Source organism: Ammospiza caudacuta, chromosome 6 (genome assembly GCF_027887145.1).
Source record: "Ammospiza caudacuta isolate bAmmCau1 chromosome 6, bAmmCau1.pri, whole genome shotgun sequence".
In the NCBI taxonomy this organism is placed as follows: domain Eukaryota; kingdom Metazoa; phylum Chordata; class Aves; order Passeriformes; family Passerellidae; genus Ammospiza; species Ammospiza caudacuta.
The window spans coordinates 43,622,625-43,694,713 of NC_080598.1; positions in this window are offsets into that span (position 1 = coordinate 43,622,625).

Below are 72,089 nucleotides of genomic sequence, written 5' to 3' on the forward strand. Positions count from 1 at the left end.
TTTTAATAGAAAATTAAATACAGATAATTGTGTTCCTTAGAAAAATTCCCTGTCAGTTTAACTTGAATTTATTGTTAGGCCTGCTTTTCTAAGGGAATACTGAGTATGTGATTACACTGGTTAAATCTGTATAGCTTTTTAATCTGTTATCTAATTTCAAATGCATTTTACACCCAGTCAGAATCTGAAAGGTATTAAGTTCAGACAAGTTTCATGAAATAGGTGACAGGTAGAGACCTTATTATTATACCTTAGGGAAAGATGAGCTCATGCTTATTAGAGTCCAGGAAATCCACATGGGACAGGCACTGTCCAAATGCCCCAATTACAGAAGAGTTCAGTTGAGGCTCGCATCTTACTGTGAGTGCATCAGAGGATCCATTGTTTGGTCAGTGTCTTGCAGATTCTCTAGTGAATAGTAAGGCATGAGCTTCCCTCTTTTTGGACATTCATAATCCTGCTAATTCACGTGGATTCCCTGGAATTTAGTAAGAGGTGAGTAACAGTGCAGCCTCAGTGTAATAGAATTAAAAAAACCAGTCAAACACAACAGAGCAGGCTATTGCAAACAAGGCATCTTTGTTTCAGATAGAAGATTCTTAAAGAAGTTAAGTTGAAGTGAATATAAAATTGCTGATGTCTTTACTGACTGTATTGTCTGCCCTCAACTTATGCGTGCCCCAGTTTTCATCAGACTCTGAGTACTGGTTTCACTGTGATTTTGGATCCCAGTACAGTCAACCTGGTCCAGTTCTGGCATTAATATTGCTTTGGTCCGGCATACTTAGGTCAGCACGGGTTCTTTGGAGATGTAAGCTAGACTAACACAAATGTGGTTATAGTTACATAACTTTTGTCAGTCAAATATTCTTGTAAAATCATTCCTGTAAAGTGAGATAGTTACATTTGCACAAAAATGATGCAGACCAGGCCTCAAATTATGAAGTGTTTGCAGTAAAGACCATATTTGCATATTTACATATGTGTGGTGCTAAGTGTCAAAGGACCACAGGTTCTGAATGCTGCTTATAATAATAACAACAATAATAATAAGACAAATAACCTAAAAGTCTGTCTGAGGAGTCACCACAGCGTGTCTGTAATTAGTTGAAGTAAAAATTATCATTTATGAGGCATCTGGAAACATTAAGTCTCAGAGATGAACAGAACCTGTGTAGTCATCTCTGTCAGGGCACAACCTTAATGACATTTTTGTCTGAGAACTTCCTTACTTTTGCCTGCTCTGAACACTAAATTAAGGTAATGACTGAAGAGCTTTTGTTTGCAATTTTGCCATTACATAGACCACTGAGGCTGTTCATGACTCACTTAACTATGTTTGCAAAGGTAACAGGCAGCATTTTGCAAACAGAATGTAGCAATGCAGATGCAGTTTCTCTGCACAGCCTCACACATTGTGAAGAAGGAGCTGAATAAGTGTTTGCATTAATGGACAACCTGGCTGAAGAAATCACCTTTGAAGGAGGGAATCAATGAGCAGTTCAGGGCAAGGAACTGCTTCCTTGTGGCTTTGGGAGTCAAGTCTTGTTTGCTCTTTAATTAAGCTTTTCTAGAGTGATTAACAATTTCTCCAAGTTACTGCCACAACTCAGAGCAATAGTAGTTAACACAGAAGACTTGAAAATTATTCTTTAAAAAATTGAGTATTTTGTTAAATTTTGTGGGAGAACCACAGAGATCTAGGAAAATATTTTCTTGAGGAATTTGTTAATATTGTCAAGAAATATGAAATGCCTCATGATTACAAAGAGCAGTCCACATGTCTCTAGAGTCTCATTTTCTGCCTAATGGGAGAAAGTGAAAAATAAATTAACTTTTTTTCCTAAACATGAATTGTTTTCTTTGAAAACTTAAAAAGGAGACATGAAAACATTTCCACAGGCTATATGTTTTCTAACATCACATTTTTACAAATTTAAAAATGTGAATTGTGTCATCTGATAAAGTGGCAAAAAGAAATTTCTTGGGGAGAATGACATATATGTGGCTCAACAGCTTTGGAGAACAGGCTTCCAAAGAGAAGGTAGTCTGTCCTTCAAGTTTCCATGGGGTTTCACCAGGTAAATGAATCCCAGGATCTCATGGCAAGGCACAAATTACGTTCAAGAAAGAGAGGTTCTGTTCTTGTCTATATTAAAGTATATTAACTCAGTGATAACTCAGCCTAGATACAATCTCATGGTGCTTTGCATTCGAATTATTATAGCCCAGATCTCATCTGGATATAAAGTCCAAATTAATGAGGCTGTCTTTCTGCTGAAATCCAAACCAGCTTGTTAGGAGCATGATCAAATAGGCCTATATAGCTTTATTTTGTTAATGTACCTTTATTTGCTGTGTGGCATGAAAATGGGAATTCTCCTGAAGCTCCTGTTACCTGGCTGCAAAGTGACACTGCTGCCCAGCCTCGACAGCACGCATGGGGCGGAATCCAACACTTCTGGCACAAAGCTTATTGTGCACAGAGGTGATAAAGGAGGGTGGTGATTCTATAGAGGGCTTTTTCCCCAAGCACAGGACAGCTGTAAGCACAGGACAGTTGTGTGGTACGTGATGTGTCAGGGAAGAAGCTGCTATGAGTGCTTTAGATCTTCCTCCCTGTGCTCAGTGGGCAGTCACACAAGGCAGTGGATGAGTGTGTGAGGCCCTGCCTGTGACACATTCCTTAAAGCAGGGAACAGGAGAGGAGCTGGGCCTCACCTCCCAACAGCAGCAGGGCCCTAGGCAGAAGGATGGAAGGGACTGGTTATTCCAGGTGAGGACAGGTCCAGGTGTGGCAAGAGCACAGACTAAAGCAGCAGCAAGGGACTGAGCAACCAAATGTCTGCATCTGGAACACGGGCTCCACAGAAACCTTCCTCAAGCAGCTGTTTCCAAGGGGCTTTGGGTAAATCCACTTGAAGTTAAGAATTTGACAGATGTTTCTTCCCCCCTTCTCTTTGTTAAATCTTGGTGAATGTGACATCTTTTTACAGGGGGTAGGTGGGGATGGGGAGGAGGGGCAGAGTATGGAGGGCAGTATAGTTGGCTATGGACTATGCTGTACCTGATCTCCAGCTCAGGCTGTAGCAGCTCTGGATACCTGTGATGTGCTGCAGAACAGCTCTGTGCCCAGAAGTGGCCCATGGCACTTCCAGGGGCACAGAAGGGGAGGAGGAGGGGGGAAGGCCACAGAGACATTACAAGGGGGATGCTCTCTGTGGCACATGCCCAGATTGTCTGCAGAGAAAGTGCGGTGGTTTGGCTCTTTCTCAGTCTCACATTCTGTTGCTGGCAGCACGTGGCTCTTTAGGGCTGTGGGGACAGCTGTGGTGCACTTGTCTGAGCACCTGGCACTGCCACCTCTCTGCTAGGCCCATGTGTGTGCCCCTTCCTTCATTCTCTCAGTGCAAAGCATCTTCAGGCCAAATCCTAAGTGAATTATTTCCAAGCAGTGAAGCTGTGCAGCTGCACTGACTTCCCCTGCAGCTTGTCCCCTCTGTGTGCTGTAGCCTTGCTCCTTCGTGTGGGATGAACTCCATGCTGAGGAGCTGAGTTTCTGGCTGCCTGGAGGGTAGAGAAAAGGAATGCTAAATCCTTCTGTGAAACTCTTCTTTCTGGCATAGATTGGTAACTACACCTAAAGAAAAGGCTCTTGCCATTTTCCCCTTCTCTCTCCACTCTCTTAAAGAGGAAGTGCTCTGAGTTTTGAGGTGCTCCAGGCTGCAGAGCAGGAAGGGTCCGGGTTGGAAGAGTTTCAGAAGTGACTGGCATCTCTGAGATGTAAAATGACTTGAGGTGATGGAATGAGGGGCAAAGGAGAGTGCAACAGAATTGTAGTGAAGAGGAAGAAACCATCTCACTTACTGCTAAGAGGAAGCTGAGCCAAAGTTCAGCAGAACTTGCTATAGTTAGCCTAAAGACAGAAAGAGATAGAAAGGAGAGAAGGATACTACCTGGGTCTGTACCTGTTCAACATTTTAAAAGGGCTTAGAGCTCTCTGCCAAAGGCCTGGCAGCCATATAGTGGGCTCAGAAGTGGTTTTAGATGGCACAGAGAAACTGAAAAGCTTTCGCTGGAAATGCAGATTCCTGTTCCCGTAGGGGTGCAAAGGAACCTTGTTGTACCTTTATGTGCTAGGGAGATTTCTGTGGGGGTAATGCTTAGCCAGACATCTTGTGTTTGATTTACCTACAGTGAGGGAGTTTATTATGGTGGCAGAACTTCACTGCCAGCAAGGGAATTGAAGCAGGCATCTGCATAAACTTTGCTGTGTCTGTGGAAGTCATCTATGCCCTCAAGTGCCTCCCAAACAATTGTTTCATTTCCTCATCAGTCAGGAATTGTAGGTAGGGATTTGGTGTGATCTGTGTGGGAGAATAGGCTCTCCCATAATATCAAGACAGTTTCCAGTGCTGTTCAGGGTTTATTTTGGTTGCCTGTCTTCTCCTCCCTGTCCCTGAGGTGTATCCAGCCTGACACAAAACCCCTACCAACACCACCCAGAGATCACCCGGTCGGGAGCACTTGTTTGACCAGGGCTGGGATACAGAGGGAGAGCTACTGAAGGAAGCAGATTTTTTCTATCTATTGTGACACACTGTGGTGGGCTGACCTTGGCCAGCTGTGAGCTGCAGTTCCTTCAGGAAATATCCACCTGCTGCACCATGCCCTCAGCAGGGCATGGGGGCACTGTTTGCTTCAGCACCTCCAGTGCCTCCTCCCCTCCTGCTCTGACCTGAGTCCTGTGGGGTCATCTCTCACTCCTCACTGCCTGGGCAGTGTTTTCTGCCTTTTCTTAAATGTGTTTTCCCCTGGGCCCCACCATCTTGTGCAAGGGGCTCAGCTGTGCCCTGTGGTGGGTGGGTTGGAGCCATTTGGACCTGGCATGGACCAGCCCCAGCCTTTCCTCACTAAGGCTGCCCTGCAGCCACCCCACAGCCAGCACCTGGCCACAGACACCTGGTGTGGGTATGCTGAGTGACACCTGGCTGATAGCATTTTGACAGGGGGAAATCCTGCACCTTCTCCTTAGACTGGTGAGAGTTCCACCCCCAGAGCAGAGATAAGGGCTCTTTTTGACACAGTTAATGTGGCTGGGAGGTCACTGAGATCAATGGTGTTGCTTTGGAGTGGACTCATGAAGGATCCACTGCAGAATAGGTCTTTCCTCACTTTAGAAGCTGCAGGATTTGCACAGCACCTCACTTTCTTTTGAGAGCTCTGCTGAGTTGTGCTAGCCTGCTGGCATGTCCTCAGGGGGAATGGGAGCAGGTGAAACCCCTCAGCTTGCAGGCAGAGGGCTTCTCCTGGAAAAGCTTATTCCTCATCTGGGTGTCTGCAGGCAGAATATCCTCTTCCTCTGAGGAACTTCATCAGTTATGAAGTTCCATCATTCTTATTTTTAGGAATTTACCTTTTAATCAAGCAAGACACACAAAGAGTATTTTCCGGAGAGGAGAAGAGAGCACTAACAACTCCCTGACACACAAATTTGGAGGATGGTGGTGCTTTTTCAAGGGAACTGAGCTAACAGTCTGGCTGTAAGAAGTTTAGATCTGGAGCCAGACATCGTGGTTAGGCCTGTCTGTGGTTATAATGTAGTTGTTTGGGTTTTGTAGAAGTTGTCTGATGGAATCTGAACTAAGAGCAAAATAAAAACCCAAGGGGAGTTGTTTCTGGCAATCCTGGTCTCTATTTGATCTGGTAGCAGAGCTGGCTTAAATCTCACTTTGTCGTCCTTATCCTGATATCAGAATTGGTACCAGCTCTGTTATGACAGTCCCCATGCTTCCTCTCCCTGCCCACCAAGCCAAGGTCACTGAGAACATGAAACAGTATCTGCTGCCTGAAGCCGACCCGAGCAGGCTGCCGGGCTGCTTTGAGCTGTGTCTGAGTGCGCAGCCAATGCCCTGCCAGCACAGGTATGGACTTGCTGGTGCTAAACAAGGTTCTGAGCTAGCGGTACAACAACAGTGGTGAGCTTCTGCAAAGCATCTGCAGCAAAAAAAAAAAGGTGCAGAAGGTGCTTGCCCCAGATGATGCATTGGACAGCCCAGCGCTGGAGGAATGCATTGCAGTGTGCTGCTGGAAGAGGGTGGGGGTGCTTTCCAGTGAGTGAATATTGTGGCTGCATAATTTAGGCAGGAGTACATCCAAGAATTCTTATTCTGTCTTTTATAAAATTATTATTATTTTTTCACGGGTGTGGACACAGAAGCCCTTTTAGGCAAAAGCTGTGTAGTAGGAGTGAAAGTTTAGAATGGATCTAAGCGAGGTAAGGGTGGAAGAGACTGTATTATCATACTGTGTGTGATGGACTGACAAAGGCTGTGTACTTAAATGTCATGAAGCATATGATTGTCCTAGTGCTTCAGGCTTTAGTTAAATTCTTACAGACTTTATTTCTGTGTGTAGATGTAGAACTGAAGGCTTGCTCTGGATAGTTTCTGAACACACTCTGGTATGTGTTTTGTTGCTCAGGCCAAGTTAGTTTTCATTAGTGCATTGTTATTACTGGTAGACTGAGAAAAATGAGGGAGAGGGCATTCTTCTGTGCTTGCACTTGTTCTTCTTCAAGCCAATGGCATAACCTCTGCTTGAGCAGCCACAGATGGTGCCTCTCCATAGTCTAATTCTACAAATAGCTGTGCCAAGTGAAGACCTTTCTCTGCCACAGGTCTGAAAAAGAAAGAACAGATTTGTGTGCTGCCTAATCCAGGAAAGTTCCCTGGTCCTAGCCTGACGTGCTTTACTTGTATCTATTCAGAAAGTTTGGACGCTCCCTTCTGCCAAAGAACTGCTAGAGTCCTAATCTCCAGCTGGCCAACAGCTGGACAATGCTAACATCTTTAGCTGGAATGGTTAAATCTGGTAAGAGGCTTGCATTAAAATCTTAGTAATTTTTACATTCCTGAAAAATTAAAAATTATATCAGAACTAAAGAAGGAACAAAGTTTGCAAGAGTATTAGAACAGTGTGACTTTCCCTGCTGATGACAGAGACTTGACATGGCAACATGGCATGAAGCATTCTGGAGGGTACATGGAAAAAAACTGGATGCAAACATATGAACTTTGTGTTCAATGTTGGCTGTTGGTTGCACGGAAAAAGAATATTGAAGCATTATGAAGTTTGTGGCATTAAAATTAATTAAGGAATTAAAAAACCACTAGTCTTGCAATAATATCAGGACTTTCTTCTTGAGCAATTGCTGTTTTTGCAATTTTGTATCAAAATGCATAGTATATTTAACTTCCTATTAGATCTAAGAGTCATACTGTAAGTGCCAAGCATACAGAAAACTTTTTAATTCTTTTATCTTTTACTTCTTGTCATGTAATTTTCAGTCTTGGAACAGGTTTGTTAGTTTGGGTTTTTTTACATTGAATTCCTTTATGTAAAAAAAAGAAAAAAAAAAATTAAAACCATATTTTCAGTGTAAGTAGTCCCTGTCTGAAATCTGTGTAATTCACACCTCACTAAATACAGCAGGGTACTAACACAGCTGTTTAGAAATTTTGGGTTTGTGAGGCTCTTTCAAAGTAACATGACTCTGATGAAGATACTTTTTATTGTGTGTTATAATTATTCTTCATAGTTTGTGGCTGGCCTTGGAAACTGCAAAGCTGACTTGCAGTTTGTGTTTTGATATTTCTATTCATACCTGCATTTCCTGATACAAAAGCAGCAGTGACTCTGAGCTCTAAACTTACAACAATGTAAATCAGGAGACGGGACAAAGATTATCTGTATAGTTTAATGTACAGGTGGAGGCAACTGGAAGATTACATGGATTGGACCAGTACTTTTGAGCTTCAACTGTTTTGCCTTGGTGCTATCTAAAAAAAGATATCTGAATTTTTGTTTGTTTTTATCTTTAAAAGAAAAGTATATTTTGCATTCCTCTATAATAACTTGCATGCAGCTGAGCAAATTCTGCCCAAATTTATATGTGCAAGACTCAAACTCTGTGTCTGAAGGAAAATAAGCACTGAAATTTTACCTCCACTGTAGAACTGAGGATCTGAGACTGAAATACAAATGGTGCATGATCAAAATGGCCCTAACAAGATGCATTAAAAAAAATACCTTCCCAAGCAAGAAGTAGAAAATACTTCACTTGCACTTTACAACGGGTAAAAGGTACCTCAAGAATACCTTGTACTTGGGTACCTCAAGGACCGGGTGAGCCTTTCTGGAGTCTACAAGTCACTAATGTTTATCTTTGTACATTTTTTTTTGTTTTTAATATATCTGCTTTTGAAATCTTCTGGCTTTCTTTGTGAAGTATTTTGAGTGGGCATTCAGTCTTATGGCCTCTACTCTTGGATTCTTTCCCTGCCTTGCCCTGAGTCTGGAATTAAGTGCTGTTTATGCACAACGGCACTGGCAGAGGGGGTGGGGAAGTTGTGTTTGAAGTTTTATCTGAAGCAGATCTGCTCTGGATTGCTGGGTACCCCACTGGGGTGCAATTAAAGTCATACATCCTGCTGTCTAAAGGCAGAGAGGAAGGATGGAGCCATTCTGACTCCATTCAGAGTTCATTTATGCTAGTTTAACTGTGGTGTGCTGTCAAGTTCTCCTCCCTTCACCCTTCAAGCAGAAAGTGGAAGAATGGGGTCCTAGTGTATGCCAGGACCTCTTCTACTGTGCAGGTATGGGATGCTAGAGATAACCCTGGACATGGACCTAAGAACTGAATAGAGCTCCCTAGCACAGCTTCCTAGCTGTGCTTGCGATGTACCCAAAAAGTCCTTGTGGTTTAGACTACATCAAGGGTATTCCCCACAGAGCATCAGTTTGGCCCATGATAATGTAAAGGGGTAGGGATGATGCTTTTCCATTCAACACAAAACTTGACAGAGTTGTATTTGAAGAATTTTAGATGTCAGCAATATATAACAGCAAAGATCAGTCTGACAGTTATAGCTGAGTTTTTCAAAAGTGACTTTTGGATTTAGGTTTTGGGACCTCCATCTGCCGTGCCTCGGTCTGATTATTCTGTGTACTGAGTGTTTAAAATTCCTTCTGATGGCAGTGTAAAAGGTTTTACAGCTCTCAGTATTAAAGCCCAAAATATCTTGTACTAGCTAGCCCAAATGAGAGGGCAAAAATAAAATTTTTCATTGTTTATCAGGTAATTTTTGATCTGAGATCAGATTCAACTAGGTGAAGGACCAGAATCCAGCAGGCAATTGAGGGTGTGTTTCCATGCTGGAGCTCAGCCTGTCAGATACCTTTTTCCCTCTCTTCATTTGTAGGTCTTCATCTGTAGATATCAAAGTGCTTTAAAGCACAGTGTTAAGTATTGTTATCTCTGTTTTTTAAAGCTGAGGGATATGCAGCTGTGTTAGAGTGACAAGCCAGACTTCACACAGGACAGTAGCTCAGCTGAGGAAAATGGCTAATTCTCATGAGTCTTTACCCAGTGCTTCATCAGACCCCTCTCCAGCAAACACAGTGGTTTTTTGTAAAATCCTTGACTAAGTCCTATCAGCTTAGACACAAAGGACGCTGGCACAAGGTGAATTAAACCTGCAGTAGGATTTGGCCAAAAGAGAGGAAATTACTGTATCTTCCTATATAATCAATAGCTGAAACTGAATGAGACCTTGGCTCTGATGTGGTGGGTTCTTGCCTTGATTTGGGATAGCTGCTCTTGTTGAACTAACTTTCTTTACTCCAGTAACAGCAGCAGCTGCAGTGTGGTGTAGACATGCCCAAACTAGCTTAAATAGCTCAGGTACTGCTAGCCACTGAGCCAAAGAACCATGGAGTTCAGCATGGGCTTGGTGCCTGGGGATTTTATCCTGTTCTTTGAGTTTAGCATTTCTTTACCATCTCAGCTCCAGCAAGACCTGCAATATGTTGAAAAGAAGGCTGGTGTGTCTGGTACCCTGTCTGCTCTAGTACTTTTTCCGGCAGAAGTGAGCGTGGTACTAGGGTTGATTGTAGGAGATGTTGCCAAAGACAGCAGTGTCATGAAATCTGTTTTGCCTCTCCCTATCTACTATTCTCCCTCTTCTTCCCCACTCTTCCACTGGTCTTCATCATTAGCTGCCTTCCCTTTGATTCCATTTGCTATGAAGCTCCCTAGCCCTAAGGCTCTACTGGAGATCATGAATGTCTAGGAGCTGGCAAAGGCTTGGAGAAACAGCTGCCTGCTGGAAACGTTATTGGCCCTGCCTGACTGTGGACTGTGGCTCTTACAGGAGAATCTGTAGGGACTAAATATGGGAAAATCCAGGACCATTCCCCCTGTGTCAGGTAATAAGGACCAGACCAGAAGCATTTGTGATGTGCTCTCTCAAGTCACTCTCCAGATAGTGGGCTCCCAGCTCAGCCTCTGTAAGAGAGCTTTGTTGATGTCTGTAACTCATCACTTTCTCCTGGTAGCCAAGGACTTAAGCAGAAAAGAGGGTTCAGGTCCGTGAGAGCTAAGTAACTTCTGCTGAGTCAACAGGGAGGTACCATCACTGCCCTCAGTTTTGTTTGCAGGAACAGCCTCATCAAATAGTGTTTGTGGGCAGAGACCCTAAGTAGACTGCCGAGCTGTTAAATTGCCAACCTACCCACTGGTTTATTCTGCAGCAGAAACACAAGCATGCCTGGACCAACCCCCAGAACTCAGCTCTGAACTCCTCTCTCGTTCTGTCAGAATTCCCAGCCTGTTTTGAAAATGGAATTTATTTTTGTTAAATTGCAAAAGAGTTGGATGCAATCTGCTAGTTGTGTTTTGACTCTCCTTCTTTGTGCAGGAAAATTTGTTCATTCACTTTACATGCCTCAAGTTGCTGTAATGCTGCTGGGAAAGTAATTGCCTTGCACTTTCTCTTTCTGATGCCCACGGGTGACTGTGGGGGACTCCTCCCTGGGCACAGTGCAGAGTTAAAAGCCCAGCTTTTGCTGCCTTGCTTAAGACCTGGTTATTTCTTTCTTTCTCTTTTTTTTTTCTTTCCTTCTTTTTTTTTTTTTTTTTTTTTTTTTTTTTTTTTTTTTTTTTTTTTTTTGTCAGCTGCCTGTTATATCAATCACAGAGCTGGGATCTATTTATAGGTTGGGACTCGGAGTACTGTGTCCTAGTCACAAAGAGAGGCAGAGACGCAGAGGGGACTGTCGGCTGGTGCAGGCAGAACCAAAAGATATTTAATCAGCAATTAGAAACACCTGAGGGCAAGGGAAATTCTACTCCAGCCTCAAGCCTCATCTCTCAGCCTGCAGCATGTAAGTAGCGAACTTCTATCTTTTATTGCGTTTATGGGCTTGTGTTTTGTTTCTTTTTTTATTTTTATTTTTTTAATCCAAGCATTGCTCTGCACAAATCCTTTTATCTGGTCTAAAAATTATGGCAGCATCTCAATACAGTTAAAGGTAATATTCTTTTGATTTTCACTCTGTCAGAGGAAGGTCAGTGCGACCCACAAGGAGAGGAGTTGGTTCAGAACTTTGTAGAAATCTAGCGGTTTCACTATTTGAGCGTGGCTTTTTCCTCTGGAAATAAGTAAATGAAAGTTTGAGTGGAACAGTTTTGTTTTGGGAATAGAAACAGTCAGGTTTGCTGGCATTCCAAAAAGGTCAATGTATAACGTAACTCTGCTTAAGGGCTTACCAAGGACAGGTGCTATTTATCCCATGCTGGTAAAGGCAAACCTGGGAACTTTAGCAGTCCTGTCTTAAAAGAACCAAGTGACAACCTTCCCTCTATTAAAAACCCAAAACCCAATACCCCCCCAGCTGCAAATCAAATCTTTTCTTATCAGACACATGCAATGAAATTTTGCTTTTACTCAAGGCATTTAGCACTAAGCAGTTGATGTTTCTTTAATTTTAAAAGTCCCAAAGCAACTGAAGAATCTTCAGTGACAAAAGAGGGGTGCAAGTCTTTGCAAAGTTGGCACGGTGATAATCAAAGAAGGAACTTACTCTCTCATCACCAATGAGATGTTTACTTTAAAGCAGCCAAGATGTAAAATGTTTGAACAATTATATATTTCTATTTTTATTAACAGAAATTTGAAGAGAGGGAGAACAATAATTAGTCAGATTTTTTTTATTAATAGCTTTCAGTAGAAATATGAAGAGAGGGAGAAAAAAAATTACTCTGATTTTTTTTGTTAATAGCTTTTAGTATAATTTTTTTTGTCAAAATATTAGAGGCTTTTCTTGTTTCATAGTTTTGCTTCAGAGGTTTGTGTTACATCTTTTTACCAAATTTAGGGTTAATATTTATTTCTAAGCATAGGAAAATAACCTCGCTGTATCTACCCCCCAAAATCTTAATAGTACTATTTTAATTTTAGTATGTCAAGTTTTTAGCATAATTTTCTCACTAAATATATGTTCTTGAAAACTTTTTTACCCCCTAAATGTATAATTTTTGAAGGTAACAAAATATGAAATGAAGCTAAACTTAAAATAATTTTGAGGGAAAAATGTCTAATAGAAACAGAAAAATAAAACCTGAGCTGCCTCACAGTTAAAACATCGATTTTGAGGAATACTTGAGAGACAAATTTCTTGGACTGACTGTAGAAGGGTGACAAATAGGCTTCTTCTTTAGTTCTTTATTTTGCATTTCTTCAATGTACATTTTATAATACTTAGAACATTTAGCTTAAGTAACTAGGAATAAAACATTTTGACTACATATTAATGCTCTCTAAGGTTTTAACAATTGGTATGAATACTCCATCATTCAGCTAGTATTCTGATATAAGGAAGGCTTTTAAGAGGATATAGATAAATAAGGTGAAATAATATGCCCAAATAATGCCCCAAAAGATCATTACAACACATTGCCTGCTATGAACCTTTTTTCTCACAAATTAAACTGTGATCGTTGTCATCATATAAAGCTTCATTTTTAAGTAAAGCTTTCTGCTTTACTTAAAAATGAACATTTTTAAATTATTTAAGTCCTTTTCTGTTTGTTTTGCCATGATATTACATTTATTGCTTCTCTGTAATAATGCAATGTTATTTTGTAATAAAAGAAGCAGATTTTTCTGAAAAGCATTAAAGGACTAAAATTGCTGACTCTGTAACCAACAAAGAATCTATCATATAGCTGGTCTGAGGTCCCACTAAGAATTAAAAACCAAGATACAATGCTGAAAAAAGAATTGAATTATTTTCTTCCCTACACAAAACCAATATTAGCATGATTGTGCTTGGAAATTACTGCAAACCCCCCTTACCCCCCCCATTTACCATACAATTTTGCAAAAATCTGAGAAATCAAAGAAGTTTTCTGAGTATAAAGCTATAAAAGGTTCAGTATTAAGAATTTATTCGGACTATTCTGTAGTTGTGTCCACATAATTGCTGGACTTTATTCTTCTCTTTCAACCACATGTGAATATTTTGCCCTGTTACCAGCCATATCTTATTATTACTGCTTTGGAAAAAAACACCAAGCACCTACTCTCCTTTGGGATAATGATCAATGCTTTATAGGACCACTTTTATTTGGAGGGAAGGCATTACCTGTGGTTAAAGGGAAGGCCAATGCATTATGTAGCAGAAAGAGTTTGTTATTTAGTTTCTGCTTCACTAATGGTTCACGTTTTGTGGACTAAGCACCTATCAACCTCTGAACTGTCTTACTGTACATATGCTATTGCATGGGGGTTTTTTCATTCCTTAAAAAACCCAACAAACATCTTTTGTTTTATCCCAGTTTGTTTCTTTGACTGTGAAGTAATGATTGACATGCAGATTCTCTTTTCCACGCCTCTCCTTTCATTGCTGAGTATGACATCTCTGGGGAATTATAAATAAAACCTGTGCCAGATCTGCTGCACAGGTGTCTGGAGTACAGCATGCTCAGGTGCCTCACTGTAAATCCCTGAGAATATGAAGTAAACACAAGCAGAATAAAAATACTCTTCCTGAAACAATTCTGTGTTTTGAGGGGCCTTCTGCATAAACCCCCCAAAGCCAGCAGCCAGTTATTAAAGACTGTGTAGCTTTCTCTCTCTCTTACCTTTTTTATCGCTTTACCTGTACATCTGTCCATCTATTTCTCATCTATTTTTACATTTCATTATGCTGTGCTTGCTCTCCAGCTCTCTTCTTTTCCTTTCCTGAAGACACATTTCTATCTGGCACAGAAAATAAACTCAGATTGCGGGTAGTTATGTTAATCTAATTCAATCCTCTGTGGGCTAGGAGTGAAATTCTAATAGTGGAGCTGTTGAGGGCTTTTTTGTTAATGGCTTGGGGATTACATTGAGTTAAAGGCTCATTTCCTAATCAAACAGAGAGGGAGAGAGTGACTCCGAATATTTATGAGTCTCCCAGCGAGAGTTAAACATTGAACTCCAAAAGCAGGATTTCAGTGCTGCAAGAAAGAGTTAAAACCCCTCAGGGCTGCTGTGGAGACGGAAAAAAAAAAGGAAACCAGTTAAGCCATCAGCATTTTCAACTGCTGTATAACTTCAGTTTGAGAGAAAATAATCATCTCACGAGCTAAAATGGAAACTGTAGCAAGATATTTAAAACAAAGTCAAGTGATGCTTCAAAAAGGCTCTTCTTCAGTGAAGCAGGATGCACGCAGTGCATGCAGCCGCCTAACAGAAACTCCAAAGAAATACTCCTCTAAATGAGAAGGATTGGAGGGTGGGTCGCCTTTTTATTATTAATGCCTGGAAGACATAATTTAATTTTCTAATGCTTTTTATTTTTGTTTCTACTTAACTCTTGGGTCACCTTTTCTTTAAAAAAGAAAAAATAAAAAGGAAGTTTGATGAGTCAATATCTAAATTGTCCTCCATCTGTTCTGCAGATTGGTACCTTTTGAGGTATTTTTTCTGTCCTTCAGTTTAGCTGGAGTCTTGTATCAAACAGTCTAGTTGAAGAACTGTATTTGCTGTGACAGGAATGATTGACCAAATTAATGGCTGATTGCTTTTGTGATGAGTTCATCATACATGCATGGGCAGCTTGAGTAGACCTTTCTGTGGCTGCAAAAGAGGAAGCCTCTGTGCTGCTAAGGGCTGGTGTGCTGTGAACTAGCCAGCAGTAAGCTTTTTTGCTCTGAGCTGGGACTCAGAAAATTTGTCTGCAGCAGGTGAACTGCACAAAATCAAGACTGTGCCATGATCCTGCCTCTCTTCAGAAAAGAGATCCTGGAAAGGAATGGGGATAGAAACCTGTTGTTTTCCGACACATGGCCGAGTCAGTTCTCTGTGTTCCTCAGTTTCCCTATTTGTAAAATGATATGTGACTGCCATCAAAATAACCCCAAGATTTGCAAAGAACAATCCTGTATAAATCCCAAATGGCTGATTTGCCCGTGGGAAAAACTGTGAATCACTGGCATAGGTGCATAGTTGAAAACAAGAGGGTTTTTGCTGGGAACAAGAGTTGCCCCCCTTCACTTTTTTTTGTTGTTGTTGTTTGGTAGGCGTTGTGGTTTGTTTGGTTGCAGTTTTTTTAATACATTTTGTACTAGTCACCATCAAGGTTTTCTGATTTTGGCATAACTAGGAAATACAAGACTGACTAACTTCTTGTGTAATATTCAGTGGTGCTGTCCTATACACTAGGTCTGAGTTCAGTCTTAGTGACCCTTGCTGACATGAATCTCGAGGTTTATTGCCCAAAAGTGGTAAATTCTGGCTAAAAAAGTAAGTCACTGTTTCATCTGGAGCCATGTGTATCAATGGTCATCCTGTATGCACCAAACCTGGCATTTTTGCTGACATGTCTATCTGGATGTAGCACCTTGAGGTAAGATTTGGCATCTTGCCCTAGTTTTAAAATTATTTAAAACTGCGACCTGATGTGAATGCCTGAGGCCCCTTTCTCTTTGTGCTCTGTGCCTGGGCCTGCTGAGGAGAGCACCATCAGCTAGAGTGTACTTTATTAAATGCATTCAAAATACATATTAACTGTGTTTTTTCCCTCTAATCACTGGAATATACAGCAGATTGGTTTGAAACAAAAGCTTTCTGTGGCTGAGCTGAAAACTGTGTAACATTTTTTTTCCTGCCTTCTCCTTCCTGTCGCAGTTTCCTTTCTTTTTGCCTCAACCTTTTCCTCTCCTGCACTCTTCTGCTATGGCCAGTTCATACTTAGATTTTCCCTGCTGACCTTTCAGGCAGAATACACTTCCTTCTCCTCTTTTTGTGCTTTCCAGTGCTATGCTGAATCTTATGAAGGTTTACCCTGAAGGTGGCTGCATTTCAGTGAAGCTTTGCCTGTGATATATACATTTTATGAAAAACTGGAAAACTGAAAAGTGTTCTTCAACTTTCCCAAGAAAGCTACTGTGTTCTTGCATGCTACAACTACTTTAAAAAATATCATAGTATAGGAATTTCAAGGAAGGAAATAATACAAGTCTAAAACTATAAAGCACATAGTTTAGTTGGCATTATGTCTTTAAAGTAACAATAGTTCTAAAGTCTCAGCACTCTTGAAAATCTCTAGAAAAAGTGCTGCATCTTTAGGGGAAATTGCCCTTTTTTTGGAGAAATGAATCTTGCAACTAAATCTTTCTGTTTGGATACTGGAGAGCATATGCCCAGCATATATGAGAAGGAAGCATAAGTGGCTATTTTTATTCATTAAGGAGTTGCTGCCCTTTCCTTTCCCCCAACCATGTGAGATGCGAATGATCCTGCTCACAAGAGTTTCACGCTGCTCTCAGAATGGATTCTCTTTTTCTTTGTAATTGTGTTTGCTGGATCAGCAGGAAATGTACTCCACAAGTTCTTCCCCCAGTCTTCTGTGATCACCTCTTTGTAGTAGGCCTGAACAAATGACTGGTAGCTGTGTACTAAAACAGGCATTTAATTCACATCCCTCTAAAGCTCACAGGACCTAGAGGTAACTTTCTGGCTGAAAAGAGGGTATATCTGCCACCAGGCTTGCCTTTCTTTTTGTTTGCTTTTTTTATTCATCCTTAGACCTTTTTTTTTCCCACAGGCTTCTTGGACTTTTAAAATTTGCAGTTATTGTCACTGGCAGATTTTTCTACTTCTTCCCTTTAAATAAGAAATTCTTTCCTGTTGCGTCATGTCCCCATGGCCTGGTACAGGAGGTTCCAACCTTCCCCCGTTGGGGATGTGAACTCAAGTAGATTGGTGAAGAGCTCATGTGAATAGGATTTTCTCAGTGATACTTTTTTTGATCTACAGTCTGTAGCACTGAGAGTGTGGTAACACTCAAGTTATAAATATTGGTGAATGCTATCTTTGCATAGAAGAGGGAGACAAGGATTTTCTGAGTGCAACATTGGCTAGGAAGAGATTACTTGCATCAGCATCCTCTCAAATGCTCAGAAAGACATTCGAGGAGCCTATCTCAAGTCCCACAGCTTTTAGGTGAAAACTGCTGTGTACAGCTTTAAGCATGTTCATGCCAATCTTTAGACCAAGATGTCTGTATCACTGCTGTTCTTCTGTTCTAGCTCTAACAGGCTCCCTGTTCAGTTCAAGGTGAGCCTCTTCACTGGTAAGATGTCTTTTGCCCATCTCTTAACTGGGTTCCTCCTTCCCCATTCTCAGTTCTCTGTGGAGAATTGCATGATCCCAGCAAAATTCTCTGTATTACCGCAGGCTTTGAGTATGGTCCTGTTTTGGCCCCCATATTTTTTCACATTGCAAATAATCGTATGATCCTTCCATTCTTCCTGAGTTTTCATCCCATCCTTCTTACTCTCTTTGCTGCATTGGATTGAACCTCACTTTTGTGTGTCTCTAAATAGGCTCTACTCTTGTGACTCTGTAATGACTGTTCATGCCATCTACTGCCTGTGCAGCCCTTTCTGTGAGTGTCAGCTGGTGCTCTGCCTTACACTCCCTGCACAGAGACGTAGTTGGGGATAGAGAGCTACAGTTTCTTTGGGCTCTCTGTCCTGTACAAAGAAATCAGATGTGAGGATGCTTCCATGTGCTCCAAGTATTTATAGATATGTTACTACTGTGCTGAAATGATGGGCCATACCTCTTGGTAATACCATGTTGACCTGGATACAGCAGTTCTAGCTCTTTAATCTCTCCTGGCACATGGGTTTGGGAAATGTGTGTTTAAGGAGGACAGAATTAATGGGGCTGCTGCTATGTTTGTGAAGAGTTAAATGATGGGGGATGAGAGTCACAGCTTCTCCTGGGGAATAAGGACTAGCCAGAAGAATTGATTGTCTTGGCTTATTGATCCTTCAGGAAACAGCACTGAAGTGATAATGCTGTTCCTGCCACTTTGAGGCACTTTGTACCAGCAACAACCTCTGTTTACCTAGGCTAGTGCAAAGGAAGAGCTGCACTGTTGCTAACTCATTCCAGAAAAAAACCATGCCAGACATGTTGAGTTTGCCATTTGTTTGTCTGCTCCCAGGGAGAGGTGACTGAGCAGCAGTAGCTCAGAATGTGTTTGTATTTTATAGTGCTTAATGGAGATTGGCTGCAAATTGTAGCTTGTGAAATGCCATGCTGAGTCTTTACTGGCAGTGTCTTGGTCTGAAGCATTGGTTGGATTGGATGGTGTTTAACGTTCTTTCCAACCCAAACTGTTCTGTGATTCTACAAAGTCTCAGGCTGTCATGTCACAGGATATCCATCTCTCCCATCCCTTCGCCTTTCTGGTCAATTGGCAGTCACCACTCAGCTGGTCTAGCTTGACCAACTTGTTGAACCAGGGTGGTCCAAGTGCTTTTTATCCTGCAATCCCAATGCCACCTCCTAGCCAGGAGCCAGCCCACTTGTATGGGCTGATGGGAAGTGGATGGTGAAACATCCCACCTCCTTTGCACTGAAGCACATGCCCTGAGAAGTCAGGTATTTCTTTCTGGCCTCAGGGTGGCAGAAGGAGAAACACCCACCTGGTGCAGGGGCTGCTGGAGAAGCAGTGCTTCCCATCACTCAGCTACACCTCCCCTGTGTGTGCTCCAAACTTGTTCAAGGAGCACAGCACTGCAGAGTGTCAGCTCTGACCTTCTGTTGGGTGCTTCTACAACCATGGGCCTGTGAGAAGTGGAGGCCCTGACTGTGTCTGGGCTCTCAGTTGTCCAGTAGCACAGTGGGCTGGAGAAGCCCTTGCACTGTTGCCCCTGAGGCATCAGCTGCAAGCAGCTGGGCTGGCTCATACCATATGCTGGACCACTGCTGGTAACTACAAGTTTTGGACTCTCACCTGTAGAAAAAAAATGAGGAGATTGCTCATGATGCTCCCTATATCCTTTTGTCTCTGCTTTGTACTTCAACAGGTTCTGCACCATTTCTCTTTTTGGATGTGTTGTGTTTTGATGAATCTCAGGCAGGTCTCTGCAGCTTCCCCATTGCAAGGTCAGAAGGCCAAGAAATCTTGGGGCCACTTGGAGCACATTGCAAAATCTTGCACAAAGCTAGGAGGGCCAAAAAGCTACTGTGAAATGCTTCTTTGTTGAGTCAGGCTAGCTTATATATAGAGATATGCAAATAAAATACAGAGCCATTTAATTACCCTACATATCATTTCTGTACTTCATCCTCTTTGATGTTGCCAACAACTTTATTGCAGCACTTGATGTTTGACTTTACATCTCAACCATGTGAAACGAGATGATGAGAAAAATTGCAGGTTTTTTTTAAAGAAGAAAAGTGTCTATACCACAAGATTTCAGGGAACAACTAAAAAGTAATGCCAGCTATATTATTTTTTTAAAAAAGAGATGATATTAATAACCACCAATGCATAATAGAATATATAATTATGTTTCTTTTGGGACTTGATCAGTAGCTGAACATTCAAGGCTCAAAATAATGAATTTAATATAGTATGGAACATCATATGTTATGTAATGTAAAATTATCTACTACTTAATAAATCTCATGCTGAGACTGTTCTACTTCTTCTTAACTAGCTCTCAGACTATAGTGATGAGTTCTACTGGCGGCTTTGGATGTTGCTTCTGTTTTGCTCTTGTTTGTATTGTGATGCATCCCCTACAGCTGGGGCTGCATTTAGCCATGAGACAGCTTCTGTCTGAAAGAGCTTCCAATTCAATTCAAAACAAGAAACTACTAGGGGTAGAGTCAGCCAGGAAGTCTGTGGCTAGAGGAAAGATGAGGGCAGTTGAGATGGGAATTCGTGGTAATATATTGCTGAAAGTGTGGCTTCTTGGGAGTACAGGTGACTTTGCTTGATATGGACAAAAGATACCAAAAAGAGCACAGTCCTCTATTTTCCTGTGTAACACTTGTCTAATTCTTTGCTTTGCAAAATTAGCACCTCCACTTTCTTAGCTGAGAAGAGAGCTCTGCTACATGTTCTCAGTATCTTTAAATACCTGAGTCTTTTCCTTACTTTTTCAACGAGGTAGTCATCTTTCTTTTTATAAAGAAGTGATTTAAATAAAACAAATAAAATACTGTATCACATAAAATTAGTCTTGGGTTTTTTTCCTGTGTCATTCAGTGACAAAGCTATGGATGGATTCAAAAAGATATCCCCATAAAGGCATTTAGTAGACATGTGGACTCAATAATTGCAAGTACATGTTATGGTGTAGAGGCAGCTGTCTAAGCCACAGACTGCCAACATACTGATGATGAGGTCTGCAAAGGTTCAACAAGGTTAAGAACGGGGAAAACTCTCCTTTCTTAGTCTTTCCCTGAGCACATAGTAGTGTTTGATATCAGAGGTAGAATATGGGACAAAGTGACAACTTGACCTGGCATAGCTCTGCTAATAACTTTTCTTGCAACTGAATTCAGTGTTCTCACTTTTTGCAGTTAGTTGTTTATATCATACTCTGTTACAAATATGTAGAATACATTTTGGGATACCCAATCTTGCTTACCCTGAATGTTTTTCTCCTGCTGTAGGTAGTGTTTCTAAAGCTGCTGAAGTCCCTAGGATAGAAAACTATGCCAATATAAAAGTAGCAGTGAAGAGAAGATTGCAGCCATGGAGCACGACTGAGCTAAGCAGAAATTACTCTTCCTGAATTTGCCCTTTCTGTATGGTACTGTGCTCCTTCCCACTGACTGCATGGTTCTTGAGGTAACATTTTCAGGGCAGAAGTTAGGCCCAAAGGGAAAGAGGCAGTAGGTTAGAGGACCCTTTCAGGTATTTATGTTTAAGGCCGCATTATGCAGCAGCTGGGAGTTTGTTTCCATGTATCCCATCCTTTGCTCTGTAATGCTGAGCTCTGCAGAAGGTTTAGTCACCTGATGGGTTTTGGTTTGGTGGCGTGTTGAGGCACAGGAGCTTTGCATTGCTGTATCATCAGCTGGCAAAGGTTTCTTGAAGCAAATGGTCACTGCATTAGAACAGCCAGCAGGGCCCTTGTCTTGCTGGTACTTGCTCCTTGTAACTTTGTCAATGGCTTCTGGCTTCAACTTCCCCATCTGTGAGTGAGAGGGAATGGTATGCCCTCTATACGTTCTTTCTGCAGTGCAGCACATGGGAACACCTTCCCAGGTTTTACCTGACAGAGGAGGAATTTGGAGAAGAAGAAGATATTTTGCTTTTAAAATAGTACAGTGTGAGAAAGAGGAAGGACCACAAACATCTTGCACTCAGTGGTTATATGGTGGAGCGTGCCTCTTGTATAACACCTATCCTGTGAGCCCAGAGTACTGAAGATGTGCCCTCTTATTTGCTGAAAACTGTGCTTTGGTCTTTTGGCTTCCCCCCCCCCCCCAGGATTTCTTGGGCCTTTACCAAAGCTGCCATCTGTAAATTTGTAATTGTAAACCTGTGTAAGCTTGGAGGTTCATGTAGTTTCATGTAATTTTGCTGCTGTATGTCTTCAGTAAGATGTGAAATGACTTCAGGCTTCTGAGCACATTTACTTCCATGGGCCAGAACTCCCCTCTGCAGTGAGAGGACAGCTGTGCTTTACTTTTTTGGAGCTAGAAGAGGTAAGGCAAGGGGCAGCAGTGCCTCCTATCCTGCTTCACATGTAGATTGTAATCTTTTGCATATTTCAGTACTTTGCACTGGTAGGTACTGCTGTACATGGGAATCAACCCAAAATCTTTCACATTGAAGTCTTGATAATCCCTCAGACCTGGAAAACTTGTGACAGGCTTGAAGTGTTGGGGAACCGTGCTAGGTTTAGCTCTCCAACCTGCCCAGAAATATTCCAAACTTCCTTTTATTTTTTGGAGCCCCTCAATAATGTGGGGCAATTACGTGACTATGAAGAATGATTTGATATTGTACAAACATCTTTTTGTATCATTTTCTGTTTAAAATCGGAGCTAAGCAGGAATTTTTGCTGCTGGTTTCCCATTCATCTGGGAAACGCTGCAACTTTAGTCAAGGCACATTTCTGTGGAGAGGACTCGAGCTGCTAATTTGACTGTAGGAGTTTATTTCTGGAATGCAGCAGTGTTTCACCAACGGAGCAGCTGTCCTGGAAACACTTACCACACGGGGTCATTTTCCTCTCTGTGTGTAATCAACAAAGCCACCCCAGTTAATCTGAATCCTTTTAAGTCTCCTAAACTAGACCATAGGGAGTGCACAGAGATCTATAGGACTCTGACCTCCTTCACTTCCTTCTCCTATTATTAGGGAAGAAAAAACAGTCCCATACTTAAATGTGCCTTAAAGGGGGAGCCTGAAACCTCTTCCGAGCATGGAAAACTGTTTCTTAACAGTAACATACCACTGATTTTGTGGGGAGGTGTTGGTCTTCTGTTTTCTGTGTGTGTTTTGTGATAGTAGATACAAATCTCCTAAGTTTACCAAATATTCCAGGTTGTGACATAACAACAGTCAGAGGTGGAAAAGCTTCTTGGGTTATTCCATTCTTTTTGTTTTCTTTGGTTTGCTTTGCTTGCATAAGCAAACATCTATTCACAGTTGAGCAGGTAAATTCCTTCTACTACCAATGAAATTTTCATAGTTATACAATTGAAACAATTTTCTAATTTTTTTTTCCTCCCTAGTACTCTCTCATGTTGCCCAGTTCCTTCCTCACTGTTTACACTCTTTGATATTTTTTGGATTTAAGTCCTGTCTCTAAATGCTCTTTCCCTCCAGTAGACACTATGGGGTTGTTTTTTGCCCCTTGCTACAACCTTGCATCAGTCTCTGGAACTGCTGTATAATCTTTATTGTGGTTCTATTAAGAATGTTTTACTCTTTGAATTTAGTGACTCCTTTCTCTGTTTTAAACCTGTCTTCAAGGCCAGTCAAAGGTAGCAGGTCTTTGTGTGTAGGAGGACATTCTCTCTCAAGCCTGGACAAGGACCTTTTCAAGAGGCTTCCACCTGGCAAGTCCTGCCCCTGTGGGCTGGGCCAGCCTTGCTGCAGCCCTCATGGGTGCATCACTGGAGCTCTATAAGGGAAGTCTGCATCTGCCAGGATTCAGGGACTGCTTCTTCAGTCAGGTACTTGAAACTGAGACCACAAATTACTTTGATGGTTGCTGTCCCCTCTCTCCCCAAGCTGTGCTAGTGTGGCTTTTCAGATATTAAGTATGACTTGGGCTTCCTAAAGATTAACAGTATCATCAAGGGCTTTTGCTCCTACAGTGAGTTTCAGAAAGTGATTTCAAAAGACACCTCACTGAATTCAGCCAGAGTATTTAATAGTTTCATGTTAGAGTAAACAAAACTCTAAAAAATATTCAATACATGTAAAATATCTTTTTCTAAGTTCTTTGCCTTTCCTGATGAGGTGAACATAATTTTTCCTGGGTCATCCTTATGAAAAGATAGAATCCAGAAGGATAAGAAGGCTGGTGTGATCCCTTTAGAGAAAAGGCAATATAGCTTTCCCTTGCTGCAAGCCAAGGGGCAGTAAGTTGTAGTAGGAAAGCAAGGTTGATTTTTGAGAGATGTTGCAGAGGGAACAGGTGATCAGTTTTTGAACACAGCCTGCAATGACGCAAATCAGAGGGAGCTGGAGAACAACAGTGTGTGCCTTTGAGAAGCCTTCAGTGGACAATAAAGTATAAATGAACATGTAATGGAGAAGACTAGAACAATGTTTTCCCCAGTATTATGAACGAGTCTGAATGAAATGATGGATTTGTTTTATCTGTTAAAACTAGAGCCCTGTTTAGTTAGGCAGAATATGTGAGAAATTGGAAGAACAGTTTTTCCTCTTTTGTTTATGAGCTGGTGTTACAACAAAGTTCTCAGCTTGGCTTCAGTGCACCCACACTGAAAATGAGTACTGTAGTAGTGTAGGCAAGCCTTGATACAACACAAATGTATTGGGCTTGACTGATTGACAAGCAGATCTCTTCACCCTTTTGTAACCATGATGTGATGAAGTTATAGTATTGTTCTCATTGGCAACTTGCTCTATGAAGCTTGAACTAGATTTCAAAACAGTGAAAGAGATTTTAAATAAAATTAAATCTCATTTTTTTCACCTCTAACCAACACCAAGATTATTGAATTCAAGACATGGACAAATTTAACTGACCACTTTTCCTGTTCAAGATTTGTGCACTGCACAGCATTTGCCTTTAGCCTTTCCTTGTATATGCTTTATGCTTTCTGGTAGATAAAGCATACATCCTTTGGCAAAAATGTTTAATTTTTCATAGCAGGATTAGTATAATGTATAAGAAATTGTCTTATGAAAGCCGTGTATTACTTGTCACAATTAAAGCTTATTGGGGATAAACAAGTACTGGACAAACAGCTCAATCACTTAGTGAACACCTTAGGCAAAGCAGAAGCTGTCTTGGAACGCTTGTCTTGTTTTCTACAGCTCTTAGAGAACCACGAGGACTCTCAACAGATTTTAAGGCAGACCCATGCCACTCATGCTTTAGGCCTAACTGCATTAAAAGCTGAAATCCACCTAGCAACTCCTGCACTTGTCTGGGCAGTTTCTCAACATCAACATCTTCTAGAGAGACATACAGCCTTGATTTAGAGACATTGTGTAGAATAACCAGCATGCCTCATGACAAGTGGTCCCAATGGCTGGTTCTGGCTGTTTAAAAATGTCTATACACCTAAATGAAATTTGTCTGGTTTCAGATACCAAGAATAATCTTGTCTTATATTCTTTTAAAGCTAGATTAAAGAACTTTCCACGATTAATTTTCCCCCCACTTACAATTAGATCAGGTCAACCCTTAGCCTATTCTTGGAATTAAATTTATTATGCTTCTCAGATTTGTCATTGGATAGGTTTTGTTTCAAGCAGGTATTAGTTTGACAGCACCATGCTTTTCAGTTCAGTAACTTATGTCTTTCAATCTCATTCTGTCTCAACCATGTCATCATTTATCTACACAAATGGGGACATTTTCCAAGAAAAATACCCCATATATGAATGTTTTTAAGAAATCCTTTGACATTGCTAATGGTTTCACAACTTTCCCATCTGTTGCAAGTCATGTGCCATGTACAGGTATTTGTGTTCAGCTGGACTGCCAATAATCCTGCATGTGGTCAGTTTGAATTAAGTAACGTTTTGGAATTTTTAACCCAAACCAGCTCCTCAATCTGAGCTGTACAAACCCATGTGTTAACATGAGGAAGGAGACAGGACAAATGTGGCTCAGTTGAGAAGCATGGTAAAATCTCTGCTTTCTGCAACAGAAATGCATTAAAGAGCTTAAGCAGTGGGACTTCATTTTTCTACAACTGAATTTGTAAAAGTTAAACTCCTAAAGGAAACAAAAAGCAGGAACAATGCAGTTTTATGCTCTGTGAATGTATCACATATTTGTGTCAAATTAAGGGAAAATCTACACTTCTGCAGAGGGCAGGAAGGGATGTGATTCATTGGTAATTTAAAATACAAAATCTTACGCTTAAATCCACTAGAGAAAGAAATTTGATACACTCCAAAAGCATTTGGAGTTTGCCCATACTCTATGTGGCAGAATGTGGTTGTGTTGCTTCAGGAAGAATTTGGGGAAGAAGTTCTGGTTTGGGTGCTTTCATGTTCATATTTCCTGGCTTTACACAGAAATGAATTTTGAGAACACAGTTACTTCAAGGAAGTTGGGCTCTGAAGGAGAGTGAGTTTTACATGAGGACAGAACCAGTAGTCTGTTACTAAGGGCACAATAGAATCAGTCTAAGAGACAATGGGCTTTCTTCTGTCTTTCAGGATTTTAGAACATTTGATTATTTCTTCCAACATGTCCCCCTGTCCTGCCTGCTGTAATGCCATGCAAAGGCCACTTTCTTTCATCCCCTTTTGCTAGGATATTTAGGCTAGTCAAAATCAGACCCTGTGAATGCATGTAGTAATGAGACCCATTCATCAGGCTCAAATACAGGTGGCCTGTCCATCCATAATTTTACCATGAGTTTTATTCCTCTTCTGTTAAATAAGAATTTGATTATCAAGAGTGCAATGGTAAGTGCTTTACCAAAGAATTCCTGCACCAATTGGTGGATATATTGAATTGCTTGTACATTCAGTATAGCTGTATCCCTACAACGTAAATGCTTGGATTGTGAAATCAAGGTAAAGAGGCTTCATGCATCACAGTAACAGCTGCTGCAGTGAAATATACCCTTCTTTGTACTTTCTCTGACTCTGATTGTTTGTGATATGGGCAATCTAAGACTTATGGAAATAGCTTCTCAGCTGGTGTAAACTGGTACAGCTGCAGTGAAAGCAAATGAGCTCTGCCACTGCACACCGCATGACTAGATGGCTTCTGGTGTCACTAGGTGCATGTTTCCTTGCTTTTAAGTGGTCAGGTTTTATGCAAACAGCAAGTAACTACAGGGTTTTCAGCAGCCTAGCACAGGGTTTTACTTTCTGACTGTATTCCTACACAAGGAGAAACACTCCCATCAGGTAAGTGGAGCACTGGTGAAAAGTGAGTGAGAGAGTCTGGGGGAATGGTAGTGACAGCCAAGTCTCACCTGTGATGGCAATGACAGGCCAAGGGAGCAGAGTGGGCAGGGGCAGACAGTGGCCTTTGTATGGGGCTGGATTGTGCTGTGTGCAGGCAGGACACCAGAAAACAGGAGGGGGGTTCTGGTGAGATATTCAGCTCTGGGCACTAGCAGCAAAAACATGCAGAGGAAACTTGGAAGGTAGTAAGAGAAGAACAACAAAAATGATAACAGAGCTGGAGGGATTGTTTTTATGAGGGAAGATCAAAAGAACTAAATATGTGAAGCTTGGCTAAGTGATGACTAAGAAGGAAATGTGAAAACCACCTACAACTGAAAGGATATAAACACTAGAGGTGAACAAACAGTGGGGACAAATAGTCTGTGAATTTGAAAGTCATTTTCAGTTCAGCTGTGTTTCTGCCTTTAGTAATCGCTTTCTGTTAAGACTTGTGCTTTACTGAAAATATTTTCAGGGAATATTACACTTGTATATTCAAGTGCTTCAGTATCTGCAAGGGAATTCTGAAATGTAAATTCAGTCTTCAACTTTGAAATTTGCTTTGGTTTACATAAATTGCTTAGTGTATAGCGTATACATTGCACTAATCAACAGTATGCAAATTTTTTGCATGGCAAGTCAAATACATGGTTGAAAACTGTATTTTCAGTTTTAACATGGTATTTGTACGCTTCCCTAATGCAATTACTTAGTTAACCAAGTAATGCAGGATAGGTTCCAACTGCTTTCTATCAGCTTTGCACAAAAAGGTGAGACATTTGCTTTTGTTGACGGGCTGTATTTTATAAATGGTGAGATTTACATGTTGAAATGTTGGGGGAGATATTTTTTTCTTTGACAAGAGTTAAAAGTCACTAGACCCCAACACCACAGCATACTACGTGTATAAGGGCTGTTGGTGCAGTTTTGTGAAGTCACCAAGGTGTGCTTGTGCACTGCGAGGGAGGTCTTTTCTAATTTTTTGGTGCACAGTTTATCTGATGAGAAAGGTGAATTTAGCTCCTGTGACCCTCCATGGGCATTTAGAGCAATTGAATTAAAAAGAAATTTCATTATGAGTATAAGAAAATATTGTGTTAATGGTGAAATTTTCTCCTCCTGGAGGTCCACTTGTCTTTTAAAGCTCTTGGGCAAAGCAGTGGAAGTGGTTGCTGGGCAAGCCTCAGGTGAGCTGACTAATTCGGTAAGTCATTTTCAACTTTGGTGTTTTGTGAATCAGGCATTAAAGTTCCATGTTAATACTCATCAACAGGCTTTTCTAAGCAGCATCTTTCCGTGTTAAAGCAGGATTGATGCCTGCTGCCCAGTGAATAACAAGAGAGATGTGGTCAGCTGTCTAGATACCCACAGCTGTTTACAGAGGTGTTTTCTTCAAGAGTGTATGTGCGCACGCATGCGCCAGTGCATACTGTACACAAAAACTACAGGCTTTGACCTATGCAAACACACACCAGATTATTGCTTTCTATAAACAAATTAGCATACTTTAAAAGGTGAAAATCTCTATAAAATTGTCTGCCCTGTTGTTTATGGTGTGAGTAGAGGATGCACTACATTACAGAGGGGCTCACATTTCTCTCTTCTCCCCCCTCTCTAAATGGACGTGTGCTCCGTCCGTTTCACCATTGTTCCTGCCAGCCCGATCCCAGCAGGGGTTCCCTAATTAGCAATCTCTTCATTTCCAATCAAAGCACAAAGCGGCCCCAAAAGCCTCTCTTTATGAGGGAGCTGAGTAGTGGCTGGGGACGTGGAGTGGGATAATTGCCTTCGCCACTGGCAGCAGTAAGCAGCCTGGCTAATTCATTATTGTAATAACTTTGCTTGTCCTTGGGGAGGGGGGGCTAGGGTGAGGAGGACTGAGCCTGGCAGTGCTAGCTGAGGACAGGGGGAAGGGGGAATCCAGCCAGAACTGAGGTAGAAGATGGGAAAAATTGGCAGGAAAGAAGAAACCTTTCAATATTTTTCTGCCTGCCTCCCCCCCTTAAATAAATTGAGGGTTAAATTAATTTGTGGCATGGTAGCCAGTGCTCCCTGAGCAAGACTGCCATGAGCACCCTCTGCTCTGCCCTTGTTATGGTCACAGAGAGGGATGTCTAGAAAGCCATGTAAACTGGCCCCAGGAATTCTGGGGAGGCTGGAGCTTGTAGGATTAGGAAAACTCAGGAGTTTCCTCTCAGCTCAGGTAGGAAAAGCTGACACTCAAGCATTGATAGAAGGCTGAATGACTGAGGTACCCACAGTTTGTGGCTTTCAGTGATTCACAAGAAGCCACTGATCCTTGTGTGGAGATTGAATGTTGTATATCTTCAGAAGAGTCCAGAGCTGACAAATTGTATAGCGAGCTTTGTTCTTATCTATCATCTCTTTAAAATACATTTAATGTATGTAAGACTTGCCTCTCTTTCTGTGGGCTGCAGATTTGTGTTTGCTGCAGCTCTGTTGGCTTTCAGGAGCCATCAAGGCTCTGCCCCTATGAACAGAGTGGTAAGCTGAGATGCCATGACTGACTGAGCTGCCAAAGGGAACAGGCAGAGGCGGTGAGGTGGTGCCTTCTTCCTCTTCCTTGAAGGGAAATGTCTGTGCTGTGGCACAGCAAATTTATTAGAATTTTGGTTTTGAAAAGTGTGCATATTTTAAGTAGGTAAGACCAATCATATAATTTCAGACCTTCTGGTTCTTCTTTTATTTCTTTGTGCTTATCTCAAATAAGTGTGGCAGGGCTTTGTTTATTCCATCTCACTGATGGGCCAGCTCCTTTTCTGAATTCCTTTGAGCCGATACTGCTGTGTACATTCATGAAGCCTGTCACTTTGAGATGGTCACCATTCATGTTTCTGCACTGAAGTGGCTGGTAATGAAGCTATGTGTTTTACTGTCAGAGTTTTTTTCGTTGAAAATTATTATTTCTGACATAAAACATAACTAAAGAAACAGTGACATCAAAATGCAAGTGCCAAACATGCAAATTTGTGTGTGGCAGGAGCAGTTTAGAATTAAATCATGCCCTAGTGATAATTAGCCAACACTTAATTCTGGAGATATTTTTATTGTATTTGTGTTGTGGAGAGGGACATGAAGCAAGTCCTCAGCCTGAGGATCATTTCAGTGATATGTAACAGATCCTTTCAGTCCCAAACAGTTTATCCACCTAAGATGCAAAATGTTTACTGGGAGGAGATGTTTTTGAAGTAGTTGAGTAAGGCGATGGAGAATTAACAGCTATTTGGAGCAGAATTTATAGGTGTTGTTGTCCAGACTCTAGTGAGCAGTGATGTTTTCCCAGCTGCCTTATGCTAGGTGCTGGCCTGCAGGTTTCTCCACTTCTCAAGCAGATGTTCAACCTCTTGGACACTGCAGCACACAGCCCAAGGAATTTCAGCAAGAACAAACTTCCTCTGCCTGATATCAGTGTCCATAGATGATGCTAATGTCCCAATGGAAAACAAGCCTATTCATTTTTATTTTTCCATAATCAGTGCTGTAGTCCTAGTTGTGTTGTGCCTTTTGCTGTCTAATGTAAATACCATACAGGAAGGTACATTCAAATAGGACAATGAATGCATACAATGAGACTTATGGGGGATTTCAATCACTTGCTCTGTGTCCTGTGCCATTTCTATGCTTCTGGATCCTTTTTGTCAAAGGATCATTTTAGTGGTGGAGGATGTGCACATCTCCTAGTTTGCCTAGTTAATAAGTTGCAGCAGTGGCAGCACATAGGATTGATACGAGCTCCTTTAGATAACTCTGCTAGGTAAGAAAATATCCCCCTTTGAACATTTGTGGGATTCTCCATCATGTGTTGTGTCCTACCCTTGCTTTGCATTGATCTCTCCAACCCATTTATAGCACTTTAACTCTGTGGAAAGTGTGGTGACCAAGAGTTAAAAGCAGGAGTGGATAGATTCTTTGAATTAATTGTTTCCTTTCCTTGTGTTTCCATCTGCTTGGGAATGAGGATAATCTTGAATCCTGTTTCTGATGGTTTAAGATGATATGGATCCTAAGAGCTTTTGGTAGATAAACTGGGGAAAGGCAGTTCAAAGGGTCAAAAGACAGCTGACATGCAGCACATTGGCCTAAGTTTGATGGCATGCTAGGGTACGGACAAAGGTTGATGAATTGGAGTAACAATAAACATTTTAGTCCTGACTTCACTTTTAGTCTGAGACCCTCAATTGTTGCATTGTTAGCAATTGCTTGTGGAGAGGTAAGAAATTGTGGCAATGGGCATGAGAAGGAATATTAATGATCCAATTTCCAGCTGAGTTCCACTCCAAGGCCTCGCTGGGTGATGTGCATTTTTAATCATAACAAACCAGAATGAGAAGGAGCTGCTTGCAGCAAGGCAGGCCTGTGTGTGGAGCCACAGTGTGTGACACCATCTCAGACCCTTGCCTGCTGCTCAGGGGAGACACAAGCCTGCTCTGCTTGCTTGAGAGCCACCACAAACTAGATTGGACTGTGACAGTAAAACCTGGATTACCACTAGAAGTGGAACCAAGGAAGAGGTATAGTAACTGTCTTGAATAGCCCAAAGCTCTTGACTGGAAGAAATCACTGAATTCAATTGGAACTTTGGGCCAAAATTGGCCCTGACTCAAAAGGGGCAGAAAAATAATCTCTGGATGCTAGACAGCATTGTGCTATAGCCATACTGAATTTCCTGCTAGCTATTTTTGCAGTCTTGATGGTTTCTATGATAGGGTCTTCTCACTTGTTTGTGTTTTTGGAAAGTGTTTTCTTTGACTTTTGAAGCCATGCAGTCTGCCTGAGCAATATTCCCAACAGTTGCTTTGATTTCTCAGATACACAGCATTTGGGAAAACCCTGGATGTTTTCTTTTCTTCTGAGGTGCTTTTCATTTCAAACTTTCAGCTACAGACAGTTTTGCAATACTACCTTGGGAGCCCATCATCATAGTGTTCAAGTGGCCAGCAGGAGTTGCTGATGAGGGATGTGCAGGCCTCCTTATCTGGGGATAAGTATTCTATGATTATTTAGCAGTGGGACATGCAGCTCTGTGCTTGATACATATTTGGGAATGTGCCAGCTGCATACCATAACTTACCTGCTTAGCTTCAAGCTCCATGTCTCAGGACAGCTCCCTCTTTACTTAATACTTAATATTTTACTCTGTTTGGTGACTTTGTAACTTCTTTGCCTTTAGGGCTAAATAGCTGGTAGTCACTTGCCCAGGGTTTTTAGCTCCACAGCTGTCTGTGCATGTGAGAATGTGGTGCAGAAGCACAGCAGAGGTGTCTGATACATCTCAGGGGCAGAAGAAGCAGCAGCCTTGCTTTCTCAATACAGGAGTGTATTGTTTCAGTGCACACTAAGCAGAACAGTCATTCCACCTAGCAGAAGGCAGGGGTGCCACACTCACTGCAGTACAGGAGTTATGGGAGGAAAAAACAGCTGTCTCACATCCCTTCAAGTGTATATTAAGGCCAGAAATTAGAACTGATTTTCCTCTTAGAGTTTTCAGCACCCATTCAGTTCTCTGTAGGGGAAAAGGGCTGAAGTACTTCATGCCCAGCCTTTGTAGCATCATGTTTTGGATATCTGGTGGAGAAAAGGTGTCTGGTGTTTGATATACAAGTACTCTTGCTCATTATTTTCAAGTAAACAAGATGAATGCTAAAAAGATATGGGAAAACTTCTGTCCTGCTTTTTATGCCATTAAACTGAGAGCTAGCATTCTCTGGGATGGTCTGTGCTGATGCAGCTATCTGTATTATGCAAGAAAGGGTTAGAGAATCGCTGCAGAAAGATGGAATGCTTTCTTTCATAGGAGGAGTTTCTGAAAGAACACACACACCCCTGCAAAATACAGACCAGCCAGGCCACTAGGGCCTGCCACAGTGCCAGAGAAAATGCCAGCAGCTTTAAACTTCTGTTTCACTAAGGAATAAATGTTACATGATTTGTGCATGAGGGAGGGAATTCACTGAAGTGGTTGAGGAGGGGATGGGAGGAGGTGCCTTTCACCATGTAGTAGATGTTGCCTCTGGCACGAGTGCAGGACAGTGAGCAGTTTATGCATGTTGCGTTCATGCAGCAAGTCTGGTCCTGAGAGAGGCACCTTTCCACTTGGCAAAGCTGCCTTGCTGCTGCTGGACACCCAAACAGCTAATATGCCTCCTTCACAAAAGGCTCTGGCTTTTTAAATGTTTAAACCTGCAATTCTCTTGGGCAATGGTCCCCTCCTGGCAGAGGGAGGGGGGCTGCCAAATGGGTATAGTTTACTGTGATTTTAGAAATCTTTTGGAGGGAAGATGGATTCCATTTGCTGAGATAGGTGTTTATTGCCCAGGCAAAATTCCAGTGTATTTACAGCAGCTCTGCAAGCTCTGTGTGTGTGGTAGGTGTGTGTGTGTGCATGTACATGCTTGTGTATGCCTTTATTTCCATGCTCCGGCTGCCTGCCTCTGATTTAAGGGCAGGTTTTATTCCCCAGCTGCCTCAGGGCTCCTCTTTTCTGATTGCATTAAAGTCTCCGTAATTCTCCCCTCATTAATGATTGGCATATTTTTACCTCTCACTAAAGGAGCTTGGAGGCAACTCCCGTGGGGCCCTGCTCGCCAAATGAAACAATTTCATCCTGCTCCAGAAACGCATTAAAAAGGGTTTGTCAGGATCTTATCGCTAGTTAGGGAAAGCTAATCAAATTACTTCTATTTATTAGCTGCTGCAGCAATGTGTCATTCCATCAAGCACAGGTAGTGGGACAGGCAGGGACTGCGTGCTGAGCTCTGTGCATCCAGCACTGCTGCCTTGATCTGCACAACAGCATCTCTTGCCAGGGGAGGCTGAGGGCCAAGAGAAGCTGTGAACTTCCCAGTGACAGTGCTTCTGCCACCATTGCCGTGGGACCTCTCATCTGCTGCCCCTCTTTGTTCGTCTTTTCCAATGGACTCCCCAAAACCCCTTAGTAGTGGCATTCCTGAGCTTTTAACATTGAGTCCACTGCTTCTGTATTTGCCTGATCACTTCCTGCTGTTGCTGATTGTATTTTGCTATTATTTGTTTTGAGATGGTTTGGGTTTTTTGGCAAGTTTAATTCAGCGGTAAACCAGTCCAGGAATGATTTGTTCCTTTTCCTTGAACCTGGCATGACAAGGAGAACAGTGGGGAGAGATTGTGGCAATTGTAACAGAAATAAATATTTTTTACTTCATGAGGCTTTAATGAAATATATTTTTCTCAAGCTTTCTTTTTCATTCTTTTTCATTCTTTTTTCTTTCTTTTTTCTTTCTTTTTCTTTCTTTTTTCCTTTTCTCCTCTTTTTTTCTTTTTTCTTCTCTTTTTTCTTGTTTTTTTCTTTTTTCCCAGTACATGTGGTCTGTAAAAGTAATTACAATTGAGGAAATGGAAAAGAAAGTGACTGAGTCTGTTGAATAAACTGCATACAAGGACTTAGATGAGACTCTGAAAAGGGAGCCAACTATTGCTGGACTGTTGCTGATTGCATGAAGAGTAGTGGTTTGTGAGGCAAGAGGTGTGAATCAGAATAAAGCTCACTCTTTTATTGATTTCACATGTGGAATGTGCATGTCCTTCATGCACATACACTGTGCACTTGTATTTGCAAGCATGTATGCACTCTCACTCTTGCACGTGATCTGAATTCCCAAGGTGCTGTACCTCCTGTGGGCTTGCTGCTGTCTCAGAAGGGACGTGGAGGCAGGTGCCTCACATGTGCTTTCAAACTTTGGAAAGTATAGATCTGCTCCACCTTTTTACTGTTCCTTTCATCTTCAACCTAAGAGCAAGGAAATCTCTGGTGTTTGAGATAAACATGAATTGGACAGTGAAAATGGCTCATTTCCAGGTAAAGCCGATCTCACATTAAAAAACTCCCACATGAATAAAACCATGTAGCGGATATATTTGCATGAAGTGTGTCTAAATATAGTTATAGTGACTCACAATGACGATATTGCTGTGCGTGTGTGTAAACCTTTGCTGTTTTATTTTGTGCACACCAACATTTTCCCTCTGGCACAAAATCCTGGGACAGCAGTGAAACCACAGCCTTCTCATGTAAAAGCAGACATGTAAACCCACCGGTGTGCACACTGTGTGCGCTGCTGGTTTTGCTTAGGGAAGGTCTGTGCTGGCCCTCAGGATTTTGCAGTTGTATGCAACACCACAGATGTTTGCACAGAACTGATGGAGTGCCTAGGGATTTGACAGGGTTCTGGCACTACAAGCAGCGATTCCTGGCGTGATGGGGGGCAGGCAAGTGCCCCAGCTATTATACCAGCGGATTCACGGTATGGTGGGAGCAGCTGCCGAGCTGTGGGGCCCTCAGCGTGTTCCTGGGAGTGGGATCGGGAGGGCCCGGCCCCATCAGCCCCATGCAGCGGGCCACGCTCCGGCATCCTCGTTATCCACACAGTTCAAAAGGCAGTCCTGAGCGGAGCAGCACGCTCCACAAAAGGCTCTATCGATTGGGCTGTCGGAGCATTTCCCGGGGTCCTTTATATCTCTTTGCCTCTTCGTCAGTAATGAAGAGGCCGAGCGCAGAGAGAGTCAGCAGACTCCAGCAGCTGGGATTTCTTCATCTTCTCATCAGGATTTTAATTAGACACGTCCGAGAGGGCAGCACCGTGTGAGGGCAGGCGGGAGCTTTATCAAGCAGGCCACTTCTTTAATTACTGTTTACTGACAGATAACAAGGGAGGGGAGGTGGCAGCAGATTGTTGTGGGGGGAAGGGGGGAAAGGACGGCAGTCCCCAGAGTGTGCGCTCAGCAAAGAAGGCTTCTGCTAGGGACCGAATGGAAATTGTTCTGCTCTCCCCACCCTGACATGCTGTTTACCTGTTGCCAGAGTGGGAAAGGTTCCCCTTGCCCCTTTCCTAGAAGGCGGAAGATAGATCTGAAAGGTGTTAAGGACTAGAGACCCAAGGAATGAAACATACATTTGGTTAGAAAAAATGAGAGAACTGGCTCTTCTAAGCTACTAGGATCCTCACCTGACTGGTCCTGTGCCTTCCCAGGCCTGGGCTTCCCTGTGGATTTTCTGGCACTGCACAGTAAGAATCAAAATTATTTTCTTTTCCTTCTGTCTGGAACTGTCAGCCCTCCTCCCTCCCACTACCCTCATGGCTGTTTTGTCTGAAATACACCTTCTTCTGTCTTTCCATGTGTCTTCAGCACTGGCGGTATGAGGGCAGTCTGCTCTGTGGTTGCTTCTGACATGGCCTTGATCCCTGCTGTCTTTTGGGCCAATTCAGCACCTGGTATGAATACTAGCTTCAGCCAATTCTCTTTTGTTCGGCCCCAGAATACACATACCCCTCCCATCTTCTGTCTCCTTCCCTTTAAGGTGTTTTTTGGTCATCATTTGTATCCCGGCTGCTGTGTCCTTCTGGATCACAGCCCTGTTTTCAGTTTCATGGAGCTACCTTTTGATTGTTTTGTGTTATGACAGGGGAATGGTGTTCACAGTCCCCCACAGAGCAAGAGGCTCGGTAGATCACTGCTCCCTGGCTCAACCAGCCCCTTGGGACAGACAGTGCCTGTAGTGGAGTGCAGCAGCTGCTGTCCATGAGAACAGTCCTATGGTGGACTAAACTCAGCAGAAATTTTCTCTGAAGATCATGCCACAGTCTTGGCTGCATTTTTATCCGCTCTAAGGCAGTCTGACACTTCCAAAATACTGTTGCCATCCCAAAATGGAAGATGGCATGTGCCAGACCTTGGTTTCCATTGTTGCCAATAAACTCCCACTGCTCTGAGCAGAACAAGATCTGGAGGATGTGCTTGGGATCAGCAAGGACTTGGTAATTGGACTGTTGTTCTTTCATTTTGCTACGCAGTAGCGAGCAGATTATAGAGCCCACACATTATAGATTTCCTGTCATCCCTCATGAATCAAGCTCCACCGTCTTATTTACTGTCGGCCAAGGCCTGTGAATAACATCACCCAGGGATATGCTCCCCAGTAGTTGTGCAAACACACAGTGCAGAGCTATTGCTTGTGCCTTTGGGCTGCCAGCTCGCCTTTCCCCACCACAACACCTATGGCAGAGAAGGGTCCTCTGCTTCCTGTCTTCATGGAATGGCTCCTGCTGCCCTGGGAGCTCACAGACTGTGACACTGGAGGCAAACTTGTGTTATCTAATTAATATTAAATCCCACATTTTTAAGTTTATGACATTTCTGGTCACAGTTCTGGCCATTGTGTACACTCATACTTAGGTGCACCAAGGATGTGGACTTCCAGTTTCCAGGGAACTGTTTTATATTGCATCTGTCTGGTTTGTACTCACAGCACTGGATGTAAGGACACAGGAACAGCTCTCGGCCTCATCAAAGACTGCTAAGAGATTCTGCTGTTCTACATAGAGAATGTAATATATGATAGACTTGATTTATCAGAATATATCTTCTCAAGTTTCCCAAAATTCCAGATCAAGGTTTTGGAAATGTGTGAGAAATTGAATCCAGGTGGGAGATAGGCCTCAGTGAAGGACTGAGGCTCTCACATTTCCCACCCCTCTCCCTTTTTTGTTTTTATTTTTAACTACAGTGAGTTTCCCAGGAGCTGAGGGGAAATTTGGTTTGTCTACTGCAAGCCAGCAGGCCAGTTGCAACGTAGTGTCTTGTTCTGGATGTTCCTGTAAACTCTCTGGCCTTCCAAGTGATAAAATTGGATGCCCAGGAATTAAGTTAAAGGGATTGAAGTGCTAATTTGTTTCTGTTGGGCAGGTTAGTATTTCTGTCTTGGAAATCTAGATGTTAAGCAAGATCTGGGGAATGAGTCTTCAAATAGTAAGAGGCTTTGTCCAAGAGGAAGTGATTAAAGTCATTTGCTATGTCTGATGTTGACAGAGGTGGAAGTAAATGGGCTTTGATTGCAATGTGGGAGATTTCAGTTTGATGTTAGAAACTGATGCTGATACAGAAGCATTAGAACAGACTGTCTGAGAGGGGATAAAATTTTTGTCAGATGTTTTTCTAGCCTGTTTTGAAAGAATAAGACTGATATAGCATTATCCATTGGGATGGGAGGATGCACCTCACATCTGACCTGGTCCTAGCCCTCTTTTTTGTAAGTGTGAGTTGTTAAGACATGTATGACCAGCCGATGCAAGCTTGAGATGTGTGCAGGTGCCTATATCAAATAAGCACAAGCATCTGTAAGGTACCATGATAGTTTACAAAGGAGTACGAGTGCTCCACATTCCTTCAAAGGCCTGCCATCTAAATGCTGATATATCCAACCAGGTAAGTCTTCAAAAGAGATGGCAGCAGCACTCTTTCTTGCTTAACCAACTTCCTTAGTTTTTGTCTTTGTTTCCACTGCTTCATACAACAGACAGACTAGTAGCACCATCTTTTTTCTTTGCTGGTTCATCCAGTGGGGTTTCATTTCAGTTATTCATACCACTGCCACTCTCCATTATTTGTGGAAATTTTTGCAGAAATTATTATCCAAAACAGTGCTTTTTATATTTTAAAGAAAACATTCTTCCTTCCATTTAGAAACAAATCAAGAAGATTCCTCTTTGCTAAGCTCTAAATCAGCTAGTGTCCATAAGTGGGGCCACCAAACAGGAATGGAAAGACAGTGCAAGGGGGGCTGGGCAAAAAGGAGAGGAGGGGAAGCAAATAGCTCTAAGCAGTTGATGAAGAACAGGCTAAGGCTGTGGAGTGTGGGGGAATAGTGTTTGGAAGCGTGAGATGAGGGCAAAGGAAAGGGTTAGCATGGGAAGGCAGAGACAGTGAGGAGAAGAAAGTGGGCTGGGGTGGGCTAGAGAGGAGAGAGGCATGACTTGGATTGAATGGTTGGAGGAGCCTCTGCATCATGACTTCTCAGCTGTCACCAGGGTCTGAAATTCATTCAGTGTTTCATGCTCCTCATGACAGTTTTCACAAAGGAGGATGGGCTACCTTTGTTTACTCTGTTATCTTCGTTGTAGTGGCCCAAGTGAAGGATTCATCCCTTCTGATAATCCACAAAAGTGTCATTTTGATGCTTCCTGACAGAATTTCTTTGCTGTAAAAGTAACAGCAAACTCTAAAAATGGCTTTTAAAATGGTACTAATGCAAAAACTGGACAATGGAAAAAGACCAGTTATCCTCTTCAAGCACTTCTGCCTCCCTGACTGTGTATCTTACACAACTCGTGTTTGAGCTACATCACTGTGTGCCGTTTCCTTCACAGGACCCCTGCCTCATTCACTGCATGTGATGGACCTGCTCTGAGGTAAATCAGAGTTACACAGTGAAGGACACCATCTGTAGGACCCCTGCCTCATTTGTCAGGTGTGTATTGAGTGAGACAAGGGACTGCAGGAGAGAAAGGGAAGCTTTTACAGCTGAGGCAGTGAAATTCTGACCTGACAGTTGACTTCTTTTCTGTACGTGACCATTTCTATATGACAGTTTTTGGGGTTTTTTGAAGCAGCTGCTATTCCAGGGGTTGTTTAATTGTGTGTTCCTTATTTTATAGGGGACCTTTTGGTCCCAAAGGGCCTGCTTTACAGAAACACTGAGTGCTTAAAGCTGATAATTAACTGAATGAGAATCCACTAAACCCAAGGTCCTATATAAGCACGGATCAGTCAGGCTGTTGGTGTCTTGGAGTAGGCACTCAGAAAACAGATATGTTTTAACACCATGTTCAGTCATTCATCCATAAAATGGGAATAAAAATACCCTCTCCTCTCACAGAGGTATGTGGAAATAAATGATCTTGGGGTAGTGAAGCTCTTGGACAGTATAATGTCAAACCCATAGAAAAACATATAAGGAAATTAATAAATCTCTAGAACCAGGTTTGAATATATATGCAGTAAATAAGGCCTGGGGCCACACCCTGAACAATGAGCAGAAACCAGCATCTCAAGCAGCTGCTCATTACATAGGAAAAATCCCTTCTGAGTGCAGTCTGAGATGAGGTACTGTGAAAAAAAAATCCTGTAATTATGGACTCTAAAATAATACTCTGTACTTGAGGGTTAAGAGTATTTTTCACAAGTAAACACAATTGTGGTTTTTCTTAACTCTTGACTTCACTTGTAGTCTGCTCTATTTAACACACAGTTTTTGTTTCCTGAGTCTTGTCAGGCTATGCAGATCTATGAGTTTAAGATCATTTTGTCCCAGCCTCTCCATTTGGATTAAGTGCTGCCATTTCATGTAGTTGCAGGTCAACTAAATGCAGGAAGTTAAAACCTGCTCATTTCTATATTATGTGTTCCACATGTTGTAATCTCCACTGAGGTGCAGATTTATGTGAGTGAGAAAGGCAGATCTGATCTTGTAGTTTGCCATCATGAGCAAAACTGACACCCAGGTGCTCTTGTTCTTAACAGTGAAGGAATTTGGGATATTTCAGAACTTACAGCCTACTAACAGTAATTAAAACAATAAGTTCCCCAGCAGCAATATGCAAGAGGACAATGTCACTAGGGCTAGGAAATTTCTTTAGAAGTCTTTGCTGTCACGTGTGCAGGAAGAATTGCAAAGCTTAGGGAATTGCTGAAAGTATGTAGAAATACAACATTCAAAGTACATAATTTTAAATGACCACAATTTTGATGACTGCTTATGTGCTTGTTTAGGAACAAATATAAGAGGGACATTTTACAAAGGTATGTAGCAATAAGACAAGGGGGAAATTGCTTCAAAGTGAAAGAGGGTAGATTTACCTTAGATTTTAGGAAGAAATTTTTACTGTGAGGGTGGTGAGGCACTGGAACAGGTTGCCCAGAGAAGTTATGGCTGCCTCATCCTTGGAATGGATGGGGCTTGAAGCCACTTGGTCTAATGGAATGTGTCCCTGTCCATAGCAGGGTGTTGGTATTAAGTGATCTTCAAGGTCCTTTCCATCCCAAACCATTCTTTGATTCTATGAAGTGTGTAGTGACTGTAATGCAGAAGTGTTAAACTGTATCAAGTTGAGAAGTAAAAGGTTAATGGTGTTGGGATGAGAAGTGTACAAACCTAAAGCTGGTTAATCTTTCCATGCCATGTCTGATATTTGCTGTAATTTGAAGAGAGAATGTTACAAATGGTAGAGGAAGTAGACCTTTGTCATCTATCCCTGACATTTTGTTTGTAAGGATTAGAGTTGTCTATTGCAGGTGTCTAAGATGTCTAAAAATGTGCCATAAAATATTTTTCTCTTATATTTTCCCCCTTTTCTCCCTTATTAACTCTCTCAAATACTTGAAGAAATCATTGGCCTATTTAAGCTGTAGAATGTGATGCTTCTCTCAAGGATGATTAGTATTGCTGTTGGCTGGTTTATGACTTGGAAAGCACTGGTTCCCACATGTGCTACAGATGATGGTTCATTCAGGAAATAAAGTAAGCCAAACCTATGAAATATATTTTAACCTGTGTAAGAGACTGAATGAGTGTCATTTGCAGTGGTTTAACTGCTCAGTGTTAACAGTTTCATTAGATAAATGTATTGTGTGGTTTAAAGACAACACACGAAAAAGTGATGCCAGGGTACCCAAGTGCAGGAGCTCTCACAAAAATCCCCTTAGGCAGGGTCTGGCATTTAGTGGCAAAAGGAGAGCAAAGAACAATTTAAAAAATATAACAATCTGTTCTTGTAGGGGTCAGACAGCAAGAGGCAGCACATGTGCTGGGTGGGAGCCATCAATGAGAGCTGGTTTCCCCATGGGATATACAGACCTGGACTATCAAAGTAAGCTGGGGCTGGGACAAACAGATGTTATGCCAGACACGTCAGCAGAGCTAGTCTGTTTTGCATAGGTGTCTGATCTTACTTGGCATGCTTTAAGCTCTCTTCTAAATCTCAGGGTGGACTATAACCATTATGATTTCATCCTAACTGCTCTGTTCTCCACATATGATGCAACTCTTGGGTATTACTTTTAACCTATGCAAGCAGGAACTGAGGCACAGGGTGGTGTGCTGCCAGATGCACAGCTCATGAATGTACAACCCCAGTCACACTCCTCTGCTTCCCTTCAGTGGGAGAAGGAGGGAGCCTGTGGGTCACTGCATTACCAAAGTAAGCAGTCTTTGCCTACAGGTGTTTTATTGATAGAGTTAGGCAGTGTTAGTGCCCCCAAACTGATGTTTTAAAACACCATCCTGAAGCATCCCTGCACAACAGGCACTCTGCTGTCTGGAAAACTAGCTTAGGACAGAGTGGGGTAAATGAACCTGAACATAAGGGCTAGTGGCCCTCACACCATTGCGGCAGTGCAGGCACAGGTCAGACCTTCATTTGCAAAAACTGTTTGACCAGAGGCTATGATCCTAACCTTGCCCAGGGGCAGGAAGTTGGAGTCTCACTCTTACAGACCTGCCAAGCAGAAAGTGTTTATTTCCTGCTCTGGATCCACGATCCAGGAGGAATGAATAAAAGTGATTTAATCTTCAGTGTGAGGAAAATCACCTGACTGAGCAGGACACAGAGGACAAATGGGATGGGGGGCCTTAGCTTGCCTGGCCTGGAGGGATGGGAAAACAGAAGTGAGGGACAGGATTGGAATCGCTAATTGTTATTTATTATTAATTTTCTAATTTCTCCCTTGCTCAGATTCCACGATTGCTGGAAGTCAGGGCTCCTCTGGCTGTCTGGGTGCATCTGTGACATTGACTCTGTCTTTGAGATGGGGAGCACCCTCTGGTGGTTAAGGATAATCTGACATTTCCTGGGATAGGCGCCCATCATCCCTACAAGCTGCCAGTTAAGGTGGACGCGAGGCAATGCCGGCATACTGTCCCTGTTGGGAAAGGTGTTTGGGGTGCAGATATTCACTCTGACTCGCTAGCCCAGGAATCTGATTCTCAGGAACCATTTTAGGGCAGTGAAAAGCGTGTAAGGTGTGTTTGTTTGTTCTCCCTACCATGCTGTTGTGTAAAAGCCCACTTATATACCCCTCTTGCTTTCTCCCAATGAGAGGGCAAGTAAAATTCAATTTACTTCATTAATTCCCAGTGGGCACAACATCCTGCCCTGACTTTCTCTCTAGGGACTGTGGTTTCCTGCCTGGGCTCTTGCTCCTGTCTCCCAGAAGCTCTAGGCTTGCACTCAGAGCTTTCCATGGCCCATCTCTGGCTGGATTTGCTCTGCCTGGAGTGCTAAAGCCAGGACAGTACAGTCCCTTGCAGAGAACAGAGGAATTCACCTCAGGTTTCCCTTCTCCTCCCCTAAGTGGATTAACAGGCTGAAGGGATGTCTCTGCCTGCCTGCCTCAGTCTTCATTAGCTAACGTGTTTGGCCAGCCGCAGTCACATCCTGGGCCGGAGAGCTGTTTGACACGAGGGGATTCTGGCCCCAGCCTCTCCCAAAGGCTCTGGCATCTTCTGAGAGGTTTTTCTTCACAACAGGGCTCTGTGGGCTGCCCTGGATGGCAGGGACAGGGGGCAGGAGTGCTGCCAGATGTAGATTATTGCTCTGTCCACAGCTCTCTTTACAAGAACTAATCTGCATCCTCTGCTGGCTGCAACCCTGCACCTCTGTGTAATGCATGTGCTGCATGAGCAGCAGAAAACATTCCAAAGCAGCACCCACATGTGCTTTCTTTTTCTTTTCCCCTCCTGTTTCCCAGGCAAGGGAGGATCCTGAATATACTGGGATGTCTCTGAAACTTTTGTTACCTGGCTGTCACTTCTGGATGCTCTTTCTTGGGTGCTTGTAGGCAGTCAATTTGAATGCAGTATTTCCTAACAGGCTGTGTGCAAGAAAGTGGCCTTACCTCCCCAGCTACTCCTTCATGTTGCTTTGTAGTAGTCACTAATGGGTGTTGCACTCTTGGACAGGCAGTCATTTATTCCACCAGTGCTGTTGTTTCCTCAATTCAGAGAATATCTTTTCTACACAAGTAAGATGTACACTTTAAATTGCATTGATTTTGGAACAATCCATTTAAACTACTGAAAATCCCAATTGTGGATGCTCTCCTGCCAGTTTGAGGATGTTTCATTTTTGCTCATTGGTTGTCTAAACAGATTAAGTTTCGATAGTAATGAGTGCCTCTTGCACTAGCTTAAGTTAATCTATTTCAAATTGTACCTTGAATTATACTGTGGTAACGTTCTCATGCAAAGAAAGCCTGAAATGAGAGGAGGTGAACACTGGGCATCACTAATACTATCAGGGGCTGCCTGTGCAGCAACAGGGAGGGAAATGTTCCTCTTTTGGTTTTGTAATCTGACCATTGTGGCAGGGAAAGTTGGTGTGCCAACCTGAAAGCAAGGTCAAGTGACCAGGAACAGAATCAAAATGGATTTTTTTTTTTATTTTAGCAAGCTGGAAGGGAAATAAAAAAGGCATATGAGCATGAAAGGGTAAAAGACACTACAGACTCTGAAGGATTTTAGAACCTAAAGCTATATTTAGCAAACTAAGGGATGAATTGAATTTCCCAAACAACATATGTTAAAGCACACAAATTAAAAACTCCAGCCCTTATGAACTAGAAGTGTATTTGGTTTGGCCCTGCAAAGCCACAAGTCAATGGTCAAAGAAGAACAGCTCCCTGGAGAGCCCTAGCTTGGAGAGGCTTGCTGGTTCCAGCTCCCTGGGGGATGCAGCCCTCTCTGGAGCACTCCCCTCTCAGGGCTATGTAGCTGTCAGTGCTTAATGATGTGCTTCCCAGAGTGGGAAACAAAGGTTACACAACTCTAAAAACATAACCTGTCTCTCAATGGGCAGCAGAAGAATTTTCCTTTGAAAGGCCAAGTAAGACTTGTTTTATTGAAAGATCCCTTTTTTACTGCCCTATGTTTGGAGGAATATAAACGGTAAGAACAAATCTGGTTTAATAAATTTACAAGTAGCAGAAATCCGTTTAAGTGCGGGGAGGAGCAGACTGGGGAGGAGGCAGTTAGGACTTGCTGAAATACCCTCATGGTTAGATTTTGTGCTTTTTTGATGTTGAGGTTGCCTTGGATCACTGATCTTAATGAAGATGATACTCTCTTGCTCTTCAGTCCTTTCCTTTTCAAAGGTTTCCCAAAGCATAATGAGTTATTTTGCTACCACAACTGCCTTTGCAGTAGCTTTAATGGCACAAAAAAAAGTATTGATTTGAGACCAGAGCTGAGGAAAAGCATCACTGGTGTGGAGTAATGCAAGATATACTAGCAGAGGCCGGGCAGAAATAAACTGGATAGTTGAATGAGATGTGTCTAAAGCAGTAGATTGCCATCTGCTCCTGCCCTTTTCATCTCAATCTCTGGCATTTCATCAGTAATGAATTGCAGGCAGACATGAATTGACACATTGCAGGCTGTACCTCTCTCATAATCTGTTCAATCCCCATCAGTGACCCTCCTGCAACACTAGCTCTGCAACATCTTCTAGTGAAAGACTCTGGCAGTGGTTGGTCGCTTCCACCCCATGTACCCGTCTCTGACCCTCTGACCAAGGCCAGAACAAGAAGATAGTTACCAGATCTGGCTGAATGGGCAGATCTGTCTGTCTCTACAACTTTTTTAGTTTGTCAGGAAGGGTCATCTCTGAATGCTGAAGTGTGTTCTTTTAGGGAGCAGTTGATAGAAGACTATCAACTGTGATTTTAGGGAATAACTCCTCCTCATCCTCCAGTTTTAGGAAACAGTAAGAAATTGCATTGAGAAAGACAATACTGCATCTTGAAAAGGAATTCTTAATACCATATCAATAACTCTGTATTTCCATGCTGACCTTTTTCAGTTTACATATTTCTTCATGTTTACTCCACTAGTCTTTCCCTCCCCTTAAGTTTAAAATGTTTAGGTGAGCTTTGGATACAGACTAGACTGACATGCTTTCTGTGCAGTTAGAATCTGGTTGCATGTAACTTCAGGGTTGCTTTCTCAGATGTGGATTGAATTGAGGATGTCTGTTGGGAGTTTCAGGTCTTGGTTTTCTCATTGGAGGTCCTTCCATCAGGCAGGTCTGTTAAATGCTTGCTGGGTCCCTAGAGACACTTGATCTGTGTTTAAAGGGAAGCAGCTGAACCACAAGAAGAGAGAAATGTCTGTGTACTCAAGTGCTATTGCACTAAAGGGATCTTGCTGAAAGCTGTGCAAAGCCTGCATGGCAGCCTGGGTGCCTGGGGCTCTCCATGTGCTTCATCCCAGCAGAGATCTGTGTGATGCTCTTGCTTGCCTTTCCTGCTCTGAGAAGGATAAGTTGATGGCTCCAGGATGCTTTGAGCATGAACTGTGTTTAACTCTCCTGAGGCCCAGACCAGGAAAATCTCTGGAGGACTCCAAGCAGCACCTGCCTTCTGCTCCCCACTCCTCTTAAAGCTTCCCCAGTGGAGAGATCTGCTCAGGGAGAGCAGGAAGTCTATAAATAAATAATTCCCTCTGTCTCTCCTGATCAGCCCCAGCAGCTGTGATTGCTCCTGAATGCCTAGGTTGCTTTCTTCTTAATGGCTTTTAAACCAATTTTGCCCTCATCTGATGACCCAGCTTCTCATCCTAGTTTTAGAGGAACAATTTCTTCTTTTAGAGAGAGGGGTTTGGGGGATATTTATGTTGTGTCAAGGGTTTTGGCTGGGTGAAATAGTATAGCAGTGCCAGCAAAGCCACAGTTCTCTGGTTCTCTCAGGCTGCCCCATACTTTATTTTGACAAATCTCTACAGGACACCTCCAAGGGTATTGCAGATAGCATTGACCCTTGCTTGAGAGCACTGGACACCTGTGATGTTCACAGACATCCCACAAACATTTGATAACTCTTACATCATTCTTAAGACACTATATTTTTGGTATGTGTTTTACTGTTGGGAGAGCTAATCACTGAGACATCTGAGTGCTTATCCTTTGCTCCACAGTGTGTAGGCAGAAGTCTGGGAACATAAGTTAGGAGTGTAAGCTCTCACTTTTCAGTTCAGCTGACTTACAGCATCTCATTAATGGGCATTTGACAGCTTGACAAATATTTAGACCTTATATTGTTGCTTTTGTACCTTGTGTGTATGAACTGTAGTAGATTTAAAAAAAGTGTTCCTTAACCTTAAATAGCAAGAGGATAGTCAAATCTAAATGTTGTTGGTTTGTATCCTAGTGCAGCCCTTGGAGATACTTATTGCTCCTCTGATGGGTGTGATCTAGGTTTGGCTGTAGAGAAGTATTAGCACTACCTCCACCAGCAGAACCTACCTGCCTGGCAGTAGGACACGCAAGGCATGATCTGAGCACCCTTACAGTGCTGGCCAGCTGTCCTGTGGGGTGTGTACCAGCACAGCTGTGTCTGTTGCAGGCTGATGACCCTCATCCCCACAGTGCCTTTGGAAGAGGCACTGCTCTGTCTGGGGGGAAGGCAGCTGCCCTGCCTATGGTTACAGGGCCAAATGGGCAGATTCAGTGCCCAAATAGTTGATGGCTAAAAACTCATGCTTTTTGCTGGTGTTAGCATCCCCCTTGACTGTCACTTTAGTGAGTATCCTCATGAAATGAGCCGCTAGAAACAAAGTAGCATCTCAAGGTGGTATTGTTGCCTAGAACCTTCTATTTCATTAGCAAGGCAGGGCCCGCTGGGTGCTGCACCATCAGTGGTTAAGTGGACCTCTGTATCTGAAGCAGTGACAGTCTTTCCCACTGTCTTCCTTCTGTTTCTGTCTAACTTCTTACCACTCTGGAAAAGCAATGGGTTTAACAAAGAAAGTGCTGTCCCCAGACTGTATGGTTGACAGGACAAACCTGGTAGCAACAACTTCTGGAAGTTACATCACAAAAGCCTAACATTACTGTATTGCTGACTGCAGTGGTTATGAAATACTGCCAAATGTTGAGGGTCTAAAAGATGAGTTGAGCGCTTCTGTGTTCAGCTGACTGGAAATGTTTAATGGAAGATTGCTATGTTCAACAGAGGAACAGAGAGGGGAGGCACTAGTAGTTGTTGATCACCAGGAAAATAAAGGTGTTTGAGAGATTAGCAAAAGACCAATACTGAATTTTCTTTTGTAAGCAATGTGGAGACCAAGAGGACCTGTTGCTAGGAGGCTGCAGCACCAAAGTCACCCTCCAACCACATGGGACTGAGATTTGAGTTTGCCTTAACAATGAAAGAGAAAAGTAATCCTTTCTACTGCTGCCATAGGAACAGTGAAGCTGGCAACATGTGACTATGAATGATGAAGGTATTTTTGCTGAAATCCAGTGACACGTGTTCAGGTCTGTCAGGAGAAGATTTTACTACTGCCCACAACTGCCTCTGTCCTGGGATCTCTGAGAAATTTTAAGACTTATAACTCATTCAACAAGAGCTTTTCAAAGATGTCCAGGGGCTTGTACTTCCACACATTGAGAAAGATTGCTGTCTTTTGGAATACATAGAGCAGCACAACAGAATTAGAACAGAGCTGGTGAAACTTCTCCTTTCCTTTGCAAAGAAGAGCTTTTTTATCTGGTAACCAGCATCTGTCTCTTCATGACTGGCTACTCTCTCAACACTGTATGTTCATATATTGTGTAGGTATGGTCCCGAGTTGCACTGCCTCTTCTAAGTGATGCTTTGTAGTATAAGCAAGGATTATTCTTCTTGTTATTTTTTCTCTTTATTTTTGAAAATGTACTGCAAAAACTTGATCATTCATGGTGTGTAGGCATAGTGTTTGAATGTTAATGTGTTGTAGACAGAACAGTGGTTTCCTAATTGCACTTGACTTGAAGGTCTGAGTGCAATGCAGATATGTAACTCATGATGGTACTTAAAAGTATCTTAAGCTTGGGATGGGGTTTGTTGGCAAAGCTATCTAATCAAATAATCTGCCACAGCAATTTGCTTTTGTCCAACAAGTGAAATAAATGTTATTCAAGTAATAAATAAACTCAAGAGGGAGCTGTGTAAAAAATCTGCTTAAAAAACTTCAAGCACTCAAGTTAGTACAGAACAAATTTTAAAAAAGGTTATGTACTTAACTGAGCTGTCTGGAGATTCAGAGCAGAGGAGAGTTGAGGTTGTTGTGCTGCTGATACAGCATATCAGAATGAAGCTGGCCTTCATGTGTGGTTCTAGCCAAAACCTGTAGTCCATTACTATTAGAAACTGGAGTATTCTGAGGCTGGAGATGATGACCAGAAGAGCAATCCTGATCATCTGTTATCTCTGCTTTTTCCAGACAGAAACTACATCAAGTTTGCTAATGTCACTTGGAACCTGCAGGTTCATCTCACTGTTAAATGCTTTTGTATAGATCCACTGTTGGTGAGCTCCTCTGTATTTGGCCTGCCTGACCTGGTGAAGTCAATAGTCTTCTATCAACTGTGCCCAGATGAGGCCAGATGGAGGTTACTGAAGGGAAAGGAAGGTCTTTCTCCTTGCTTTCTTCATCCCTTACACCCTGGGAAGAAAAGTCCTTTCACTGCTTTTCTTCTTTATAACAGCCTACCTCATGTTCTAAAATAACTCTGTTACCTACCCAGAGAACCCAGCTAAGAGGAACGTGCACACTTACCCACTGTTTTTTGTCACATCATTGTATTCAAACTGCAGCTACCTCATTGCTGCTGCTGAGAAATAAGTTATCTTGCATGTGTTTACATCACAGACTTGGAAAAATTACCCTTTGCCCTCACTGCCTGACCCTCAGTAGGCGTACTTTCTTACCAATAGTAACTCTGAAAAATGTTGGTTCTTTAAGCCCCACTCCTTTTCTGGGTTGAGACGCTCAACACCATCAATGCAGGTGCCAAAAGTGTTTTCATTTTTGGCATGCAGCATAAGAGTAAATAACCATTATTTCTACTGACAAGACAGGCATTTCTTTTGATTGGTCCAGTGAGTAAGCTGGTATTGTGAATATTAGGGTCCTAGGGTGATGAGAATGGATGGGCTTGGAGTGCATGGGCTTGGAGAGGAAACCAGCGAATCATCTCCCCAAATCAGAGCAATGAACAAGCACCCCCTGTTCTACTGACCATCCTCCTTGGCTTTCTGCAATACCAGACTTAAAGCTAGTGTAATTTTAGGATAGCTAAAGTTAAAAAGATGCTCTTTGGCTTTATGTCCCATCTGACAGGATGAGCCACCATACTAAGAAGGCCACACTTGTGATGGAGGATTTGCAACAGCTAAACAGAGGTAAAGATTCCTTGATGCCTTGTGTTCTCTCCTTCCTCCTGGTAGCTGAGCAAATAGCTACTGCCCTGTGGACACCTAGGATCATGGAGGGAGAAGGATTAATTTCAGCTTTGCTGGAATTGAAAGAGTATAGGAAGTAGCAGTTACTGTGCTAGTAAATTATGTGTAGGTGTGAGTGTGAATAAAAATCCCTTTCCAGTCAAGGTCAAGGACATGTTCTGCCTGACCACAGTAACCCAGCTGAGGATTAGTGTAACATATCATGGAAAAAAGATCACCAACAGATCCAAATTTGGAGCCGGATCACAGCTCTCTATTGAAATCTTCTACGTCTACAAGATCAACCTACCTCTCTAATTACCTGTCTTTTCTGAGGAAGGTTTCTGTCCACTTAGTTAAACAGTTAGGCAGAGATTGACTAAGGAGTAGGTTGCCAAAACATGAAGAAGATACACTGCTATGTTTCTGGGCAAGTAGGATAGAAGTTCTTATGAAATACCCCAGCTAACTGATGATGCAAGGAAGAGCAGAAGGCATAACCCCAGGTATATAATTTCCTCTCTTGCCTCTCTCTGTTTCTTATTACAAATTATTCCATAATCTGGAAAGAAATGTCTCTCTTCTGATTGTCTTTATTCTTTCCCATTTGGTAAAATACTCTGCACCTGCCTCTTTGATGCGCTGTTTTAATTTTACAAAAGTTGGATTTCCTTTCCTTGGTTTGTCTTTGTGTCTCTGCAGTGAACTTTCATTTAAGGTGTCAGCAGGAACATGGTCTGCTGTGGAACTGAGTCCTGCTATTAACACTGCAAAGACAAAAATGGGTATACAACCACACAAAACATCACTGGCCATAAATGAAAAAAAAAAGTTATAAATGGTTATTAAAGGAAACCTTGACTTTTCCCTGGCAATGTAGAGACTATGTTTGTCTTAACTCAGGACTTCTAACAATGTTAGGAGCACTGTGTCACACTGTAGCACAGAGCTCCTAGCACCATATCCAAGCACAGAATTTAAGGTCACAGTTTTGGGACAGAGAATTCTTATTAAAGCAGGACAGTAAGGGTTAAGATACTTATATTCAGACTGTTGTGCTACAGATCTGATCAGACTTATCTGGGGCAAGCCACACAACCTCTTTATGGCAGGATTGAGCAGTCTATTCTAAAGTTGTGAATTGTAACACATTCTAAAGACTAGGTAATGTTTGAAGCCCATCTAAGGATGTTCAGATGGCTATTCATTGTTTGAAAATCACAACATGAAAACTGATTTTTGTTTAAATAGATGTTGAGCTTCATCATATCTTTAGATGGAAGCATATTGTTTGCAAGACCAATTTGATCTTTACAGAAAAAAAATCTATTGGAGTTTGGTAGAAAAGAAGACATCACTTTTTGTGGGGAGAACAAACTCTTTTGTTTGGGTAAGAGAAAATAGACTAGAGCCCTAAATAAAGAAGACTGGTCTGCAAGAGCCTACCAGCCATCAGGGACCTGTGTTACCTAAGTTTCTCTTTAGGGCTAATAGCCCTGCAGAGCAAAGGGATCAGGGCATGTAACAGAGACTTGTGTGAGGTCAGGCAGTTCTGTTGGCCTCAAAGGTGTGAAAGGCTTGTCTTCTGAATTCAACCCAATGGCCCCCTGTAACTTAAATGAGACACAGGCTGGGAAAGTTTTTGTGTCATCAATCTCCTCCTTCCCCAGCAGACAAGATAAAAAAGTGTATACACAAAACTGCTCAGCCCAGTTCAGATCTCCTAATTATCTTACTTTTGCCCTGTACAGACAGCATTTCACTCACTTTCTTGTGAAAATACAATAATAGAGCCTTCATAAAAGGGAAAAACACGATCCCAAACCCTAAAAGTAACTAGATCTCTTCCTCTTCTGCATTTTCCTTAGTAAAAAAAAAAAAAAAAAAAAAAAAAGGCACCTTATCAACAAGTGAAATCAAGTTTGTTTGGCATGATTTCCAGGTTACTCCTGTATTAGACCAAATGAAATTTCTGTCAATCAATCAGTCAACTTGTTGGAAAGTTGATCATTATTCCATGATAAAAGTTTTTTTAAAAGTAAAACATAAGTTTATCAAAACCAGATTGGTCCTTAAAGGCTGGAGAAAAGTCTTCAAAGAAAGTCTCTATCCATTATATCTTGGAAGAGCCAGGAAAATTGGAGACATACATCACAATTTTTTCTTTTTATCTTTTTCTTTTTCTTTTTCTTTTTCGTTTTCTTTTTTCCTTTTCCTTTTCCTTTTCCTTTTTCTTTCCTTTTTTCTTTTTCTTTTTCTTTTACTTTTTCTTTTCCATGCTGCATGTCTCAAAGAACTGATGCTGCCTATCACTCCATCAGCCTGTAGTGCTCTGATTGTGATCTGTCCAAGTCTAATATTGATGGAGCGTTGTTGCTGTGCACTGGGACAACGTCTGAGGAGAACAGGTGACCCCAAAAGCCAGAGGCTGCCTTATGAAAGTCATCCCAAAGGCTGGCACTTACCAGAGCACCTCTGGGTAGGCTCTGCTCAGAGCCACATACAGAGTTGGCTGGGATGGTTCCCTGTCCCTGCTGCAGTGAGAGAGCAGCAATTCCAGCAGAGGATTTGGTCAGGGCAGCAAACAAAGGCTGTGTTCACAAACCAAGCCTGGTGCTTCTGTTCTGTGTGGAGTTCTGCCTTGGATTTACCCTAAGAGAGCTCTTTTGCTTCCAGATCTACCAGATTAATCTCACAATCCTTTCTAACTTCGTCTTGGAACTTGTTTTAAACCCACACATATCTGAAGGATAGCCATGTTGAGATCAGTGTTGCCTTCTTTATTCTGTGGGGGAAGAAAATTGGCCAAAGCTGTGAGAAGAGCTCAGCTGTGTGTGGAGGTTTACAAAGGATAAAGTCTTCTAAAGTTCCAAAATCATCTTGCAAGACTCTTGTTCTTTTTCTCAGTGAATTCCGGTTGGCAGATTAAGCCCAGCCAGCAGAGACTATTCCTTTCTATTGCTCTCAGAAAGGAAGGGTCAGACCTCTGCACAGGTTACTCTCAAGGCAGGAAAAGCTCAATTTGTCCATTTGCACTGAGTCAGAAGAGATTAATATTACGTTTCTGCACCACTCTGCAAATGCCCACCTCACCCAGGTAGTCCTCTGTCAGCAACAGCCCATTTCCAGTGTACAAACCCACTATTGTACTGTTTATATCAGTTAATTCAGCCTGTGGACCTTGTGCCAGGCAATCTCATGGCTCCCTGCTTGCATCACCTCAGCCTGGATAAAAGTTAAAGTGCAAAATTAAAACATCAGCTATTGGGAGAGCAGGACCTGCCTGCCAAGCATTCCCACTCTGGCCTCCCATTTGCTGAGAGCCTACACCAGAGTTAATCTCTGCACAGTCAGGATCCAGTCAGGCTGAGCCTTTCTGAAGAAAATTGTTTTCTGTCAAAATCAGCTCACTGCAAACACCCTGACTGCTCTTGAACTGTAGTCTGCCTAAACCCTGACCCTGTGTGCCTCCTCCTGCCTCTCACCCTACTGCATAACAGGAATCTTTGTTTTGGGGCAACTACGTCAGCAGTCAGTCCCTCTCTGGCCTCAGCTTTCTGTTGGAAACACAAAGGTGCTGGTTTTGTCCTTGCCTCTACTTGGTCAGGTGTTCTCCGAGGTGGTTAGTGAGATTCCTTACAACCTTGGGCCCTACTAATGCTAATACCTTATTAAAGCTTGTCTCTTGTCTCTGCAACATTTAAAGCATCTTAGAGTTTCTGCTGTGATGATATATCACTGAAGTGTACAAAAGTCTATGCGTATATGTTTCATTTGTATTTATTCTGGTTGAGGAAAAATGTATAATCTGAATTGTGCCACCTGCAACATTCAGGTAATCTGATTCTGCTGTACTTTAAAACCAGATACATCTTCTCTCTGTCTCCATTTATTAAACTAACCTGTTTTCTGTGCTGACTTCATGTGTAGCTTTTACCATAAAAGACCTCTGTCTTGACATCCTTTAAAGGTAGGTGACCAGAATCACCTAACTTGTCCTCACACGGCCTGGGGACAAGTTAGGGCACACCATTGTTTTATATGCATTTAAGATCTCTGGTAGAGGAGATAGTTACACTGGCTTTGAATTTGCACATCCCTCTTTTCCAAATATTCTCAAGTTTCTACAAATACTGATTGTATGAAAAGTTGTAGCCTTGTTTATCCTGTGTTTATTGCTTGGAGCTGAGCCACATTGCATTTTCTTTTATTCTTATTATTTTTCTTTTATTCTGTATTACCTGCATCATCCAAAAAGCTGTAGTCTGCCATTCACTTCTCCTGGTGTTGTACATCTTTGCCTCAAATTAGATTCTGGGTTTTATATTTAAAAATACCCTCCTGATTTCTACTTTTTAAAAAAATTTTGTTTGCCTGGTATAAGAGCATGAAGCTTTTATCCAGGTATAGTTGTATGTATTTTTTGTTTTAGAAAGGCCTCTGGTTTTTGCCTACCTCTTAAGGATATTTTTATATATTTGAGCAGCAAACATCTAAACATGAACTAGAAGCATAGGAGATCTACTAGTGAGGTTTGTGAGTGCAGTTTGAAAGGTAGGGAGTAGGTAGCAAGGGGCAAACAGAACCTTTAGTGCAGCTCCGTGTGAGTCAGGCATTCAGGGCAGGACTGCGTGTGGCAGGCACATGCCAGAGAGGTTCCCGTGCTTTGTGGAGAGAGACCTTCAGAGAGGTGTTGGTGGGCTGCTGTAAATATGCAGTGCAGTTGTGTGAGTGTGAAAATGCGTGCTGGAACTGTGAAAGGACACAGACTCTAGCAGCAGTCAGTACATATGCAGAGCTTTGAAAATGTGTCCTTCGTGAAATTAGTTGTATGTGCCAGTTTTGATTATGTGAAGACTTCTGAGGGTTTGTAGCTATGTTTTTTGTGCCCGGGAATGCGTGCTATTATCCTGAATGCCAGATTCTGATCTCACATGCCACGACTTATTCCAGTGTGGGTTCATAAACTGCACTGACATCTGAATTACACTGCTTTGAAACGGGATTCGGGAACTCTTCTGCACACGTTTGTGGCAATGGATATCGGTATGGGAAAAGAGATGGTTCCGAGTGCAGCGCTGCGGACGCGCTGAGTCGCGGGTCTGCATGTGCGCGAAGTGTTTGTGGAGCCGTGTGCTCGCATGGAACAGCGCCCGGGGCACGCGTGTTCCAGCGGCACGCTGGTGCCTGGTGCCCAGCATGGGGGTGCTGTGTGGGGGCACAGCCGCCCGCCGGCACGCCCGTGTCCGCAGCCACGGGGCACGCTTAGCTCAAGTTTTGCATACCCCTAAACTCTGCAGCCGCTGCCCGCAGACACGGACCGCCGGGCGAGCGGGAAAGGCCGCGTGCGCTGCCGCTGCCACCGCTCCCGCGGCGGGACCAAGCCGGAGCCGCTATCCCGTGCCACCCGCGTCACCAGGGGCAGCCCGGCTGCCGGCCCGCACTGCGCCCCGCGGCGCCCCGGCTCCTGCGGCCCGGAGCGGGGCTCCCCTCCCCGTCCCGGCGGAGCGCAGGGTGCCGGGCCCGGGCTGCGCGGTGCCGGCGGCCGCGCTGCGGTGCCGGGTCCGGTGGCCCCCCCGGCCGTGCCTCCCCCAGCCGCCGTCCAAGCCCAGCCCCTGCGCGGGAGCCAATAGCCGCCCTGCCGTCTCCATCCGTCTCCCGGCGTTAAAGCTACAGCGGGGCTCGGGGCGGCGAAATCCCCCGTGGCCGTGTCCTGCGCGCCGCCCGCCTCCTGCCGCCGTCAGTGTGTCCGCACGCGGGTGCGGGAGCGGAGCGGAGCGGCGCTGCCTCCCGCCGCCCCTGCCCCGCCGCCGGGCTCGGGCCGCCTCCTCTTCCCGGCGCTCCCCACCTTCCCAGCCCGCCGCAGTTGTTTAGTTGTTATCTTGTGTTTTTTCTTTCTTTCTTTCTTCTTTTTTTTTTCTTTTCTCCTCCAACTGGGAATGCTCAAACTGGACTGATGGACATTTCCGAGCTGTGCATCTCCGACCCGCTCGGCTACCACAACCAGTGAGTGTGCCGTGCCGGGGCCGGGCGGGTCGGGGGCGGGCTGGGGCCGGCGCTGCGTCCCGCTGCGGTGGGATGGGGCAGCGACCCCGCAGTCCCGCTGCCTCCGTGCCGCAGAGCCGCCGCCGCCGCCCGCCCCCGCGGGGCACGGCTGGGCCGGGGGTCTCGGAGCGGCCGGCCGCGGGCAGGGCAGGGCAGAGCAGGGCGCGTCTCCGCGCCGGCAGGTGCGGAAGAGTCCGCGGAACAGCACTTGGGGGTGTAGGCGTGCTGGTGTGTTTCTTTCTTGCCGTCTAACTTCTCCCTCTAATGCTTCATCTCCTAGGAACAGGCAGCTAACAGTGAGCACTGACAGTCCTTTCTGCGCAGTTTTACTTTCCGTCTGTGCTAGGATTTTTATTAGATGAATTACTAGGTGCCTATAAAGAGATGTGCATATAAAATTATACGAACCTGATCCACTAAAGCATCGTCTTTTATTTTAAAAGTCTGTTTTTCATCTGAAATGCACTATGGAAATTCAGTTTCCCACAGACCACTGTTTTGGATAGCCTGCCCGGGAAAAGAGTGAAGTGAGTCGGAGGGCTGGCAAACAGACATCCCAAGCTGGGACTGGTGGCTGATACCTTAGCACCTGCTACTGCTCTTTGTATTCCGAAGTGGGCTGTGCCTGGTAATGCTGTGTTTAAAATCACTTTAGCGTGTTAAGTTTGGTTTGATCCTGTTGGGGAAGTTGGGAAACAAGGCAAAACCTTTTCAGCGTTTACATCCAGCTGACTGGAACAATTAATTTTAAATGCATTTCTCTGATAAATCCCACCCTGAGCAGAGTCCTCTTTTGTGTGCTTGCATGTTAATCCGTGTGTCACCTATGCAGGTTTTGTGTCATCAGAGGTGGGAATTAAGTAATTTTGCCTATTTCATTGCTTTTGTCATAAGAATATATTGTATTTAGTACAATTAAAATAATTAAAGTCAAACAAATCATCCACAAATACCCGTCTTTCCTCATTTCAGCTTTTATTTGTCTTTCTGTACCTTGTTTTCTGATATTCCATCTGTCTTTACACTCATTTCTCTTTCCTTTAATCCCCAGCTTCCAGCAGTTTCATTAAAATGAGACTTCGTATTGTTAATAGAAATTAATAATCTAACCCATGTGGTTTTCTTTTCCCCACTGGTGCTACACTTGTGGCTGCTCCACTTTGAATTAAAAATAAACAAACAGTTTCTTAAGGGAAATGTATTCTGTATGCTGCTGGGAATCTTAATATTAAGGCAAAAATAGAAGATGTATTTACCTTCATAAAAAAAAGAAAATAACAAAATGCCACAATGAAAACCTAGATCTTCATCACTTACTATGTTGTCTCTTAACTTTTTCCTTTTATTTTTTTGTACTTTTGGAATTGAGTAAAAGGAACTCAAACAACATGAAAATAGTAAGAAGTAATCTGCATGTTGTATTGCTGTTCACCCTTTTTACTTTTTCATGGGCTTTCAGTCAGCTCTCAAAAATGTCAAGTGCACCTTACCCATATGCACAACTCCTTGGCTGCTGAGTGGACAGATGAAGGTGGCCCTGGGGGAAGTGCCACTGAGCCCCTATGGCTTTACAGCAGACAGAGAGTGCTGCTTTTTGAGATGAGAAACTGTTGGAGAGCTCTTTGTTTTAAGAGGTGCTTGGTTCTGTGTGCCAACTGACCTTCTCTTTAACATTGTTGAGGTTTGGTAAAATAGAGAAATATAATTTAAAATATTTCAACCTCAATTTTTTCAATGTTTTTAATTTAAAGGAGTATGACAGTGCAGGAAAGTCTGAAAAAAGTTACTGAGAGAAGTAAGATATGAGCAGCTTTAAAAATACAGTATATATAAAGGTATATGTGCAGTGTGTCTGGTACTGATTTGATTTACATTCTGGTTTTATTAAGGCTAGATTTCACATTATATTCCTGTAGCTGAGGATGAGTTGGCCCGTCTATATCTGTTTAACCATCTTTTTCTCCCACTGTAACACAGCTGCCCTGTGAACATACAAAGTAAATACAGGTGTTGTATTTGTGCCTGTATCCCTAACTAGCGGTGTGAGCACATTATTCTTACTGTACTGATTTATTCTTTTGACTGCTAGCTATTGAAATTATTTTAAATTATTTTCCTCCTTTTTTTTTTAATACCACTTGTAATTCTGTGGATTGCAATTTTTGTCACATTAAACCTTAAATTAGGAGCTAATTTTAAAATATTGCAAACTGCTTCTTCTTTAGTTACTTGTTAAGCTATAGGAAAAAATATGAGGAAGGCTAAAATGTTGGGAGAGAAGTGGATGTGGTCACTCAATATATGATCCATACATTTCCCTGGAAACTATATTTCACCTCATAATTATTGAAACAGAGAGCGAAGGAGCAAGGCAAAGGAGAGGAGAGGTGACTCCTTTCACCTTGGAGTTTGATGAGATCTTAATTTTTGTAACAGTCAGACTCAAAAGGAGTCTGAACAAAACCTAAGCAAAGGAATTCCTTTCCTTTAATTCGTTCTTCAGCTTTTGTATTTATCTTGCTCAAGCAGTGAAAATTCCTTTTCCATTCCCTGTGTATGCTGATCTAAGTGATTGCACCAGAACCTGTGGAAGTTCTGGTTAGCAGGTGTGTGGTTTCTCTCAGTGCAGAATCCTTCAGGAGGAGTAAGAAAATGCTTCTTCCTAATTTTGATTCTCTGTGCATGTACTCTAAGGCCATGTATGTTTTATTTTCTTACACAGAAATCCACTCTTTAGCAACTGCTTCCTACATTTTGGTACTGACCTCTGGGAAAATTGCTCCCGGGGTAGATAATGCAGGTCCAAGAAAGAAGCTTTTGTATGAATTGGAATTTGTTTAAAGCATTTTCAAATTAGGAAATTACCAAAAGCAGTGATTTGTACCTGCAGTTTGTCTCTCAGGTGAGGGCATATGGTGAGAATACATTAGTTAAACTGTACTGACAGCGCCTGTCTGCGGTACGGCGGGAAAGGAATGCGTGTGCAGACACCACTAGTGTACACACTGCCTATGAAATATGTCATTATAGTCACACTCAAACACATGTGTGCATCTGTAAATATTTGTGTGTTGGTATACACACATGCATATATATGCTCATGTGGAGTACTGGTGTTGTATCTCCCTCATGTGCAAACCTGAGGCTGTTTCAGTAGAGAGTAGAATACGGGATTTTTACTTTCCCGAATTAACTTTGAAATCTCAGAGAATTTTGTTTTCTGCCTCATTATAGTTGCCACTAGAAATGTTGACAGGACTACAAAATTGCCATTTCTGTTTCTTTTTAATATTCTACATGGCAGACAGAAAGTGACCAAGGAGCCATTATGAAGGTAAAATAAAAATCACTGGCAAATGACAGCATCCTGCCAGATGCTATGTCTCTTACACTGTTTCTTCTGAGGTAAAAGAAAGACATGTGAGTCACTGATGTAATAAAAATAAAAATTATTTTATGAAGAGTAGGAAAAAGTTGAAAGGACTAAATTACGTATTTGATAGAGAGGTGAAATGGTATAATGTTGGAATTTTAAGGCAATGAAGGAGCAAATTCCAGACCCTGCAGCAGTGAATTAACAAAGTTGCTGTCGCTGACCCTAATGCATAGACTGAAGTAATGTGACTTGATTTCAGAGGTTACTGGAAATCTCTATATTCTGTGAATGGGAAGAAATCTGAGTTAGAGAATCTGAATGCAACTGTCTGCTCTGAATATGCCTCAGAGGCTGGAATTGGAAGTAGTTGTTAATTGGAGAAAATAGGATGGAGTTGTTTGTTTCGTTGACAGAATAAAATGAGAAACCTTTATAAGGAATTGGGGTAGTTACAGGGTTTCTGACAGGGTTCCCATCATAAAATGGGGTCTCAGTACACTAAGCTTAGTGAATGGAGGGCTGATGAGGAAATCAGTACCTTTAGAGTATTTGTATTAACTTTTCCCTCCACTTCTAATTCCACTTGTAAAAGTAAACATGATCTAATCATTATCAATTATTGAGAAATATGGAAAGATCAATATATTTAAAAAATAGGATTTTTTCATTGTATTGATTTGAAGTAATCAATAAATATTGCATTTAGCCTGAGAGGGGAAAGACTTTGGAGAGATTGCATCAGAGAAAGTTGCTGTGATAGAGGTTTCATATCCCGTTTTCTTCCTCTCCAAGAGAATGTTGCTCTACTCTCTGTGCCCTTTCTGCTGTTATTTTCCAGCCCTGTTTCTGCACTGTCACTACTGCTCTGAATTTCATGTTGTTTGAAAATACCTGTATTCTTCAAATTATTTCAGTTCAATAAGAAGTTTTGTGCATTGTGTCAGTGGGTCTCTTTACAAAATTTTCCATAGCTTGAAGGATTCAAATTGTCTTAAGGAATAGAAAGAGGGAGAAGTAACAAGGTTTAAACCTGAGTGTAGATGAAATGTATAGGTTCTGTCAGGAGCAAGGTAGAATTTCTCCACAGAGTGTGAAGTGTCTAAGAGATATTTAATTAAGGAAAGAAGTAGTAAAAGTAGAAAAACGTAGTGAGAAATCTGGGATAACAAAGCCAAAATCCTTTCCCCATCTTCTTATTCTAACTTGTGCTCCTTGGTTTAAGAGTTGGGGGTCATAGAGATGCACATCAGCAATTCCAGTGTAGACTGCAGAGATGAGGAGATTCTTCCCAGTCAGACCTGTTCTTTATTCTGTGGAGCTATTGGCAGTAACGTTACAGCCAGGGAGCACAACAGAATTTTTAGTCTGCGCAGTGTGAGCAAGTAAATATAGCATCTGCCCCGAACCCAGCAGTGAGCGTCTTAGGTAATGCCGCTGTAGGAACTGGGGGGAAAAGGGGGAAAGATCAGGGTTTTTGTGACAAACTATGAATCAGAATGGTTGTTTGTTTAGTGAAGGAACTTAATAAAGAAGATATTAGCAGCAGATAGTTATGGTGACCTTGCCTTAAAACAAAGGAAGCACTTGGTTTCTTTCTGTCTTTGCAGTATTAGCTGCATTTGAGTTTTGAATGTAGTAATTTCTACGTAGCTTGCATGTGTAAAGTGCTTTGTGCATGTCATTGGGAACAGAACACAATTTAGTATTACTTCTTAGTAATAGCTACTGACTTGGCAAGTTTTACTTCTTAGAAATTAAATTGTAATAACTTACTCTTTGCATTTGTTTCCATCCTTGTTATGCTGCCTCTCTCTAAAGCCTTGCCCTGCCTCTTCAGAGCAATAGAGATGCCCACAAAAAAATGATGTTTGCATCTGGAGCACAGTGCACTTTGATTCTTCCAGTGCTTGAGAGTCTGGCTGCTGACAATGACTGTCCGTGAGGAGAAACATGTCTGCTCAAGGTGGAACACACTGTATAATAATATATTTGTCATGTTTGTAATTGCAAATGTAATTAGCAAACAAGCTCTGGGGGATTGAGGACTTGAAACTTTCACGGCACATCATTTGACCCTATCTTGACTGGACTGGAGCTTACTTGTCACTGTTAACCTTTGCTGTTCTTGCACAGAAATGCTCAGTCAAATGTGACTGCTGCTAAGTTCCCTGTCTTCTCCCTCTCCCTGGCCCCCACCTCACTCCCTCCCTCACCTCCTCCTTTTTTTTTGGCTATGAGCAGCATTTTACCTGTATTTGCTTATACCTTCTTTTATTGTGATAGCAAGCACTTACGTTCCTTCTGTGACACATGCACTAATATTTCCTTTCCTAGCACTTCTGACACAGCCTGGAAAGCATTCTGCAATGCCCTTTGTGAAGAGCACTGTGTACCAGTAAGTGCTTTTGCATACTGAGCTGTTCAGTGCATTCCTATCACCACAGGCAACGTTACTACTCAGTGCCCCTTGCACTTCGCAGAGACAACTTGCGAAAAGCAGGTGGCAAGCTGTTATCACACAACCTGCGATGGCTCTCTGTCCCTGCTGAGCTGGAATTTTCTTGCACTCCCTTTCTGAATGAGGGAGGAATAAATATCTAGCAAATCCTATTCGCTTTATGGAATCCTGGCAAATCTCAGCCTAGTCACCCTTAGGATGACTTTTTTTGTCCTACAAAAGATATCCCTTGTCCATATGGATTTAGTGAACAGCACAGAATCAGTTCATAAAGTCACTAACTTATGTGTGCATAGGAAGCAAAAAGGAGCTGCTTCACTTTTTCGTATTAATAGTCTATTTTGTCTGTTTTGTTTTCAAGATAAGACTTAAATTGCAATAAAATTTGTGATAGCATTGCTGTTGTTTTGGACGGAGTTCTATTTATTCTTGAATTTTTGTATACATAAAAGGAAATCCATTAAATGTAGACAGAGGTGGCTGTTTTTATACAATTTTTTTAATGACCGTAAGGGCATGTCCAAATATTGCATCTATTGAAGGCTTGGAAGGTAAAGCAAACCTGTTCTAACTTCTTCTTGGTAGGATAAGAACATTATTTGATGAGCACCCCTTCTTTCCGTCCAAATTTTCCTTGTCCATTCCTGGAAATTGTCTGTGCTTTAACATGTATTGTAAGAGTCATATATTTTCCTTAAATTAGCATAGCCTGTAATGTGGGTGATGGAAGTGGGACCTCCAGCTTAGAGTATCCTGCATAACAGGAGAAAATTTCTTATAGTACTTTTTGTTTTGAATTGATTGTCTGTATTTTACTGCAGATCTTTTTACAAGAAGATTTTTTCTTGCTGTATGTCTGCTGGTCTGAAAGGCTGTTCGTGCGTATGGCATATTAAGAAGTGTTATTTTCTAGGTTTTTTCCCCCTTTTTCTCATGTCACTTTAAAGTTCCCTTTTGTAATAATGGCCCTCAATCTCTGGTGATGGAGCCGTCACTGGGAACAATGCTGGTGAGCATATTGTCTCGCTGTCCTTTCACTCAAGACAAAGGTCAAAAGAACAGCTTAAAAAATGTTCGATTCTCCAATTATGACTTCATATAGGAAGATAATTTTAAGATTGTATAAGCACTTGGGTGAAAATAAAACAGAAATACAATTTTCCGTCAGTTTCCGCAAGTACTTTTTTTAATGTACTGACATGAATAATTACAAACCAAATTTCTCAGTGAGATTTACATCATTTTACGTATTAAAAAATTGAAGAGCTGAAGGACACTAAAGAATTATTCTTCAACAGAATTTTTTTTTCCAAAGACTTCTGTGTTGTTTTTGGTTTTGTTCAGGTCAAACTGACAAGTTTCTCTTTATCAAACATATTTGTTTCATGTTTTAAGAAATTACACTTATATAGATGAATTTTTCACATATGTGGCAATATAGCAGTGAAGAACATAGGATGTTACTGATTTTGCGGATTTGGTGTATAATTTATTTTTACTGCAGGTAACCACAATCAGCGGATACACATTTTCAATGTGTGCATTTTTTTACATGGTTCACTTATAACTTTTAAAATCATTTATAATTAACACATTAATTTTAAGGACTTGCTGTTGTTTTATTTTTCTTTGTTTCACGACTGTGTATGGCATGTGATTACCATTTAGTTTTAACAGTTCAGAAAGTGCTGTAGAGGGAGAGCGATTTAATTCTTTAGAAAACATAAATTCAGTACGGCTTCAGTTCTTTTCCAAACATACATGATGTTACTTCTATTTTTATCTTTAAGAGTTTAATTCTGTTTCTTCATAGTTTTTGTATTTCTGTTGATGAGGGCTTTTTTTTTTTTTTGATAATTTTTGTAGGCTAAGGGGGTAATGGTACAGTGAGACACTGAAAAATTCTGAAAGCACCGGTGCCTATTGCCTGACACTCTGTAGTAGGTAATATTTGTTATCAGATTCATCAGTAGTGCAGAGGTCTCTGGCTGGATGAGGGCTCTCCTCATGCAGCGACTTTGAGCAATGATGTGCAGCCTGACCAGGGACTGCGACAGGGAGGAGGCCACAGCTGTCTGGTACAATCGAAACTCTCCTTCAAAGCCACGCAAAGCCCCACTCAGGAACTTGCATTTTTTGTGCTTGGGCATCGTGAAGGATGATGACTTCACCTTCTGTGGGTTTTCTTTGCCTTAATAGGTTGTAGCAGATATGACTTTATGAAAATGATGTTTAAGTGTATTATGCATTCATAGGTATTATTTTACATCCATGACGCCAGATGCATCTTTTTTGAAATAATTGATACAAGTTGTGTAGGGGCACCAAGCCCGCCGTGGAGGACTAGAATGTGCCAGAGCAGGACAGAAAAGAGTTTTCTTGCATGCAGAGATCTGCGAGTGCATGGATGGATGTTTGGCAGGGGTGTGTGTACACACTTAATTTTATGTAATTGTGCACCTGCTATTATTTAACAGAACACACATGTATATAAACAATATAATTTTATATATAATCAAGTGCATATTTTACTTATCCATCCAATGTCTTTTTGGATGTGTACACAAGACTTTCTGCATGTGGTTACATATTTCTGCATGTATTAGTGTATAAATGTATAGAAAGAAATAAGGGTAGGTCTGTCTGTCCTCATCACAAGATTGTTCCCAATCTTTAGCAATTCAAGCTTGTAAATCTGTTCATGGCCTTACATAGAAGGTGTTTTGTAAATGTAAAATGCTGTACAAATATACCATACAGAACATTTGCACTGAAAGAAATTGGGTGTTTCTCTGGGAATATATATTATTATGGATCATATAGGATTAGGTGCTACTAAATAACTGCAGTTAGATGTCCTGTTTATAAATCAATGAACTGGTGTTTTTTAAAGAGGAACAGAGATTTTCTTTAAATGGAGTATCACAGGGTAATTTGAAAAACAGTATGCAGAACAGAGATCCAACTATAACATTGTCAAGATGGGCTCGAATGCCATAGCCATAAAAGTCGGCGATTTGGAATTTCTTTTATCTGTTTATTTTTTGATGGTTTTGGAAATTTTCTTTTTCTTTTTTTAATGCGATCTTGGTTTAGTAAGCCACAAAATATAGTGTGCTTCCCCTTATGGAATAACTTAAAAGGTTATTTGATTATGAAACATTTTTGGGTTTTGTTTTAATTTTATCACCTACAGTGTATCTGACAATTGTCTTTTTATTCTTTTTTAAAGTGTTTTTTATTTTCCTATAGAGCAGCTTCTTTTTTCCTAGCAATTACAGTTAGGGGACTGTCATTACAGAGCAACTATAAGCCCTAATCACTGCCCATGATCATTACTTCTCTAATAATATGGACTGTCTCTGTTGAAATTTCCCTTCTTGATTTCCTAGTCTAACATGGACTAGTTTCTTAAAATACTAACAAATTTAATTCCACAGCCTTTTTAAAACAACATAATTATGAAACAAAAACAAAAGCTCTCACAGTACAGTGATGTGCTCTCTATATATGTTTCAATGTGCTAATTTTCCCTAGAATTTTCCCTTGGGTGTTTAGGGAAAAACAGATTCAGCCCTCTGAATTGTTTGTTGAAAGAAGAAAAAATATCTGCTTTTGACTGGTTTACTTTCTTAGCATACTGTTACTTTTCTTCGGTCTCTGCGAAATGTTATAGATTCAATTCCCCTGCTGGACCAAGAGTTAAAAATTAATTCACAAATAATACAAGCCAATCAGTCTTGTTGAGTTTAAGAAGGATTAGAATAAAGGTTTTTGTACAGAAGCAGTTATATATCTTGGTTGTGATATTGTTGGACTAATAGATGTTGTACTAGGTCCCACTGGTTATCTGGTAAAGGTAGCTGATTTGCAAACAAGATTGTTATCCTGATGACTAACGAGTCTAATATTGGATGGGTTAAAAGAGAATGGGCAGCTGGTGTCTGTTATAAGTTCTTGACTCCCTCTTAGAAGACAATTACTTGATTCAGATGGATAGATTGGAAAGGGACCAGGTAAATATAAACTACGACAAAATGGTTCCCACTATCATACTGTAGCTGGAATTTTCAGTCAGAGTGATCTGACTTGGGCACTGAGTTCCACTGAGTGTCAGTGTGCCTGTGGTGGGGAGCTGTCCATAATTGTGGAGAGACCTGCACAGACATCAGGCTACCCTGTGTTCAAAGCATGTCACTGATACAAGGTGGGCACAGAAAAGCTCACAAATCCCTTGAGATAGAGGAAGGATTTGCACACAAAATTTTGTGATGCAAAACCCCCTGTCCCTGCACAGATCTGCTGTGTAACACTGGAGAGGGGAGAAGGAAGTAGGAGACATGGCTTTGGAGGAAGGAGGGCATCCACAGTGACAGAGAACTCAATTTTTAATTTTTTTTAAGGATTCATTGCTAAAGGTAGAGTTTAAGGGAAGGACGGTGGATGAAGATGGCTTGTTTTATGAACAGTGCTTGAGCCTGATGTGAGATATAAGAAGGCTGAAAGCCCTTCAGCTCAGTTAGGTGGAAGTCTGGGGAAGGGAAAAAGAGGATGTGGCTGCCATGGGCAAGTCAAGAATGGATACTTCTTTTCAAATATCTGCTCCATAAGAGCTTCTTAGGACTACAGACCCTTGTTAAGAAAAGCATCTTGAGGGATAAATTGTTCTTGTGTGTGGGGAGTTCACTGTCACATATGAGAGCCACAGCATCTCTGTCTTTCAGCTGTGTTGTGGGAAAACTTGTAAATGGAGGATCTTTGTGAGGTTAAAGACAGTGATATTCAGCCTGCAGGCCACTGGCTGTTACATTTGGGTGGAAATAAAGGCAGCATAGACAGGTGTCCATCTTTTGAAAGGAGAACAATTTTGCTTCCTTCAGTGCAGGACTGGCCGGTGTCCTTGCCTCCAAGTGCCCATTGCCGTAGCGCAGGTAGGCGCTGGAAGAGCTCTGCAGCCATCTGCAGGGCTCTGCTGACAGTGCGCCGGGCTGCACAGGGGCTGGCCTGCAGAGCAGCCCGTGCACCTTTGTTTCCACAGGCCAGATCCTTGAAAATGGTCAAAGTACTCTGTCCTCCTCTAAAAGTATGTGCAGGTTTCTCCTGGGCATCTTGGCTCTCAGTATTGCATTGAGAGAGCATTTCCATGTTCATGGACCTGATGGAGTCTTCAGGGAGATTCTCTGTCATCCCTGCTGTGCACTCCCTTCAGCATATTACTAGTGTAAGTTTGGATGCCAGAAGGGCCATTCCACAGTCTATGAAAATCTCATGGTAAGGAAGCTTGATGGGGAAAGAGAAACTTTAGTGTTTTGCATATGAGTTTCATGTATTATTTGAGAAATACATTAATCTTCATGACTGCATAATTTGAGTATATGTACACTTTTTCCAAAGTGGAGCTACCTCTTGCTTTCACACAGAATCACAGAACTGCTGAGGTTGGAACGGACCTTTGGAGGTCATCTGGTCGAACCTTGTGCTCAAGCAGGACCATCTAAGGCTGGTTGCTCAGAATCAGGTCCACACTGCTCTTGAACATCTCCAAGACAGGGGACACCACAACCTCTCTGAGCAAACTGTGCAAGTGCCTGGTCACCCATAGCAGTCACAAAGTGTTGGCTTATGTTCAGAAAGACCCTACTCCGTTTATGGCCTCATGTGTCCTTTGAGGGTTTTTATCTCCTACTTGAGTTTGCCCAGTCATTTTATGGTGTCTTAAAACTCTTTCTAGTTTGTCAGTCACTGCCTAATAAAGTGGCACACAGAAATTTTAGATCCTTTTAGGCTAAATGTGTCTGAAAAAGAAGTATCCCCTACCTGGTTCCTTGGGAATAAAACTGTCATTGAGATAATTGAGACCTTAATTGTTGGGCTCTGGCAGCCTGAGCTAAGAATGACAAGTATGTTGTCTTAAAATTACAATTGGTTCACCAAAAGCATCTATTATGTCTCATGAGGATATACAGGGATTTCTCCTCTATTTTAGAATATAGCTTATCCACATCACAATATGAATATATAGAGGTATTTGTTTTAGATATCCTCTATTTTTTTTTTTTTTTTACTCAGTAGCTGCTTTATCATCTTATTTATCAGCTACCCAGTCTTGTCTTAACGGGGTAAATGAATAGTAGTGAGCAGCAATTAAATGCAGATTTAACCAGGAACATTGCATTCATTTGGCAGTTCCCATTACTGTGACTGCTGTTCTCAATCCTCAGTGCCTCTGGTTTCTTCTGGAAGAATGCCATCCAAGTGGTAGCTTTTGTACATCACCAATGTGAAAGTTAGGACATGAATGTAGTCCACTGTTCATAATGTGGGCTACTGAACCAGGGAAAAATCCTTGAATAGCCATCGAGAAAAATCTTGGAGGAGGATGCCATATTAAAATGACTTCTACCATGATAGAAAACCTTCTGCCTGTAATAATGTAGTCAGTACTTGCAGCCTTCTAGAAGTGACTACTGTGCTAACAGGTTCTCTTGCACTTGCAGCAATAGGTAATTTATATCAGGTTACTTCATCTTCTGAGAGCAGCTAACAACCATGAAATGCTGTCACTGCTGTTGAACAAAGAGGCTGGTGTTGAAAATTTATATGGGAAACTAGATAAGCAGAAACCACAAGATGAAGAAGCCATCTACAACCTTTGAGCATGCCTGGGGACTTTCTTTTTATAACTGTCTTCCAAGGTACTTTGAATATGAATCTGTTTTTGTTTTTGCTACTGTAAATGACAAGGAACTCTAAAATCAGATTGGTTACACCAATGTAAAATTGGTACAAGATTAATATTGGGCCATTCAGTTCAACATCACAGTAGAAGAAGAAATATGCAGAAGCCATATAAAAATTCATATTGAAGTGAGGGGGCAGGAATCAACTAAAGCTTTGTATGTGAGTGGCAGAAACAAGCAATTTTCTTTCCATAAAACTCTGCCAGGTGTTATTAGTGCCTCAGATCACTGGCTGATTCTTTCAGAGTTCAGGTTTCATGCTTCTAATGCATGAAATGATTCTTTCACCCCTTTGGGAATAATTTGGAGTATGTTGGAGAAGGCAGCATAGTGGTGATTGGGGAGCAGTTTTATGCATTGCTAAAATGCGCAGAGGACAAAGTGCCAAATGAGGTGTGAGAGCAGGTGAAGTGTGAACTCGCTGAAGTTGCAAAGAATATTATCCAGATAAAAACACACCAGAGGTGAGTAAAGCAGGACTCCAAAGAAGCATTCCAGCATGTGGAGAATTCCAGTGATCTCCAGAGGAGAATGCCCTTTGCCAAATTTATGAGGATGAAATGCATGGAGTATGGATGAAACCTATCTCCTGTGCAAAGGAGAAGACTGCAACGAGATAGCTGGGAAGAAGAGACTCAGCTCTGGTTTTAAGCTTCTTTTAAGGTATCTGTATATATAATGCCATCAAGTTGAGTAGCAATTGCATCTTTATAGCTATAGATAAAATCAAGATAAAGAAAAAGGCAAATGTAACAAATCATGCCTTAAGCAAAAGCTCCCTGTGGGTAGGAAGTCTGAGTTTAGTACCATCTGATTCTGTAGTATCCTGAGAACTCTGATGCTGCAAGGAAATGCAAGACGCGGTGTCAGACAATGTTCTGCTGCTCTGCACAAGATCCAAAGGAGAGTTGATCATTCAGAATTATCTTGATTTTGGATTGTAAACAGTGTACTTCCACTGAACACTGTTGGAGCTGTGTTTGATTGGAGATGGTGCACTGAGGAAGGACAAGCAAGGGTAGAACCTGTGCCATGGAGCCTGAGGTCACACTGGGACAGAGAAATGCTGGCCGAAGAGCCAACAGCAAGGTCCTGTCACTGTGGCTGAATTTTGGCTTATGACTAAGGTTTTTGTGTGAGGTGTGGTAGAAAATAGCTGTTCCTCACACCTTTTCTCATTTAACTTTCCTGAAGATCCTCTGAAAACACACAACCATTATTTTCTGCAAAAAGGTGGAATTAGAATACAACAGCTTCAGGAAAAAGAGAGATCACAGTGGAGGAAGAAAGATTCTGCTAGCACATGCACGGGTTTCTGTTGTTAAAATTGAATGAGAATTGGCTTAAAAAGTGGGGTCAAACCTTACAAAACTACTGCTTTGTTTCTCTCCCAGCTTTCTAATTCAATCTGCACCATTTGGCTGTTGCACTGGGATAGGACTTTCCTTCACACTTGCCGACTGTCTTGTTTTGTCTTTCTGCTGCAAGGTGAAAGTAGTGATCAGCATCCTTGTGAGGTGAGGAAGAGGTACATGTGAAAAGCTTGCCCACACAAGCAGACAGGTCCCTTCTGCCTGGTAGCCCTGTCATGACTCTGTCACTGGCTGAAAGCACAGCCTACCCCGTGGTGGGGAATCTGAAAGCTGGGTGGTGATGGGAGCTGCCCTGTGGTAAGACATAAAGCAGCAGGATCCTTCAGAGGGAAGAGGAGCATTGAAATGGAGCTTCTGACATCGGGAAGAGCTGCTGTGTATAATATCATGGGGCCTGAAGAAAGAGAACTGCTCCCTTGGGATGAGGAGATTTATTGCAGTGTGTTTAGCACCCCTGCAACTAGAGAAGAAAGATACACATCAGCAGCTGGTAGGAGGCCTGTGCTGCACTTCTGCTCCAGTGGAAAAGGCAGGAATGACACATTGCTGTGAGGTGGGATGGGAGTAGAGCTCTACACATTGGCTGGGGCAAATTAGAGGAATGCTGACTTGGTGTGGAAGAAGGAAAATCTTAACTGATGTTTTTCATGAGGATAGAGATACTGCAGGATATCCCCAGAAAAAAAGCTCAGTCAGTGAGCTGGAAAATGAGAGAACTGGGGACCACTAATCAGTTCTAAAAAATTTTCTGGCATGTTCTACTGGCCACTGCTGGGTTTTAATATGGTTTCAAATGTTCATGCTGTGTTGCAGGATTACAGGTTGCTTACCTTTTGGCTTTTGCAGTGTGGTACAAGAGAGGGCTTCACTTTTCCCCAGCTTTTACCTAAAGTCCTTCCTGCTGAGTGGGATGGAGGGAACAGAGACATGGAAAACCTCTTCTGCTTGAGAAGTTCATGAGCTGATGTAGTTCCTTTCTGGCAGCTCTTTACAGTTGTGCAGTGCTTGCTCTAGAAATTGTACACAGAGATGGGAAAGGAATGGAAGGGTCTGTGTTTTACAGGAATACTTTGCATTATTATTGATATAAATACTTCATATGCCAGTGAACATGAGGAGAATAGCATGCTGTCTGTCTTCTACTTCTTGGTGTAAATCAATTTTTTGTCTGTCCTGTGTGCCTTATGCATTCACTGTTTGCACACCTCCTGTGTGTCTCCAGCTATGCTAAAGCAAGCAAGGATATCTTCTGTGAAGCTCTGTCTCTGTTGCAGGAGATGCTTCTCACTGAACTGAGTCTCAGAGTACCTCCTTGGCTTGAGGAAGGTGCTGTAGGGATGACTTCTGTAAAGGCAGTACATAAAACAACGTAACAGGAGTGTGCACATATCAAATCCATGAGAGAATTCCAGTAGGGGTTTGAGATTTGGGGCTGGGCTTTTTGAGCAAACACTTAAAGTGTCATCAGGACTAAAAGGTACTTTGTGGAGGTCAGTTGAATAGCACTTGTTCTGAGGAGCTATAGTTTAAATGGACAGGGAGCAATATGGTGCTGGACAAGAGAGTCTACCACCTGAAAAATTAGTTTTGAAAAAGTAATTTGTAAGATCTTGCTTAAACAGCATTGTTGCCTACCTTCTGCTTTCTGGAAGGATTTAAAGGAGCAAAGTGGAAAAACTTCACAGGAGTAGGAGCCAGGGCTGAGCCATGTTTGCGTGCAGTGGTGCTGAGCCTCTATCAGATATGTCCTTTTCATGATGTGCATTTTCTTATCATTTCCTTATCATTTGGGGAGCAAGGATGCATCTTTTGCTTCCAGCAGCCAAGCTGTCAGGAGAGAGTAAATATTGCTTTGTGGCCAAAGGGTCCTGTTAGCCTCCAGGAGACACAAACCAGCAGCACTCAGAAAAATTAACAGCAGTAAAAGTACATTATACAATTCATCGATCTTTTGTTTTCAACACTGAAGTGCTACTTGGGGCACACGGGTTACACCAGGGTCAGCACTTTCATTAGGAGATCCCTGGTCCTCCAGCCTCACCCCAGCACCCTGCATGGGTGCCTGCAGTAGGTGCAGGCACTTGCCTGGCATGGATGGGTGAGGCTGGGAGCAGCCACTCTGTTCTAGGCAGCGTGAAAAATCAAAGGCAGTTAGGTACGAGTGAAAATATTATCAGTTTCCCTGGTGTCAGCACGGGCCAGTTCTGATTTTAAAAATGAAATATGGCAGCTAATTA